General features: G+C 36.4%; 3 protein-coding genes across 5 annotated transcripts in view; all 3 read left to right on the top strand.

Annotated features, from left to right (window-relative positions):
- LOC128015842 (CCA tRNA nucleotidyltransferase 1, mitochondrial) overlaps positions 1-568 on the top strand; it is a 7855-nt gene extending 7287 nt beyond the window's left edge. For all 3 annotated transcript variants that reach the window (XM_052600034.1, XM_052600033.1, XM_052600032.1), the window contains one exon: positions 1-568. This exon is cut by the window's left edge and continues 409 nt beyond it. The gene's annotated coding sequence lies outside the window, so the exon portion shown is untranslated.
- Positions 569-723: 155 nt separating this feature from the next.
- On the top strand, positions 724-3716 carry LOC128015844 (oxytocin receptor). The gene is made up of 2 exons (XM_052600035.1): positions 724-2345; positions 2997-3716. Exons 1-2 carry the CDS (start codon positions 1460-1462, stop codon positions 3203-3205), a joined length of 1095 nt encoding a protein of 364 aa, XP_052455995.1. The 5' UTR covers positions 724-1459; the 3' UTR covers positions 3206-3716.
- A 41264-nt stretch (positions 3717-44980) lies between these two features.
- Positions 44981-55349, top strand: LOC128015841 (leucine-rich repeat neuronal protein 1-like). Its single transcript, XM_052600031.1, has 2 exons — positions 44981-45616; positions 52140-55349. The coding sequence occupies exon 2, from the start codon at positions 52398-52400 to the stop codon at positions 54549-54551; it is 2154 nt and encodes a 717-aa protein (XP_052455991.1). The 5' UTR covers positions 44981-45616; positions 52140-52397; the 3' UTR covers positions 54552-55349.
- Positions 55350-61299: the final 5950 nt, after the last annotated feature.

Below are 61299 nucleotides of genomic sequence, written 5' to 3'. Positions count from 1 at the left end.
ATGCCTTTGCAGATAAAATGCAACCAAATGTTTAGGAATATCTATTGTTGCTATCTTGGGAGTTTGTATTGGCTATTGGCTTTTTGGATGGTTGTCAGTGTGCAGAAAATGTCTTGGAGCATCAAAGTGCACATTTTCACATTTTGAATGCTTTAACATATGGAGTATTTACCCCGCCGGTGAACCATGAGCATCATAAACACTTTCTAAAATGTTTTCGTGATTAATTATTCATGAAGTTTCCTAGTTGACATTATATCATATTAATTCATTAACGTAATTGGTTTGGACAAGGATGCATCTAAATTGAATGACGCAATGATGCAAAGTTAATTTAGTTTTTTGTTTACTTGATGTGGGATTTTGCCCTTTCAGCAGAGTGGTGTAATTATTATAGTGAAGGGAGTAATTTAGCTCTCCTGCTGAGAAGACATCTCATATGAAGCTGTAGCCATGGTTTCATTATGAGGAAAAATGATGTTCCTTTTGTCAACAGTTCATAGTTATTAGAAGGTTATGCAACCAGCTCTCTAGGTGTTTACTTTGAAATAAAGTAGCCCACATCACATCTTCCAGTGTCGTGCTGTCTTGCTTTAAAGTCCATGGATGTCCGGCAATTACTTAGGTATTATTTTTGATATGTTTGTGAATTACTTAATATGATAATGATTTCAAATTGACATTAGTGGTAAGTTGTCAAATCATTTATGCATTGATTCTTCGTTATACAGTCCCACAGCTTCTTAAGAGCCTGTCAATGTAAAGTTGTCAAATTTAAAGGGAAACGATCACCCAAAAATGAAAAATCTGTCATGGTTTACTCACCCTCATGCATTTTAAACCTGTATGACTTAATTATCTTTTTCGTTCCACAGAAACAAAATATTAAAAATAAAATTAAAAATCTGTGTGTGTGGATTTGTTGTTTAATTTGTATTGATTTAAAAAAAAAATTGTTGAACTATCCTGATAATAAAAATCTTGGAAGGCCTGAAGGCGAGTAAATTATAAGCAAATTTGGGTGAACTTTAATATTATTCCCAAATCATAATTGTTGAAATTGATCGGTTATAGCCACTTAAGTAATAAAATGGAGATAACCTATGTTGGCTACATTATAAACACAACTCTATCTAGAAGGTCTAGAGTATATTATTTATTATTTTTTATTATTTATAATATTTATTAAGCAAAACTGCCAGAACGAATGTCTTTGTAAAAGGATATATAGTCCATCATTTCAGCTTGTGGATTTCAGAATGCCATCTTATGCTCCTATTTGAATGAAGGACCCTCCCCCATCCATCAGAGCAAAATATAAAACCTCTAGTCTCCGCTCACACACACACACACACACTATAGATGCGCAGACGCATGCATACTGACGGTCTTGTGCGCACTGGGACAGTTAAACTGCACCCACTGAACTTGAACTTAAGACACTTAAGATATTAAGACAATGTCTCTCCTTACATTAAACTTAAGCAATGCAACTTTGGAGATAGACGCCACCAGAGACGAACCCAGGAACGAGCATTTAGCTCAAATCGAGATCGCGCTGCTGAGCGTCATCTTTCTCTGCGCATCAGCTCTGAACTTTGGTCTGCTGCTGGTTTTGTGGAAGAAGAGACAGCAGATGTCCAGGATGCGCGTGTTTGTGACCCATCTCTGTTTGGCGGACCTGGTGGTAACCTTTTTCCAGGTGTGTCCACAGTTGATGTGGGACATAACAGACCGTTTCATTGGTCCTGACCTCGTATGCCGTTTGGTCAAGTATCTGCAGGTCGTCGGCATGTTCGCCTCCACTTATATGATAGTTGTGATGACTCTTGATCGTTATCAGGCGATCTGCAACCCCATGGTTACTTTCCAAAGACGGCGCGCGCGCTGGAACCTGCCCGTATGCGTCGCGTGGCTCCTGTCGTTCGTCTTCAGCCTCCCGCAACTGTTTATATTCTCCAGGGTTCAGGTCGCCCCGGGTGTCTACGACTGCTGGGCAGAGTTCATTCAGCCGTGGGGACCTAAAGCGTACGTGACGTGGACGACGTTGGTGATATTTCTGTTGCCCATCGTAACTGTGACGGTGTGCCAGGTGCGCATCTGCCGCGCGCTCCAGATCAATCTGTACCTGAAGACCCAGCAGCAGCAGCAGCAGCAGCAAGGAGTTTATGGCGGACACACGCACCCTCTTTCCTCCAGAACCAGCAACGTGGCATCGGTGTCTAAGTCTCGGATTAAGACCGTGAAGATGACGGTGGTGATCGTGCTCTCCTACACCGTGTGCTGGGCTCCGTTCTTCACCGTTCAGCTGTGGTCTGTGTGGGACGCGGACGCTCCGACTGAGAGTAAGAGAAAGTCTCCTAACAAACACTGTTGTGTTGGATCTTTAAGTGTTAATATAACATTGTGCCGTCTTGATCTAACCTACATGTAAAATGCTTAAGATACTTTAGCTTATGCCTTTATAAAAATAACAGGGCTGATGCAAGGTGACACAAGTTGTTCGATGGGGGGTGCTAATTAGGGGTGCTTATTCCTGTTTATCTTCTCCTATTGACAAGCTTAACAAAATATAAAATAAAGTGATGAAAAGGAGGAGAGTGTTTTATTATCATTATTTAAATATTTGTAGACCAACATTATTTTTAATCACTGTGATAGTTATTAATTATATATATATATATATATATATATATATATATATATATATATATATATATATATATATATATATATATATATATATATATATAATATATATATATAATTTTTTTTTTTTTTTTTTTTTTTATTAAACATGGGTACTTGTACTTATGCCACCTGAAACTGATGCCATCCCTGTAACTCATTTCTGATTGAAGATGTTGCAGTTTCCTCACTCTCTTTGTTACACAAAGCTATGCTCATTCAGTATAAAATGTTTAGGGATATTTATTTAAAATGTATTCAAATGTAATGACTGCTATCTAACCGATATATATATTTTTATATTTTAGCTGTAACCTTCACCATCCTCATGCTGCTGGCGAGCCTGAACAGTGTTGCCAATCCGTGTATCTACCTGCTTTTCACCATGAAGTCCCCCAGACTGTTGCGAACTCTCCTGTGCATGAAACGCACAGACACGAAGGAGTCAATGCCTGAGGAGGCTACGATGGTCAGCTCTCTGTATCTGAGCTTTAAAAGCCAATCTGACATACGATGATAATGAAACAACACAATACGTATATCCAAATGCTATGAACATATACCATATTAGTATTCTTCAAACTACTTTATAATGTATAATGTAAATAGAACATGCATATGGTTCAACACTGTATATATCACAGTACCACATCAGCACAGTACTTTTGTGTAAATTAAATCACTAGGCATCTGATTGTGGAGTTGTCTCTATATATTGAAGCATATCAAATTCAGAAAAAGTTTTACATTAAATTAATATTATGCTAATTTACCTCTTGCCTACCCTCCACCACTGAAATTTATTTTTAAAAACTGGTCAGTCACTTAGTGATTTTTATTATTTCTGTTATTTAACTGTACATAACAAGCAGGGAATTGCTCACAGTGTGTACACAGTGGTGTACAAAATACAGTGTCTTTAAATACTGTGAAAAACATCTCGCTGCTGGTGTGGTGGATATTGTAATGAAAATGCCTGTAAATGTTCACTGTTATGTGTATCAATAAAGTGCTTTACTTTTCTGAAACATTTGGCATTGCAATCTAAATGTCTAAAAGGTGTGTTTATAATTAGCTTGAAAAGGTGAGATGTTACAATTTAAAAAAGCTGTTTTGTATTTGAATATAATTTCAAATGTTATTTGGACCAGCTTCGACCAGCTCCAACACTACAAAACTTTGGTTCAGGTTTGTTTAAAGGGGGGGTGAAATGCTATTTCATGCATACTGAGTTTTTTACACTGTTAAAGAGTTGGATTCCCATGCTAAACATGGACAAAGTTTCAAAAATTAAGTTGTATGTTTGAAGGAGTATTTCTGTTCCAAAAATACTCCTTCCGGTTTGTCACAAGTTTCGGAAAGTTTTTTTCGAGTATGGCTCTGTGTGACGTTAGATGGAGCGGAATTTCCTTATAAGGGCACTTCTGCCGGAAGAGCGCGCGCTCCCGTATAGCACAGCACTGAGAGCACAACAGACGTTCACTGATCAGAGCGAGAGCGTCGCGAAATGTCACAAAAGGAGTGTGTTTTTGGTTGCCAGGGCTAGACAACCCAGCACAGATTACCAAAAGAGAAACAGCATTAAGGGACCAGTGGATGGAGTTTATTTTTACAGAGCATCAATGGAGTTGTGCAAGTGTTTGTGTTTGTTCCCCTGCATTTCGAAGATGCTTGTTTTACAAACAAGGCCCAGTTTGACGCCGGATTTGCACATCGTTTATTTCTTAAGAATAATGCAGTCGCAACGAAAAAGGGTCACGATCGTGTGTTGGAACCGCAGGCGGTGAGTAAAACTGCTTCAAATATCTCTGTGTTGTTAACTTAGCTATCAGCGCGTAAGCACATCAAGTAAACAACATGCGATGTTGTCATCAAACTGCACTTTCCACATGTACAGCTTAAAAAAAAAAAAAAAAGGACGACAAAGTGGAACTTAGTCATTTTCAAATATATACAGTTTCAGTACATACCACATAGAGACATTGTTGCTGATGCTGCTCTTGTTAAATTTCAGCCTCTGGATCTGTGTCACAGCTTCCAAACGCTCTCAATGCAAAAGCCTACTGGCGCTTGTGATTCTTTAGCTCCACCCACACGTCACGCCTCTAGGCGCTCGTGTTTTTCCGGGAAAAATTGGTGCAGACTAGCTTTCTAAATATAATAAAACTAAAGACTTTTTGGAGTTATGAAGGATGCAGTACTACTCTATAGGTACTCAAGATTAACCCTTTAATTAGGGTTGGAGCTTATTTCTGCAGGACAGTGGTCCTCCGGGAACAGGTATGGACATCTAGCACCAAATAGAAGAACAATGAATAGGAAAGTGATGGGAAAAAAAATTTAAATCTAAAGAAAAAATTCTAGTGAATTTTGTGTGACCGCTTAACACCTGAATCAAGGAGAATCTTAAGCTCTAGCTGTGGCATGTTACCAGATATCAACAAGCAGAAGCTGACATCTCCATGCATTTTGACGTGATTCCGGATCTTGGATGTTCATCTGTCATGCCAGTCAGTTGAAATGTTCTCTGCAGTCGGGACACAGTTGAGTAGCTTAGAGCACAGTGTGGTGACATGCTGCATGCTAATTTCCCTTTTCCTCACACAGCCACTTTCATGTACTTTAGAACTTAATACTGGACTGATTTGAATCCGCTTTGACTTTGATTATATTTGTTGAGTTCTGAATGATTTTGAGAACATACTGAGTGGTTGAATGTCAACAGTATATGACAAACAGTGCGTGCATGACTCACTGATGGTTAATCTATTGAAGTGGTACAATGGTATGAAGTAAATAATATTTTTGGCATCGGGTATTTAAGTTCTTGACATTGGTGTATGTAAACCACTTCACACTTCAGCAATCATGACTGCTTTTTTGTCCTTGTAATGCTACATTTATGGGGATTAGAAAAATAGAGGTATACAGTTTGGTTGTAACCATTCCTGCCAATGTTACTATTTGATGGCTTAGACGAAAACTCTAATAGATATGGTGGAACACAGTGATTCATCTATTTATTCAGAATATATATGGAAAAAATTATCATTACATCAGTTGCTCAACAATGTGAATGGGTGCTGTCAGAATAAGAGTCTAAACAGCTGATAAAAACGCCACAATAATCCACAAGTAATTTACACTACTCCAGTCCACAAAATCAATGCCATGTGAAGCGAAAAGCTGCATTTTTTATTGCAGAGGATCCACTGATGAGCAAAGGATGTAATACTCAATTTCTCCAAATCTGTTCTGATTAAGAAACAAACTCATCTTGGATAGCCCAAGAGTGAGTATTTTCAGCAAATTTTCATTTTTGTGTGAAATATTTATTTATTTTTATTACAAGTTTTCTGAAATGTTATAAATTAAGACCTATCTATAAATTATGTGAATTGCAAAATCTTTGAAGCTCAATATCTCAGAACTGCTCAGAGTGCAGAGAGAACCTTATAGTTCCAAGGTGGTGATGGAAACTCAGTTCTAGTGAGTCTTTTGGATTTCCATGGAAACGGGTTTGTGATCTTTGAGTGTTGAATGGAAGAAAACACATGGCATGAAATTACTAGCACAGAGGGTAGAGATGGTCACATGTATCACTGCTGTAACACTGTGATATGAGAGATAAAGAGAGACTATCCAAAATTGTGCTTTGATGTGAGTCTATCTTATCCAAAAGATCAGTGCACAAACAACATGGTTTTTGAGCTTCAGTCAGTGTGTGATGATAAACACTTTATCTTTTTCAGGACAGGCTTTTAAAAATAACTAAATAAATCTGCAGTGTTAGTTTCATTGAGATCTTTTTAGCTTTTTTATTATTATTAATAGTTATATAGTTTTATTTTAAGATTTTTTTATTTTTAATTTTAGTAAAAAAATGTGTTGACATTTTATTAATTATTTAAATGTCTATAGTTTTATTCATTTTTTATTTTAGTGAAGTTAAATTACAACAAGAAATATTGCCTTGCCAACTAGCTGAAATAAAATAAGTTTATGGGTTAGTTTTAATTATTTATTTTTATTTCACTTCAGTTAACTTGAGATTTTTTTTTTTGTTATATATATATATAATTAGAATATCATCAAAAAGATGATTTATTTCACTAATTCCATTTAAAAAAGTGAAACTTGTATATTATATTCATTCATTACACACAGACTGATATATTTCAAATGTTTATTTATTTATTTTTAATTTTGATGATTATAACTGACAACTAAGGAAAATTCCGAATTCAGTATCTCAGAAAATTATAATATTAATTGAGACCAATAGGACTGTCCACAATATTTCTAAGGATTTTTAGAAATCTTGGCCAATTAAAAAGTATGAACATGAAAAGTATGAGCATGTACAGCACTCAATACTTAGTTGCGGCTCCTTTTGCCTGAATTACTGCAGCAATGCGACGTGGCATGGATCAGTCGACCTGTCTGTGGCACTGCTCAGGTGTTATGAGAGCTCAGGTTGCTCTGATAGTGGCCTTCAGCTCTTCTGCATTGTTGGATCTGGCATATCGCATCTTCCTCTTCCCAATAACTCATAGATTTTCTATGGGGTTAAGGTCAGGCGAGTTTGCTGGCCAATTAAGAACAGGGATACCATGGTCCTTAAACCAGGTACTGGAAGCTTTGGCACTGTGTGCAGGTGCCAAGTCCTGTTGGAAAATGAAATCTTCATCTCCATAAAGTTGGTCAGCAGCAGGAAGCATGAAATGCTCTAAAACTTCCGGGTATATGACCGTGTTGACCTTGGACCCCAGAAAACACAGTGGACCAAACCAGCAGACGACATTGCACCGCAAACTATCACTGACTGTGGAAACTTTACACTGGACCTCAAGAAACGTGGATTGTGTGCTTCTCCTCTCTTCCTCCAGACTCTGGGACCCTGATATACAAAAGGAATGCAAAATTTACTTTTATCAGAGAACATAACTGTGGACCACTCAGCAGCAGTCCAGTCCTTTTTAAAGCGAAACCCTTCTGACACTGTCTGTTGTTCAAGAATGACTTGACTCAAGGAATGCGACAGCTAAAACCCATGTCTTGCATAAGTCTGTGCGTAGTGGTTCTTGAAGCACTGACTCCAGCTGCAGTCCACTCTTTGTGAATCTCCCCCACATTTTTGAATGGGTTTGTTTCACAATCCTCTCCAGGGTGCGGTTATCCCTATTGCTTGTACAGTTTTTCCTACCACATATTTTCCTTTCCTTCACCTCTCTATTAATGTGCTTGGACACAGAGCTCTGTGAACACCCAGCCTCTTTTGCAATGACCTTTTGTGTCTTGCCCTTCTTGTGCAAGGTGTCAATGGACAACAAGACTCAAGTCAGCAGTCTTGAGTTGAGTCTTGAGCAGTCTATATATATATATATACACAGTACAGACACAAAGTTTGGACACACCTTCTCATTCAAAGAGTTTTCTTTATTTTCATGACTATGAAAATTGTAGATTCACACTGAAGGCATCAAGGGTTATTTGACCAAGAAGGAGAGTGATGGGGTGCTGCGCCAGATGACCTGGCCTCCACAGTCACCGGACCTGAACCCAATCGTGATGGTTTAAGGGGGAGCTGGACCGCAGACAGAAGGCAAAAGGGCCAACAAGTGCTAAGCATCTCTCGGGGAACCCTTCAAGACTGTTGGAAGACCAAGATAAAATAATAAGAAGAATACAGAAGTTCAGTTTCCAGGTCATTTCTCTTTCCCTGCAAAGTACATATGTTCATAATTTGTTTATACTGTTGGTTGAATTACATTATTTTCAGGCACTACATTGCTTTGGAACAAATTCATCTTTATTCATATAAACTATACAAATACATTTCCATTGAATTAAAACAGTGTTTCTTTAATATTTGAATAATTGGTTTTGGCTATTTTATTTGCAGTGTGTTTCTTTATCTGGTTGTGTTGTGAGCATTTACAGTGTGTGTGTTGTCAAATTGATGACGTTGTTTTCTTAATTTGCAGGGGTTTTTTTTTTCTATTTGCAGTGCATTGAGCTCTCTCGCCCACCGTAGTACAGTGACAAACAAACAAATAATATATACATACAATTTTCGGAACAACATGTTGTCTTCACAGGTATTATTTTACATATAATTAATTGGTTTTGTATGGTGCTTTATTAGATTTTTTTTTTACTTCACACTCTAAAAACAGCTTGTGTTGAACAGACCCAAGAGAAAAGCACTTACAGGCTACAAACAGAGAATTGATTTATTATTTGTGTGAAAACAGCATGAGGCTGGATGTGTTTGTGTTGCACAACTGCTCTCGTTTAGCGTCTTCAGATCTCTGTGTGACTCATGTCTGCTGGAACCTGCTGTACGATGAAAATGTGAGACTGTTTCCAGTGGCTTGTTCAATAAACCTCTAGATGTGTTTCTAAAATATTTTCTCCCATATTGATGGTTACTAGTGGCCAATATTTGCATGTTACATTGTGTGTCTGTAGCAAGATCATGAGTTACAAATAAATATACCTGTAAATCAAATTTGCCATGCTTTTTTTTTGTGTGTTAAATCTAGGTGTAAGATTTATGCTTAAATAAAAAATTTGTAAGAAAAATACACTTCTTTAAAAAAAAAAAATATTATCTTATTAGCTATTATTTTTCATTATATCGGTTTATCTAACAGTATTTTCATATTTTTTACAAAACAAAAGATTACTACTGATTAATTGTGGAAGGCTTTATTCAGACAGACTTTGAACTCTTCTTTTATCAATGCCACTTCAACATAACACTCCTACATCAAATTTAATTTAAATCTATTTTAGATAAAATTAGAGAAAAGCCGTATTTTTGATATTAAACTTGAATCTTGTTACTGAATGTGTTTGAAATATGAATTTGCCAGTGAGTTTTGCAGTTCTATGAATGTGTTTAAAATGTATACTGTCTAACACAGACTGTTGCACTGAAATGTTGTTGACAGTGTTTTATTGTTGACAGTGTTCTAGTCAGAATGCAGTTGTTGATGCTTTTAACTCTGCAATAACTACATTTACTGACCAAAGACTCAATTATTGAAGCTGTCTGCTCTGATCCTATATCATGTTACATGTACACATGCTGTTTAAACAGGCGTTTCCAAATCACATTCACTTGTGTATTTTACAAAAACAAAGGGTCTGGCATATGTAGAAGGAAAAAAATCTATGTCAGTTCGTTGTAAGAACATATTCTGATACATATAATCTAACAGTAGCCTACTGTAAAAAGTACGCTTTTTTTTTTTTTACTTTCACTAATTTAGCTAACGTGGTCAGATTGATTCGATGTAAACCATGCATTGTTAGATATTAGAAACAAAAAGCAATAAATAAATAAATAAATAATTAAAAAAACAGAATTTAGAATTAATTTAGATCCAGGTGCCATAATTTATCCAGATGCGTGTTGTATTTAAAGGGATAGCTAACCAAAAAAGAATAGAAACACCCCAGTGCATTTCGGGGCCACAAACAGGTGCTGGTTACTGATAAAAATTTTCATTTTTTATTTAAATAATTTATAAAATAAAATAATACAAAATGTATAATGTAAACACTGATCTATAACGTTTTTTTCCAAAATCCTAAAAAAAAAAACTCCTCTACACTTTGAGTTAAAGTAAGTGTGGTAGGGAAGATGGACCTCAAAATGGCTTTCGTTCAAAGTAAAGTCATTACAATCACTCTCTATTCTGACAGATAGTAGGAGCAGAAGCTGGCTTCTTTTCTGACTTGTCTTACATGGACAGTCAACTGCTGTTCAATCAGTGTGAGATCAATTTGAGAGCATTCGTGCACATGTGTGGCACCATTTTTATGAAGATTTGGTACACATGTCCTCTGAGTATCCACATGCTATATATCAACTACATCTAAGGCTATTATATTAAGTATAAGCATTGGGATTCTCAGAAAAACCCCATGACACCAATGAGCTACACGTGTTCTGTATAAAGGTTCCACTGCTAGACACTGGATCCAATCAATCTAGTCAAGATTTTGAGGATCAATCACTTTATGTCTCTACTAATTGCTATCCTTAACTTGAATGAGATTATATGCACTCAAACATAAGAGATTTGCTCCTGTAATAGAGACAATTCTCTTCAATATACTTCTCTACTTGGTGATAAAATGACAGCTACTAATAATAATTGTGATGATGCACAAGGTGGAGGGAAACAGGAAAAATAAAAACCACACAATTTAATCAATGCACAAATTATCAGATGAAACTACATTTTGTGACTGCATACACTTAAGGATGTGACAGAGTTCACATACAGTGCTTGTTATGTTTCCCCTTGAATGATTTAGTTGTCTGTGACTGGGAGCTTTCGCCTTTAAGGGTTTTATGTTTGGCTAGTTCATTAAAGCAACAGACAGTTCATGGCTTTTCATCCAATTTTGATTTCATCTTTGTTCATTTAATTGCACAAACATGGGCCTGGTACACACACACACACACACACACACACACACACACACACACACGTATATGTGTGTGTGTGTATATGTATGTATATATATATATATATATATATATATATATATATATATACTGTATATAATTATATACAATTATAGCAATAATATCATGCAATAATATCATGTCAAAACAAGATAAGCATTTATTAACCAATTTTTTGTGGGGCACAGTGGAATTCAAAAATAATATAAAAGAGAGGAAGTGAGCTTTGAGGTAAAAAAAAAAAAAAAAAAAAAGATCTGATCTGTTCATAATAAACCTCTGATGCCTTTTGACTGGCATACCAGAGGCTTTCAAAGAATATACTGGGATCAATGAAAGTGTCTCAATAAGGACTTTGACATTTCCATACAAGCTTTGAACGTTAGACAGACAGCATAAGGACGCATGAACTGACTGAAAATGGATATTCATGTGGGCACAAGGAGACAACAAATGTAGCATTCAATATGTCTGTCAATTACACCTCTGTCATATTTTTTTTCTTGTTTTATGGTTACCCTATGATGGTGAAAAATTACAGAAAAATGACAGTTTTGATTTTGAAAATGATTTTTAATTAACATACTTAAACAAACTGCTGCAAACAATTCAGTGCGTGAGTGAACTGTCCGAATTAATCAAACAAAATCTTGAACTATTTCACCTCACCCTAATAATTAGAAATGGCAAAAAAAAAAAAAAAAGTGAAAGAATTGACAAAGTTAGTGACCCCTTTTATTTTATCAAACATCAAACTTCACACTACATAAATATATGTTTCATCTTAAAAAAAAAAAAAAATTAATTTACAAAGAATTCTGCTTATTTGTCAACGACCCATACAGTATATATCATTTCTATTATTTCAGTTCTTCTTCTTCTTTTAAATTTAACTTAGTTGCCACAAAAGCAGATGTCTGTGTCCACATTCCCACTTCACCCCCATGTTTTCCCCCTCTTGTGCCTTATATTGCATGTACCTGTAACATGTACGTGAGAAGAAGCTGATCAAGGCATTTTGATCTTAATTCCTGATGCTCTCGGGAGAATAAGCTCATCATCTGCTCCCTCTTGAACACGTGTCTAGAGCACGAGCACTCAACATAGATACTGATGTCTCCACTCCATATTCTCCACTCAACCCAATGGACATAAAACAAATGCAACCAGAGTAACCTTTTCCATTTAATGCCACACTGTGCACTGCTTGAGCATCTGGCTGAAAGTAGGGCACAAAAGCACCTCTCAGAACACAGTGGGGATGAAGAACATTGCACTCTAAATTCGTAGGCATGTTATATTCCATCCATCTAACCGCCCATGCATATATTCAAATCCAAATCATCAAAGACTGCAGGTTGAACATATCTTTCACAGGACTAAATAGACAACTGAATGCACTGACCATGCATTCACGTGCTGGTCATATTTCTCCCATTAGACAGAACCTCTGAAAGGTTTGAGTCATCTCACACTTTGAGGCTGCCTAGTATCTTCCACGTGAGCCTTTTTTATAATCATACTATTTGTTCCTTGTTGGATCTGAGAGCTAAACACAAAATAAGGGTTTGTTTCTTTTCATTTTCTATTTTTTTATGACAGGGTTTTAAGATCTGATAGATGAAAGGAGTGATGGCTCATATAAACAAATCAAGGAAAAGTACACATTATTAATGGGTTTCTCCAGTGACAACCTGAACAATAGGGGATTCCATGTTTTTACTTCATCATCTGCAAAATGGTATTTTTTACTTTTTTGTTATACAGAAGTTTATCACTGTCCAGATCACAGTCAAGGACAACTCTACCAGAAAAGGTTGAGATTCAGCAGGTGCGTAAAAGTCTGCTTCAAGCACATTATAGTAATAATAGGTAACTGCAGCATCTCACTTGGTTGAAGATTCTCTTGCGATGGCAGATTCTCAGATTAGTCCAGTAGTTTAGCATCATTTACACACTCTTCACCTGTGCAGAATACAGCTCAAATAGACTGTTAACCTGTTAAACCTTTATTCACTTAATTTGACTAATAAAGTCCATGGAGCATTTTCAATTCAATCATTTAAAATAAATTTGACGACATTTGTCTACACTAAATGGGAACAGAACATAAAATAATATGGCTTCAGACCACCAAACAAAACATAATGGTCAATACGTATGAATGTAGTTTGCCAAAATGGAGAAAGAAAAAGTTTTGGCACTGTTGGTTTCCAGCACGCTTTGTGGCTGGAGACAAATCGGAGTGAATTTGATTTGATTACTTAGTAGGACTTAGGACCAAATGGCTTGCCGGCCATGTTGGTCACTGCTGTTCATGCAATGTGATCTCATGTACTGCATAAGCAAGCATCACTCCTCTTTAATTTCAAGTAATTTGTGAATTGGGCAATTGAAAGTAAATCTATGATAATGTCGGTTACTTGACATTCAAGTAGCACTTCGGTGTTATCTGCACCAACATGACCATGATGATTCATTACAATTTTAAATGACACTTGAAAGCTAATAATATGTGAACAGGGATTAAACATGCCACTGATATACTAGGAGGACCTGGAAAGCAATGGCTAATAATTTTGTCAGCAGAGTTTCCATAACAACAAGAAAAAGGACATCAGAGACAGTCAATATTTTCACACTTTCTTAATGGGTTTCTCCAGTAAAAAAACTGGACAATGTGAGATGCCATGTTTTTACTTCATTAGCTGCAAAACGGTGGTCCAGGGCAACACTTCCTGAGGATTTTGTATCTTTTGTAGCTGTACTTTTTTGTTGTATCAGTGTTTATCAGTGTCCAGAACACAGACAACTCTACCAGGCAAGATTTCCATGATTAATTGCAATTTTAAATGACACTTGAAAGCCGATATTATGTGAACAGGGATTAAACATGCCACTGATAGAATAGGAAGACCTGGAAAGCAATGGCTGACACATTACCCTTTTAAAAAGAAAGTCATACGGGGGTAGAACGATGTCATGGTGAGTAAATTGTGATTATTTTGTAAAAAAAAAAAAAAAAATGTATTGCCGTTGATGACCATCTATTACATACAGGTAGCAGGTAGCAGGTAACGAGTATGACATCTTGTGGTTCTTTTTCATATTGCTGTAGCCTGCTCACTCACACACACACACACACACACACACACACACAGACATACGTGTTTGTACTCCATTGTGGGGACCAAATGCCCTCACAAGGATAGTAAAACTGGCATTTTTAATGTTCTGGGGGCGGGCCAGCGGTGCTCACGGGGTACATATGTATTTAAAATAATAGGCAAAATGACGTTTATTGAAAATGTAAAAATGCAAAAAAAGAAAAGAAAAAATGATTATGTCAGTATAAAAATAAATAGCCAATAAGTCTAATCTATAGGCTCGTTGTCCCCACAAATGTAGTTCTGTGTGTATATGTGTGTTGTGTGCAGTACTACAATATTTATGTTATTCACAGAAAACGAAGAAGCAGCATTGAGCTCTAGAGGGCATTAAAGAGCCATTTTAAGGACTCAACCCTGCTTACTGTGAGGATGGATACATTTGTAACGAAGTGCAGGATTGAAGGTGAGTCGCCTTTTATCTGTGACCTAATGCTCCAGAGAAGACTTTCCACCTTTAGCAGACGGAAGAAAGCGCAGTGTGGTCAAGAAATTGACCTTACATCACAACATCTGGTCCAGTCCACTGATCAGCAAAGGGCATTTAGACATAGTCATGTTTGCTGAACTGGTAAAGTGGAGAGATTAATTCAGAAAGATTTGTGCTCAAATTAAGTTCTTGTTCTACAGATCAACCGTGTGATTCACCTGAATTGTTGATAAGTGAAGTTCCTATGACCGCATTGAGATCACAAGAACAGAGGGAAGACATTAGAAGTTAGTGACTTATCCCTGATGGCTTGTTATGTTTGGTGCCTTCATGCCAAAAGTCTGTCCAATGCAGATGCTTTACAAGGACATTGATGAGGTGCAATGACACGGCAGGCATGACTCTGCATTTCTGAAAATGGCTCTCACATTTGTCTTTATAATCTTTAACATCTGAGATAATAAGGAGGCAGGAATAATTACCCTACCAGCAAGATACAGAACAGCATGCCATTATCGTGAATGGGAGACAAGAGTTAGTCAGGAAAATTTGCTGCATACATTAAGAAAATAAGAAAATTGTGTTTTATGTGTTTGATACATTAGCTATGGAGGATATTAAGGATATATATTTTATTATGTGACATTTTGATATTCTAAAGCAGGGGTGACAAGCTCAATTCCCGGAGGGCCGGAGCCCCGAGTTTTGATCCAACCCTGCTCCACAACACAAACCATGTAGTCAGGGGCATATCTACATGGTGGCCAGTGCCACCCCTGTTTCACAAGTATTTTGACCACATTAACATCTGATTTTTCTTCATTCAAATAACTGACACTGGCACAAATGCCACATACACAATCCCAACTGAATTAAGGTGTCAATTCACTTCAAAGATGCATGCATGCATTGGACTTGGCAACACTGCAAGTGTGTGCTTGGCGAAGCAGCTTTACGAAAGAAACGCACGTCCTGATTTTGCGAAGTTAGAAGTGTTCCTAGGTCAACATATTTTGTTGACCCTGGAACAACGTTTTACTCCAAAAAGATATTCTTAACCATATCCCTACACCTAAACCTAACCTTAACCATGAGTAATCCCTAAAATCAGAGGAAATGATAGATGAATGACACTGATGTACAAGCACCAAACACTGATTTTAAGCGTAAACTTCACAAAATCTAAAAGCTGGTTCTTCAAATCTGATTGGTTAATCACAATGTTGTTCCAGGGTCAACAACGATGTTGTCCCAGGAACATGTCTCACTTGGTAAAATCAGGTTCTGCGAAAGAAACACAGCAGAGCAAGATGTGGGCTCAATGGTTAAAACATGTCATCAAGCACATCAAGGTTTACATAGACAAACAATGGAAAAGTAGCACAATGGAATGGCAAAAAAACGTAATAAATATATTGCATAGTTGCATGCTCTCTCACAGGAGGGGTGAGCAGAGGAAAGCATGGGTTTATTTAGTTTTAACCAGGGGTGGAAACTGTGGGGATGGCATTCCAGGTCATAAAAAGAAAAAATAAAGATTACAATCAAGTGACGTGTAACCAAGTGTGGTGTCCCATACTTGAAATATTTGCTCTGCATTTAACCCATCCAAGTGCAAACACACACAGCAGTGAGTAGTGAACACACACCCAAAGCAGTGGGCAGCCATTTTTTGCTGTGGTATCTGGGGAGCAGTTGGGGGTTTGGTGCTTTGCTCAAGCATTCACTTCCCCAACCTTCCCTGCCCGTGCCGAGAGATGAATCCACAAACTTTGGGTTACAAGTAGTGGTCGACTGATATTGTTTTTTTGACAGCCGATGCCGATATCTTGAAAAGCAGGGAGCCGATAGCCGATTTATTTATTTTTTTAATTCATATTTAATTCATTTTTTTAATATATATTTTTTCACAAATAAATAAATATTAATAATAATATATTTAAAAGGAAGTAATAACTGTAACCAACAGTGCACTGAGTATTCTGGAAAAGTCTGTGTGCATCATATTTTTCATTAAAGCCAAGGTAACACACATTTTACATACAGCACATAGAGAAAATGACATGAATATGGCAGTGGGCAAGTGCATAAAGCGAAGCATAATCTGAAAGTTTAAAGTTGAAAGCATTAAATTCACACGGACAGACAGTCATGCAGAGAACACCTGATCATGGCGAAGACTTCACAAGATCTCACAGCTGGATTCGAGTAAGGTTGCAAGGTTTGTGAAAATAAATGTTCATTAGTCATTCAAAGATTTGTTTAAATTGAAATGCATATTTGCTTAATGTTGATGGCAAATGAGAAAGTATTATAATGTGTGCCTTTCTATTAATAATAATATAAAACAGTCATTATAATACTTTTTGTATACATTAATTCCTTTGTTTACCCATTCTATCTGATTATTATACAGGCTTCTATCCAAGCAGAAAAACTTATCGGCGATGCCAATATTTGAAAAATGCCAAATATCAGCTGATATATCATGATATATCGGTCAACCACTAGTTAAAAGTCAGACTCTCTAACCATTAGGCCATGACATTTCATTTTGTCATTTTTTATTGTTTTGAATTTCTATATTTGATCTCAATAGCCTATGAAAGCGATCAGACTTCCGCACATATCCATATATAATAATAAAAATGTAGTGGGATATTTGTGTCTATGGTTAGCTGAGAAATGTCTGCTTTTGTGATTGGCTGTAATACCTCGCGATGATCTGAGCGGAGTGACAGCTTTTTAATGATTATAAAGTCGTTGGACTAAGTTGAATCTAAACTCTGCTCCAGGGCTTCAGCCTTCCAGGAATTTAGTTTGAATCGCCTGTTCTAAAACTTAAAATAATAATTGTTGAAAATATTTTTTTTTTTGTATAGTTTTAGTTTTGGTTTTAGTTAACAATAACAATACTGATTGCCCACCTACCGGATATTTAATGTCATTGCATCCCTAGTAAAATTTTGGTTTAATGCAAAATGTAAATAAACTCAATGAACAGTTTGTGGATTAAAAAAAGTTTCAGGTTAATTTTTTTACTTTTTTTTAATAATCATATTATTTGATTATAGTTAGGGCCACAGATTATTGCTTGTTGAAGGACAGTCTTTATAAATTTCTATACTGCTCACTGCTTGCAGTGCAGCTCAGACTGTCAACCAAATGAAGAGAAACATTCTTTTTGTGAGTGTCCTTTTATAGGGCACTGATTCAGGGGGCAAGTGAACAAACTACTGTTCCACTTCTGTGGAAAAGGAAATGAACTTGGCAGCTAGTCTTGAGCTTAAGACACTGATTCCTCTGTTTGCATTCAGTTAATTATTTAGTTAGAGGACTGATCTTCTCCAATGATCTCTGTAATACAGCTTTTTAAATCAATCAAATATGTTGCCACAGTACAAAAGTTACGTTGTAACAGGAAGCTAGCAGTAGCCACTAATCTTTCGCTAATAAATCTCAGCTGGGGAGACTCTTGTGAAGGTAGCACAGCAGAAAAAGTGCCTTCATTAAAATCAAAAAGGCTGTGCCCCCAAATATGCTCCATACAAATCTTTGATGTCTTCTGGCTTTTATGGTGAGATGTCTACCGCTCTGAGTGTCCTCATCGATATTTTTAGAAGTTTAATTCTACTAGATGTCTTCTCTACCTACCTTTGAAGCTGAGGAGAATTAAAATGAGAACATAGACAAGTGACAAAGTCTTTTCCCACTTTCCCCATATGAAGCTCTTAATACAGCTGCAAAGCCAGAGTTTTTTTCTAAAGCTCTCATATCCTATTAATCGTTTTCATCAGATAATCAAGAATAAAGACTCTGAATGACCACAACAGGGAGAAAGAGAGAGGCAGGCAGTCAGACAGACAGAGCGAGAGATAAACTGAGTGAGTAGAAAAATGCAAACAGTCTCAGATGGGGAGGTTTGTCACAGATAAGCATGAAGCTATATGTAGCCTCTCCCCAAAGCCACATAGCAGTGTGGAAGAGTGGCCAGATAACAGCAGTATCACTGCAGCATGCTGTGGCCATGGAATACTGATGAGGAAACCTGGGAGAGACTGTGCTGACTGTGTTTGCACGTGTGCATTTTCATATACACATTAATATATGCAAATGATTCTAGCAACATAAGCTTGGTGTAGGTGTTTCATTGCATTCTGAAATGTGTGTGTGTGTGTGTGTATATATATATATATATATATATATATATATATATATATATATATATATATATATATAATCTGAAAATGAGCATCTGAACATGTGTTCAGATATATATAATGTTCAGATGCTCATTTTCAGATGCTCATGTTCCAGTGCTGGCATTGTCTAGACATCGTTGTCATGATGTCAGTAGTAACATGATATTTACAATTCTAATGATTGGCCTCAAAGTCTTCTGTGGTTACAATGCCCAAATATCACAGATTTCATTGCATATTTCTAGGGCTGTATATGCCAGCTGAGAAGCTGATATTCAGAATAGAAATGTTAGTAGATGTATTTTTAGGCATTATAGAACTTCTTTGTTGTGGGCCATAAAATTCATAACTGCTTACTTAATATAAAATCTGCATGACTACATGCTGTCTGTATTTAAGTCATGCATGCACTGTTAGAACTATTTAGTTGTTAACCTGACACATAAGTAAAAACTAGGGAATAAATGGGATCTTATAATTCAAGAATGAAAGAATTGATTTGACTTCGGCAGTGTAACTGGAAGTTGTGGTAAGGGGTGTGTGTGGATACCTGCTTCAGTTGTGTGGGTGTGTGTTCACCTGTCTGCGAATGAAAGACAGCGAGAGGCTGACCTTTTTTTAATGTCATGCTTTGTGTTTTCTCCAGATGGTGGAGTGTTGCTGTTTCTTCGCTTGTCTCCTTTTTCGGCACGGGCTGTTATTTACTTGTACTTCACAAGGAATGGATTCAGGCTGGGGTCAAGGCATACAGACGTGTCAAGGAATTTGGCTACAGCTGTCGTATTCCTCTTGTTAAGCCACTCCTGAACCACAGACAACGTCAGCGGCATCTTACCTGGGCTAAGTAGAAGAAGAACTGGACTGTTGCCCATTGATCCAAAGTCCTCTTTTCAGATGAGAGCAAGTTTTGTATTTCATTTGGAAACCAAGGTCCTAGAGTCTGGAGGAAGGGTGGAGAAGCTCATAGCCCAAGTTTCTGAAGTCCAGTGTTAAGTTTCCACAGTCTGTGATGATTTGGGGTGCAGTGTCATCTGCTGATGTTGGTCCATTGTGTTTTTTGAAAACAAAAGTCACTGCACCCATTTACTAAGAAATCTTGGAGCACTTCATGCTTCCTTCTGCTGACCAGCTTTTTGAAGATGACAATTTCATTTTCAAGCAGGATTTGGCACCTGCCCACACTGCCAAAAGCACCAGAAGTTGGTTAAATGACCATGGTGTTGTTGTGCTTGACTGGCCAGCAAACTCACCAGACCTGAACCCCAGAGAGAATCCATGGGCTATTGTCAAGAGGAAAATGAGAAAACGAGAGACCAAAAAATGCAGAAGAGCTGAAGGCCAATGTCAAAGAAACCTAGGCTTCTATACCACCTCAGCAGTGCTACAAACTGATCACCTCCATGCCACGCAGAACTGAGGCAGTAATTAAAGCAAAAGGAGCCCCTACCAAGTATTGAGTACATGTACAGTAAATGAACATACTTTCCAGAAGGCCAACAATTCACTAAAATGTTTTTTTTTTTTTTTTTGGTCTTATGAAATATTCTAATTTGTTGAGATAGTGAATTGGTGGATTTTTGTGAGACAAAATCATCACAATTAAAAGAACCGAAGACTTAAACTACATCAGTCTGTGTGCACTGAATTTATTTAATACACAAATTCCACAATTTGAGTTTAATAACTGAAAGAAATGAACTTTTACACAACATTATAATTTATTGAGATGCACCTGTACAACAACTCTCCCAGATTAACAAGCCTTTGCCTTTTTTGCATTTGTGAACTCAAGGTCATTAAGCCCAGATTAAGTCTAATCACTCAGAGTCAACAAATGAGGCTTCATTATTAAAGGACTGGCAAAGGATAAGTAGACAGTAAAGCTCAAAGGAGAATATAGGTGTTAGTAGTCAGAACTAGGGTCTTAATGAGGAAAGAACTAAAGCAGCGAAGCAGAGGGATGAGCTGATGTGGTATGCACCATTACATGAAGGAAGCCTGGTATTAGCGTTTCAACATTAGAGGAGGTGTTGTATATCAGAGGACAGTGTGTAGGTCAGCATAGTTATTTATATGAAACTGATGGCAACTGTGCCTAGACTGGTGGATGTTACCCTTATGACTCACTTATATTATGTTTTATTCCTTTCTTCTTTGTTTTTTTTTTCCCTAATGTCTTGAAACACAGATAAAATCTGATGTCGCAGAGGTATTTTGTTCTCTCCAGTTACAGTAAGACATCTTTTTGCTGTGATGTGGAACAAACCCTTCCTTGAGTCCTAAAGTCAGGATTAGACTTGCAAATTCCCACTGTTTTCTCCTGACTGGAAGCTTACTGTAAAAGTTATTAATATTAATGAACCAATTTGCATTCTCCTTGAATACATTTTTGGTCTGGGTGTTTGCCTGCTTGTATGTTGCTACATCAATGAATTAAAAATCACAATGATACCTTGTGCTCTGGGACTGTGAGACATTTAAGTGATGACATTGTCATAAAATTTTATTTATGACGGAAATTTCACATGAATATCAGTTTATCTTTGCGCTGTCTAATTATTATTATGACATAATCTAGTGTGCTGAAATCTGTAATATCTGTCAGGGGTGTGGCCTATGTAGTGTATTGGGTAGTTTGTTCAAATGGGGTTTTGCTTTAAGGAGCAAGTTGATAGATGGTGGAATGTGAAATTATTGTAATTAAGACCATCTTTATTGTAACAGACAGTGGATTCGGTCTACTGTTTGTGTGTCATTCTGAATAACTCCGAGCTGACTGGGTATGGTTACATGCCACCTATTTTCCACGGGAAAGCAGTTTGAGGATTATTTATATCTTTTGTTGAAAGAGATTATCATCAGTAATTCAGCAGGCATGTTATGTTTGTGAATGTACCGAATAATATATGCATAATCAGTACCGGCTTCTTTTCTGTCTTGGACTGTTTAAACAAAAATCTATACAACATTATCAACACTTTTTAAGTCCAGTTTGACTCCTGCCCCTGAGTGTCTGATCTCCTCAACATCCTGTGTGAGCACAGTTCATATTTAACATCCTGCCTCTGTTTACCCTGTCATTTTCCCACTCATTCAATTATTTAATGCTATTACATGTCATTGGAGAGCCAACTGAATCTGAAGATCAACATTCAGTTTCATCTGCAGCATTCATGGAAATGTATGGTTGGGATAAATTGAATTTCTTTGCCTATGTTTGTGAATTTTGTTGTTGACCGGACAAGGCCTGTAGCAGAGCCTCAGGTGCAGTACTGAGCTTTATGAGCACAGCGCAGCTGTAGCCCGAGTGAGCCTAGAAGAGAGCGTAAGAGTGAGTGTGTAAGAATCGGAAACACAAACAGTTAGCACACAGTTATCTTTGAAGTTGCCATTCAGCCCATTCAAATAAGATTGGATTTTGATCGAATTTGCACAAAAATCTGATATAAACTGATAGTCTGAATCAGGCTTTTTGTGACTCTGGAACGTCTGTATTGGTGAATATTTGTTTTTAAATGAGCCCATATTTGAATACAATTTTTTTGAAATTATGTATAAAGCTTGGAGATGTCTTGGTGTTGTTTTTCACTGAAATGCTGATGGATTCTGCTGACTGCTGCCTCCACAGTTTTGACATTGTAATGCTAAAGGTCATATGATCAATAAAATGCCCTGTTGAGCTGGTGCACTGCATACATTCTGAATGTTGGTCTTTCAAAGCTCTAGTTTTTGATTGCCTTTTATTATTTGTTAGTTTCAGAAACTCACCCCCCCCCCCCCCCCCCGGCCCCCCACCGCACACCTAAAGATGAATATGGCAACAGAATCAGCTGTGACAGACCATATTTCTTGGTGGGGACCATCATCTGGCAACAAGCCCAATATTAGAAATGAAACGATCTAGAGAGTGGAGCACAGTGTTCTACCATACTTCATGAGCTGGGTTTAAACAAGCTTGAGTTGCCTCAGGAGTACTAGTTGGCTCTTATCGTGTTGGGATCTGGGCTTGTTTTTTTTCTGACTGTTGTCCCTCTTGAGATCTCGTCCCAGCGGCCTTGTTTATTACAACAGCTTGTGAGGGAAACAGTTCTCCCAGAACACGTGTTGCACGATTTCTTATTTAAAGAATTTCTTACTGAAAGAAATCTATAGGTTGTTTTTCTGTCCTTAAATGTAGCTACTGATATGGTGCTACCTATCAGTGCTGTTGATTTTGTTTATGTAATTTATTAGGTTATATCATTTTTAATTATTATTATTTTTTTTATAACTTGTACCCTGTGGGATTTCTGGCATGCTAAATGATTTACTGCTATCACTGATTCAGAGTGAGGCTTTTGTGTGATTATGTAGAAAAGTAAAACCTGAAAACTGCAGTTTGAGAATTAGCCCACAATCTCCATGAATTTAACATCTTAATAAATATGCTAAATAGTGTCTTAATGAAAATGTTAGTGTGAGGTTAGGATACAGAGTGTTTCATTAGCTCAGTATGAAAACAATGAAAACCAAATTCCTAAGTAAGTTAATTTTGCTTGTCTAGGCTTTGGCATTGTTGGATGTTAAGTTATTCCTCACAGTCAGTGTGATATATGGTTGCTGTGATTGTTATATGAGGGGACAGCATCTCTCCAGCCCAGTGTCATGAATGAAGCTCACACACCCATGACTTATAATCAGATGCTGACACCAGAGAAAGAAACTGTGTTCAGCAGCTCAGTGATCTTGGTGAGACTTATGATTTAAATTTCCATGAGAAAATTAACTAAAACCACAGTTTACCAGATGAGAGTTTCATGTGTAGGCACAATGGGTTTGTGTTTCATTGTGAAAGCGTTATTTTATTAACCTCCAAATTTACATTCATGGTTGAGCTCTGCTTGCTTTAAAAAGACCCATTTTCAGTTTTGTCAAACTTGAGTCAAACTTTTGCCAGCACATGGGATACTTATCAGTTTGATCAGTGTGTCTGAGATCTAAGATGGATATCCCTGTTGATTTGCTGTCTCTTTTACTGAGGTGGAGTGGAAAACATTTTTGTATTGAAATTTTCTCAAGGCTTCTGGCAGGCATCCCCTTCATATCACAGACACATCCGACAGTCTCTCAGGTGGCACGCTCCTCTGTTGAAGCCAATGTCTGGCACATTTAAAGATCAAGAATTTCCACTTTCTTTATTTTTGGACCCGTTTTAACCTTTTTGAAACCTTATAGTTAGATTTTTTTAGGCAGACATGTTTTCATTCAAATCCCAAAGATTTTTAAACTGCTGCCTGTGCACCACCAATATATTATTACCACTTTTCCTGTTATTTTGTTCTATTAACAGCAATAGTTTAATATTTGTTTTCACCATTTGGTGGGTAGAAAAAGATAGCAAGTAATGGGAAATAAATACATTTTACAAATAATATTTTACACATATTTGAAATATTTTTATTTTCAAAGCTGTCTTTAAGTTTTAGTAAAAGGAGGTCCCTCGCATGGGAAAAGTCTAATCTGTGGTTCTGTGGCAAAGTTTTTGCACTTTCATTCACAAGGTTATACTTTACATATTCCATGTCCTTTTGTGATCTTTTTTATTATTTTTTATTTTTATTTTCATTAACATTTGCATTTGGAATGCAAAATCACCACAGAACATGCAGAAAGATTGTGTCTCTGTATGACTTTTCATCACAGTGATACAATATTTGGATCTCTACAAATCTGGCATATTTCACTTCATGGCACAGTCCAGTGTTTTTGGCAGCTACCCTTTGAGCAAATACATAATATCACTTAGTGGTCACCCCACACAATCATGTTAACCATGTCCCCAAACCCCTATGCAGTTTTATGTTGGGTTGCAGAAATAATAATTAAGTTATAAGAAAGTTCAGGCTTCATGAATGCTCAATAATACATAGAATCTGGGCTAAATAATTGATCACCCACTTTATGTAATTGTTTTTCTCACTGTTGAATTATTCATAGTAGGGGGGTTGCACTATCTAGAGTCCCAGGATGAAGGCTCAGTGTTGCGGCAGTATTTGAAGACAGGAGTGGGACAGGATGGGGCTGACTGACATGCAAGTATACCAATGTTCAGTAGTAGGATGCACAGCTGGATGAGTGCTGTATTCTTTGAATGAGTTCAATGACAGTGTAAGGGAAGTCTGCATTATTACCAAAAACCATTACATACTACAGTTTATGTATACAGGGCCATCACTGAGCTGAGGGGGGAAGGTTTTTTTGTTTCCGCCGATCTCAGCCGACTGGCTGAGGCCAGCCTAAAAATACGCTTAAGACTGCTGACATGCACGCAACAAACTATGCCTGCAGCATTTAGACACCAGTATTATAGCTTACAGGGAATCCAAAGTGCACCCAAACACCAGACCTGTTGGTTATTTTAGGATCTTATATTTCTGGTCTGTTAAATGCATTAGACATTTTGCAATGAGCCTTCAGCGCGTGCTGAGTGAGCGAGCGCCTTAGGGTCCGTTCACATATCGCTCCTAAAAACGCATGGAAAACGCTAAGCGCGTCTTTCTCCTCCTTTCCAAAGCGCTCGGGCAGAAGCGCTCATGAGGCGTCTGTCTTTGCTAAGCAACAATGACGTGCTCTCTCCATGAGACGCGGAAATTTCAGCGAAGGATAAATGGATTTGCAGCTCTAAAAATCGCTTGCAGTAGCTCTGCTACTAAATTTATTTCAAAATTGCAATCCATATACAACTACGATCAGCTGTTCCTTCATCTTGGCTGAGTTTTCAACGTTGTTACGGGAAAGGATGAAGCTGATTGGTTAGTTCTTGTCACATGACCCGCGGTGCGCTTGCGGCATTCTGAAAAGTTGAGATGTTTTTGCATTTTGCTGTATCTAAAACGTACCGAACCGAACCGAACCGAACCGTGACATCAGTGTATCGTATCGAACCGAACCGTGAATTTTGTGAACCGTTACACCCCTAATATATATATATATATAAATTCAGACACCAGATATCATTTTTGATATATTTTTTTACTAGTGGGTGCAGGACACTATTCATGTAAGTCAGTAGAGCAAAATTATATGCAAAGATTTCGATGCAAAGTAGCGTCAGAGCTTAGTATTATAGTGCTTTTAGATTTTTTTTTTTTTTTTTCTGGTAGAGTACAGTTGATATAAGAACTGATCTCTTGAATGATTAATATATTTCTTTGCCTAACTCTAGCTTGATGATATATCTTTGAGAGTTTGTTTAGTCAAATTACTTGGGACATATCCCACCATTATTCAGTGACTAAGATCTGCTGCTGCTGCTGACAGGGCAAAGAATCACTGCTACTTTAAACTTACTTTAAAGCCCTATTGAAGAGCCAAATTTACATTTAACTTTAGAAAACTCCAGGGTTGCATTTCAGTGTAAACAGACCAAAATGGAGACTATTGAAAACGATGGCGTTTTGTCCACATTCGCTCTGTGTATCCTTGACTACCGTATAAACAACAACATCATGCTCATTGTTGTACCTGCATGAATGGTCATGTGACAAGCATTTTTTTTTTTTTTTTTTTTTTTGGTGTGAACAGAGATTGAAAACGCCAATGCAGATTAAATTGCTTTCATTTTAAAACGTCTCTACTAATGAAGTGTAACGTTGAATTGGGAGTGTTTGATAAAGGAGACATTGCTGGGCTGCTCCAGAACAGTTTTGAAAACTCCTTTATGTTATGTTTTATTTATGTTCTTAATGTGACTCATATATAACAAATACTTACATGCATGCACAATTTTAAGGCAGCTTTAATTGCCTTTTTGGTAACTTCCTTACTTAATGAAGTACTTTGTATATAAACACACACACACACACACACACACACTCACACGAGTTATAGGCTGTATAATTATCTGGTAATAGCCCTTTTATGTTCAGCTATTTACAGACAGATTTTCATCTGCTGAGCTTGGCAGCTTGTGATGCTGATAACAGCGGCCAGCCATTAGAATGGCATAATGACAGCTTTTTTTTCTTCTTACCAGCTGAAAACAGAGCAGCACTGTAACGATTCATTGAGCACTGATGCAGTTCAGTGTGTCTGTTGTCAGGTCTTTAGCACTTTAGCCTGCAGCTCTATTTACTACACACACACAATGCCACCACCTGTGTTTCATCTGCCCAGAATTCAACTCAGGCTCCATGGTTGCCTGTCCGCATGTCATATCCTGTCTGTGCCTCTGTCCATCACTGCGGGGACTTTAGAAGCAAACAGAAGGAGTTTATTTTTTTGAAAGAAAGATTGAAGTTAGGTTAGGAAAGTAAATAAATACTTTTTTTTGAATATCCTCCTTCCCTCAAGAGATTTTGTATCTATGAATCTATAGTGTTTCCAAGGATTCTTCTGTGCTCCATAGTAACACATTCTGGAGTTTTAACCCTCTAAGCTTCTTATGCGTGCACAGGAACTGGTGCTCCTTACAATTTCTTATTCTTGCCTCAACCTGAAATCCACACACAGATATCCTCTGCTGTCAAAAGCCGTATATGTTTATGCATTTGTGGTTTGTTGCCTCTGCTTGTGTGTAGATGTGCATTTGTATGAGTCTAAGACTGGAAGCAATTATGTTGAAAAAAATTCTTCTATTTGTGCAGGAACAGTTCTTGAATAAAAATAGATTTTCTGTCGTGCCAAACCTTTTTGACTGATTTTTTTTTTTTTTACTACTGGGTGCAGGACACTATGGTTCATTTATGTAAGTGAGGATAGCAAAATAAAGTAAACTGTGACATTTTAAACCCAAAACTTCTTCATTCTGTGGACTACCAGTAAAAATGATAAACATTTGGGACCAAAAATGATTCAGACAGTTTGACTCTGAGTTCTTGTCATATTTTATTACCATTTTTTTTAAAACTATAGTGAACTGATGTGTGTAATGTTGAAGGTGTTTGAATAAATTTTATATATAACTTATATATAAGTTAAAACAAATGAGTGTGTGTCACATCGGTGGTGTGTTTCTGCTGTCTGTGTGATAAAACTGAATCTAGCACCCTGCATGTACACAGCCAGCCTATGATGGCCCTGTGGCTGAGTGCATTTCTTTCATCCCAAAATCCTCTTCATCTCAGCTCTGTCAAAAATGGATTATAAATTGAGTTTCACACAGCATTCAGAAGGTCACTGCCACGCAGATACTGTAATCAGGCAATGATGGCTAATCGGTCTTATTTTATTCAGGCTTTTCTTGTCATTAAACAATTGGTATCATAAGATTATAAATGAACGATAAAGGGGTGAATGACTGCTTTTTTCTTGGCTTGATTTGTGTTTATGAATAACCAGCGCTCTCTTCCACCCTCAGTACAATTACTGAAGTGAGACCCTAGAGCAAGGTACCAAACCCCCAGCTGCTCCCAGGACCTCGCAGCAATATGACTGCCCACTGCTCCGGGTGTGTGTGTGTGTTCACTACTGTGTGTTTGCACTTGGATTGGTCAAATGCAGAGCACAAATTCCGAGTATGGGATGGGTCACCATACTTGTCCACATTACACTTTAAGGCAAACACATAATAAGCCCTTTAATGATAAATCTATGTCTTTTTCAAACTACATTATACAAAGAAGTGTCTTAGTCATGTTGCAGAATTTCAGAGAACTTTAGACGTTTGCAGACATTTGTATTTTGAGACATTTGTAGAGACAGCAATAGAATGTTTCATGCAGCATATTGCTTGCCTAACATTTATTACATTCCATGTTTCTTAGGTAAATGTTATATTATGTAATGTAAATGCAATATTAATGTAAATTAATGTAATGTTTTATCAAATTAAAATATATGAACATAAATGCACTGATATTATTCAGTTTAATGCACGACTGAGAGGTAGGCTAGTTCTATAATTCTTAGAAATGTCTGAATTGTACTACACTGAACAAAATTTATTGTGTAGAAACAAATTTCACTCGGAAATTAAGAAACTGCAAGTAAAATATATATATATTTTTTAAAGATAAATTTTGAATTCGAAATTCTAAAGTAGTATTTTCTATAAAAATTTTTACAGTATTTTTTATTTTATTTTTTTAAATAATTTTTAAGGTGTATTGCTATACACAGAGTTTGCTTAATGTCAGGAGAAGATGTTTGCCTTAGTTCTTTAGTTTCTTAGTTTTGTTGATCTTAAACTAGATGATCACGCATAGAAAAATAGTTTCTGTCTTGTCTGAAAAAGCCTTTTTCTGTTTTATTCTTCAAGTCTTGTTTATAAATTTGTTTCGTGCTGCATAAGTTCTAGCAGTTGCTGTTGTTAAGAGTTGTAAAGATCTAATTGTATTCTCTCACAGTAGGTGGTCCTATCATTGAGCTATATCTATAGTCATTAATGCACAAAAACATATTTATCACTACCATACTTCTGATGAATGGCAACATTTTTTTTTTCGTTCTCTTTCCTCCCTGTAATATCAGTCAGATTGAAGTTGTTTTCCTGTTTTAAGCACGGAAACATCTTTGGTGACATATGAAATGGGAAACTGCATTTTAATTTCAAAGCATTGACACCAGATTTTGTCAATTGTGGCTGAGCCCTCCTCTCTGACAAAAACCTTCTGAAGCTGTCATCCCAGACTGGCATGCTTTAGATGTGCCTTACCTGTCTTTGCAGAAGGTCGTGCTTATCATGGAACATTGGCGACTGGGGTAAAACCACTTCTGCGGTTTTTAGGTCATCTTTATAAATTTTGACACTAGCCCCAGGCATATTCTTCACAACAAGGCCTATTTTGTGACACATGTGCTCATTACCTATGCACGCTTTACATATACATGTTATGTTTTATTCATGCCACAGAATCCATTCTAATCACAGGGAATCCAAAGATATGATGAAATGAGAAAAATGGCGATTGAACATGGTGATCTATGACCCTTCAGAACACACCGCTTGGTTTCCTACTTCGTTAAAAGATAATTAGCCATTATTAATGTAGATCACCGTGGCAAGATGTAGTAGCCTCTCAGTCATTTCCATAATAAGGAATTTAATAAGGTTTTTATAGAGAGATGCCAGACCTCATTCAGTCAGCGGTGCTATACAAATGGCTTTATGATTGCTCATCAGCCCTTCAATCTTTCTCACTTTTAGGTCCTCATATGTGTGCGATATACATAATTTATAAATAATTCCCATTAATCTACTATTAATGCTGGCAGATAATGTAAACACTTGCTGATGGTTATTATTGTTAAAGTGTTGTCTTTGGTAGTAAGTCAGATTAGATATTTCTTTTATCTTTTTTTTTTTCCCCGCAAAAAAATACATGTCATGGTACACCGTCTAGAGTGCTTTATTAATATTATTGATTAATATATAAATGTTGATCACTTGGGGCCTGATTCAGTCCTATGTGGGTCTAGACCTCAGAATCCCACCCAGTAAAGTCTCACTGTAGCAGTGATTCATGATTAAGACCTCCATTTCACTCAGTGACACAAACAATGGACTCTATCAAGACTTCAATTACATTGCAATGATTTTTGCACGATTGCTCTGGCACACATGTGAAAATCACAACACACTCAAGTTCATACACAGGATGCTCACATGGCAAACACATGCAAGCTATGTATTCATCAAACAAAAAGAGTTTGTTCACAAACAGAACATGCTGTGGTTGTGACATTTAGTAGGCGAATGATGAGGGATCATGCACAGAACAGAGGAGGAGGAACCATTTGACTGCAGATGAGTATGTCATCACAAACAATCCTAACAATCCTGCCAGCTCTTGTCTGGAGTTCTCTCCTCCTCATGCTTTGTCATCATCATCACCACAATCCCTCCGATAGCTTCTTACCAAAATACCTCCCACCTCCTCTGCCTCTACCTCTCAATATTCCCTTTAACTCCTTAAAGTGATGCAGGTTAAGATCTATTGACAGTATATGTGGCATGCTCTCAGTTACCATGAAATTTCAACTTGTCCCTTAGTTTATAAAAACAAACAAAAATCTGTTTATTGTAATGGATTTAAAGTCAAGTCTAAAGGGCCAAACAAAAATGTACACCTAGTATTTTACTTTGTTTGTAATCATTTTAATTTGTTTTCACTGAGCTGTAAAGTTGTGTAAAGCATCCTTTAATGGTGAAAATATACATAAAACCATGCTACCATACTATTTATACATAACCAAAGAATGCAGATCGCCGGTATGCTAATCACTGAGTTGGAGTACTACATCCCACAATGCAATGCACAAAACTTGACCTTATGTTTTCAGTGTGATCTATTTATGCTGTAATGGACAGCATGTCACAGGAGCTGTCAATACATCTTAACTTGTATTGAACCTATGCAATTTTGTAGTGCACTGCAGTCTTCCTATTTTTGTATCTGTATATCTTTCCCCAATTAGGTTAGACATTTAATGAGGAAACCGTTATCCTAGTGTTTAAAATTGCTCATGAAAATCTATTTTTTATCTTATGCTGTCAGCTGGGAATTAAACCATGTGTTCCTTAATGGCCTGATACTACTGCTAATTTAAATGACCTTTCTGTTCAGTCAGACATACTTACATTATTCATCTCACAAGCATGGGTGTCAAAGCCTACATCAATCGAAGAAAAGCACATTTAAATATTAGTGTTTATTAAATGTTTCCAGGCTTTCAGTCTGTCTGTTGCTTGGCGACAGGCTTGATGCTCTGGCTTCTTGTGGAATTATTTTCATGGCTGAGAAAATATATTAAACTGTCTGGTTTTACCTGAAGCTCAAGTTACTCAGTATTAACATTCTGTTTATAGAGCTGTTGTATAAATTAAATATCACATGCATAATTGCATTGAATATAATCATGTAGACATGAGGCTGATCAGGAATACAGTATAATGTTAAAAATAGCTTTATGGGAAGGTTTGGCCTGGTCATGGAAAAAACACCAGTCTTCTTGAATGGAAAGAGCTGCAAGTGGAAACCTCTCCATCTTGCAGAACAAAAAATGTCATCGATAAAATTTTTACTTCCTATTCCTGTCTATATGTTTATGTGTGTGTGTGTTTGTATTAAATGTCCACTACCACAAACATATTAAACAAGAACAACATACCTGTCACAATTTCACTCAGTTTGGACAATGTTTCTATTTGCACTTTTCCCATGTTGCGTTTGTTGTCATGGTTGTTGATTTGATTTCGTCATTCAGTTCAGGCGCGTCATTAACTATCCCTGTTTGCTCATACTTAAGTTGCTTTGTTTCTGTTCATTGTTGTTGGCTCTTGTCTGAATTGGATGTGTTGTAGCTGTTCTCTTTATGTATATTATGTACCTGTGCCTTTTGTCTTCATCTTTGTGAGCGTTTATGTTCTACAACACCGTTCTGTGACAATATCTTGTTTGGTCAGATGAAATTATTTATTATTTTGAAACTGCATCTGTAGTAAGGATGCACAATATAGCTGTACTGTATATTAAATATATATTGGTTTTTGCCACTTATCAGTATTGTATGACATTACATTTTTAATTGTGCAAGCTTATTTCCCCGGTTTTTACATTTAGGGTCTTCGTCTAATAATTTTCTGTTCATCTTTAAAAACGATAAACGTTTAATAACTGTTAAATATGATGTTTAGCATTACTCAAAACTTGTATCCATTTTTATAATGTGATGCCCAAAATCACTTATTTTGTGTGTGTGTGTGTGTGTGTATGTGTTTTATTTAAATTATTTAGACTAAATAGAATTAACTTTAATATCTGCTGGTTCATTGGCCATAACATGAAAATCATTAAGAAATAAAATATAAAATTAAAAATCAGCTTATTATATAAGACATAATTTTGCATCTCTAATCTGTAGTGTACAATAAATACTTGTATGTTTGACAGTATATAGAGAAAAAAAAAAATTGCTTGGCTAAGTTTGTAATGGGAATGACACTTCCGTGACAGTTCAAAATAAACCAGTCAATATTTTTATGGAACTAGCTTAAAAACATTATGGAACATTCTAAAATATTAATTAGTCTAAATGACCAGTCTAAGCAGTTTATGCATCTAGCTTTTGACTTGACCTTTACGTACTGAAAGCAGTATGAGAGTATGCTGGTGTGTTTGACTCTCATTAGATCAGCATTTTTCCCAGTACACTGCTAAGGTGAAAGCCCTTGATCAGGCAAAGTAGCAGGATTCTTCCCAGGAATCACTGCGGGATGCTTGTGTCTCATGGGACACACTCTAGGCCTAGTGCAGCAGAAGAATGGCCTATATTAAGTTCTGCATAAGCTCATCAACCCTGATACATCAACACCCTTTGATATGATTACGTTTCTTTTATGTAAATTGTATTTTTGTGTTTTTTACTTTTTTTTTGTAAGTTAAATGTCTGACCTTTTAGAATGAAGAGAGCTTAAAGATATGTGAGATGAGGTGTATGGACATTCATATTGCTTTACAGGTTAAAGTTAACATCAACAACTGCATCATGTGTCTGGGACATCAATATGTCTGGGACATTCTCTGTTATTGCAGAAAGCAGCAGTTAACTTGGAGGTGACCTCTAGAAAGCCTGTCACTATCACAATTTAAGAACTTTTTGATGAAAAGGGGCTTTGATGGGAAAGAACAGACTGTCATCTTAACTGGTGATGTTTTTACCGTTTTATTGAAGATGAGTCTTTCAACGCTGACTGTTTTAGCTTATACCCTTTTGTACTTTGCTGCTGTTTTGTCTCTATGGATAAGAGAAAGTATTTTTAACATGACCTTTAAGGTGAGGTAAAGACTCAAAATCCTTTTGTTAAGTAAGTTAAAACACAGTATATATACAGTATTATATAGTATTTTACATATTATACAGAACATGTTTGTATGTGCCCTCCACGAGTGTGTTTCTTCAACTGAATATTTACTGTATACCCTGCTTCTGATCATATTTCTTCTCATCAAAACTCTCATAGATTTCAAATTCTTGGTGACAGGATGGACAGACAAATTGCAGTGAGGGAGATAGTTAGGACCCTCTGTCACAACACATCACTAACGTTCTGTCAGTCGTCTGTTAGAACTCACTATAAAACGTCATGGTGGAACTGACTTCAGAGCTGGATGATTCATTCTGAATATGTTGTCTCCTGAATGAGAATCTTATTTGACATGACAAGCCAAATCAACTCATTTCCCATCCAAGACAACTTGAAAGTGCCACTTCATGCAATTAAAGAGCAAACAGATGTAATTCAGCTATAGTTAAATGTGTGTATAAATATATAATATTTGAAATTTTATTTTATTATCATTATAAGATGAGAACATTTATATTTTTGCATTATAATGATGAATATAGAATGTTGAATGTTGTATTTTTTTGTATTTTTAATGCAATAAAAGTGATTATATAAAATCTGCTTTGAATACTCAACAAATGCTTTTTTGGGGGAGGGGTGGGGCCTAAATTAGTTCTGATGACACTTAAAAAGCACTGAAATTAGTAGGACAATTTAGATGCTTCTCGAAGCATGAATAAAAATGTACCTCCTGTGGTGCAACAACTTTCATGTATTAGCACGATAAACTACCTGGGTACAGAATGAAAATTTAATTATTTTTTTTACCTCACAGCTTTAGCATTTACCTGTTGTGAAACATTGCAACATCCAGGATGCCCAAATAGACAGCATCCTATAAAGTGATTTTAGCTTTCATTCCAACAAATAAATGTTAGCACATCTAATTGAATATGTCGTTTTACATTTTTCATTTAGTTGCACCATCTTAACCTAAGATTGAGATGCTTCCTGTGGATGATGCATACTGAGGAGAATTCATTTGTAATATTTCCAAATAGCTTGATCAGTTAATTAGTCAGTCAGCTCCCAGTAGAGGTAGGCCCGGTTCACACACACAGGCAGCAGAATGGAGGCAAAAAAAGGCAAGGTTTTGTTATGTTTTTTTTTTGTGTCATGCATGAAACACATCAAAAGACAATAGACTCAATCGCAACATACTTTAATACTTAATAATATATTAAATAGCATATTTAATATGTTGTCAGTAATAGATTAAAAAAACCCCTGATATTATTGTATGCTGTAAATAATACATTTAGACTTGCATTTTATTTTCAGTTGCTATTCAGCACTGATTAAAAAGAGGATCTAAGCACACACAGCACTAGAACTCAGAAAAGGCTTTTGGTCTTTTTGGATAGAGAACAGAAACAGAGATGTTTTTCATACTGATAATTTATTCATAAAGAATCTGAAACAGTTTGTGTATTTATTTATTTAAATGTGCTGATGATAAAGACACGTGCAGAGGCACTAGTTGCCCTTATTTCACATTGCAAAATTTTTAAACTACTTATTTCAGCAAACAATATCCTGTCAGAATATGTCTTTACAGATGTCACCACAGTTTCATGAATGAGATGCTGTAGTGTTTCAGAAAGAAGTCACCTTTGGAGGAACAATTTCATTCTTTAGTGTTATGATTTTCAAAGTTTGTATATTTCAATATAGATAAAAATAGAAGAGAGCACTATGTTTTTGCGGAGAAAAGAGCACTGTTGCATATTCTATGTCTGTCTGGAGTCTTTATGTTCTGTTTATGTTTCTTGTTCACACAAAAACATATAATCTTGTTTTCTTTACTGGAATGCTTTTTAAATCACTGTAATCTTTTTATAGTTCTAATATGTATGCGCATAAAGTTGCCATTTCTCTTTCATAAATATGTTTTAGATGAGCAAAATCTGCAGCTCAATGCTTTATCCAGACCATTCCTCTGCGGGGAAACGACTGAAACTTTTATGGCTTCTGTTTAAACTCTCATTTCTCCACTTAACATGCCAGTTTTCAAGCTTGTGTCCTCTGCGGCATTCAGGCGGGTTCATTTTATGTTGCATGGAACAGTGACACCGTGCTCCCCGTGCCCTATTCACGAGTACCCACAGGCGAGCACCCCATTGCACAGAAACAGTGAAAGACTTATTTATGGCGCAAGAGGGAGAGACATCCTTTCACATGACAGTTCATTAAGATGACGCCTCCCAGAAGGGGACCTCATAGTCACTGTGACTAATGTGTTTCCTGTAGCATGCATAGGATTTACAAACCTGGGGTTCATGACCCTGCATAGTCTGAAACCTACAAGTTTACTAACAAATGCTTTAGCCCTCTTCCTTGAAGCTAAGCAGTGTGTGATCTCCAGGGTTTAGTCCTGGACATAATTAGGCAGGTCTGGCCTGGTTAGAAGCAACTGGATGGGACATTACAGAAGGAAATGGTACTTTACCTGCTGTCATATCCAGTGAATAATTTTTGGTTCACGCAACCTTCCTCACCGGTGTCATTTCTGTTCTTATGGGTGTGTTTTATGTGATCAGTGATGTATGGCTTTCATTATGTTCACCTGATGCAAATTAGCATGGACTTGTCTTAGTTTATAGCTTCGCATTCATTTATTTTGGCAGGGACGTCATGGGTCATCTTCCCCTTACTTCTGTGATCAGAGAGGTTAATTGTCTCATTGTAAAGGATATTTTACTGCAGATTCAGGGAGTAAATTTCTCTGTCGTCCATACAGTGCAAAATAAAAGGGCATATTTGAATTGAACTGTTGTAATTCAGTACAACAAGAGCATTTTTTCTCTATCAAACTCCAGCATTCATATGCATAAAGGGGTCTGATGTTCTCAGAAACACTTTAGGATTACCAGTGCATGTTTTGGCAAAGCTTCAGTGAGGACCATTGACATCCAAATAAATGTTCCTCGGTCCAAATCGCAAGCAGTGGGACCACTGTTGCCTCTCTGCTCTCACAAACCCTTCATACCAGTTCTTCCCATTGATTAAGCTAATCAAGATCTTGAAATGAACCACCTAACTCTCCATTGAGCTCTCCCTTGTGTCAAGCTATTGTCTGCTTTTGCCTTCCTTCATCCATCAAATTAGGAAAGCCCCATTACTGGGCATATGTTCCATTCTCAACATCGTTCCTTGAGAACGGGAGTTTCGGAATGCAGATTTGAGGCATGGGGGAAGCAGGAAGAGGCTTCTTCTTCATCTTTCCCAGCCTCCACTATAATGGGCCTACTCTGGGGTTGTGCAGCAGTGGCTCTATTGAACCTTCACAGAGAGCAGGACAAGAGCCTGGCGTCAGGGTCAAGGTTACAGCGCTTAGGTCGATGAATATGGATGACGTTGCTCCATCTGCTCCCACTGCAGTGTGTAAACAAACACAGGCGTGTGAATGAGAGGGGAGCGACATGCTCCCACAAAATGACTTTTGTCAAGGAAATGGCAAATATTTTAACAAAACTTAAGAACATAACATTTTTCCTTAACATAACAGAAAAAACTACTTATTGTAAAATAAACAATGCACACAATTATGGAAGATGTTGATTTTAAATTCAGCAGCTTTTTTATTAGGAACATTGTTACAAACTTCATGAATCTGGCCCGATTTTTTTTAATGAATCAGTCAAAAAGATGTATGAAATGGCCCCAAACTCACTTGTGAGTGGTTGGCTTGAATCATACTCAGTAAATGAATCGTTCAGAGCTGTTCAGTTCACATCTGACTTCCTCACTGAACCGAAAGTCATTTTTCATTTATGATGCAAAGTGAACTAGGAACTAGTGCTGTTATGTTCGCTTTAAGAGGCTAACTTTTAGTCTATTTACTGACTTTTTGTCCATATGAATATGTGTATTCACAACATACTTGTATTTATAGTGAGGTCATAATATTGAAAAGATTGTAAGAGAAAATTTGTTTAGGAATAAGACTGTTATTTTTTTTTATTTTTCTTGAACAGGCACAAAATTGATATTCAATATATATCTGGCACAATCAGAATGTCTAGAGTGAGATTCCCAAATTGGAGTCTTTTACCTACCCACAAATAGACCTAACAAAGTGCCTGAGATTTATGCTTGTACTCTTTTAGAGCTCTCAGGGTGAGCTCGCGCCTGTCTGCAAATTTAATTTACTCATCTGATATGTTTACAGTTTTGTCCTGTCTCATGTATTACTCTGATATGCACTGAATGAAGACTAAGCTTGCATGATATTTTAAAAACCACAATGGCAGTGGGTTTGATGATCATGTAATATATAAATCAGTGAAGATTCATTGAATGACTAAGAGCCAAACAAGAAGCATTCAAGTCATGTCCAGACAGAGATTGCAGATGGCACTTAATCAAGATTTCACTGAAGGCAAAATGGATTATAAACTTAAAAGTTGAAAAGAGGCCAATAACAGCACTGTTTGTACAGGGGACCATTATAAGTATCATAAGCTCTTTCCAGTGGGGGGTTTTAACAGTGACTGGTAGTTTGGTGCAGTGTTTGTAATCCCCATGTGGTCCAACTTTAAGCTCCTTCTGTCTGAAATGCCAATCAGCTGTGCGGAGTGAATGCATGTTGAATTCACGCATACTGAATGCCAGTCTAGAGAGTTTAAAGAGGACTATTGTTCCCTGATTCTTTCTGCCTCAAACTAGCAGGTGTAATCCACAGTATACATGTAGTTGAGTGAATCATCTTAAACTAGGGAGCGTGTACAAAAATTAAAAAAGCAGTGCCCATATGTCTGTATATTTTTGGCATTTAAATCAGCATAGCAGCCAAATTCAACACTGTTTTATATAATATTGTACATAATGTTGTTCACTACCTTGTTTATGTATTAAAATCATAAGGAAATGTTGCTTAAAATTATAGCAGACCTTTAGTGTAATGAAAGCAGAGACTAGAGAATACCATCTGTTACATGGCATACAGTAGTAATTCCCAAAATCCCTATTTGATTTTATGCTTATCTGCTATGTCCCTGTCAAGAGGAGTGACTTCGCTTTGTGAATTACCAGAAATTTACAAGTAGTAATTAAACATAGTTTCACCAACCTTTCTCTCTTCATTGGTGGCCTAGTTGACAGCACTTTTCTGAATAAAATAAATAAATTATTGGAATCTCTAATCTGCTATGGCTTTGCGACGAGGCGTCCTATATCTGCTGAAAGACACTGTGTTCCCAATTTTACCCCTCTATTGTATTAACAGACACTAGGCACAGTGAGAGGAAGCAGTAATGTCAGGGATTCAAGATAAAAGATTGTCTGGATCGCAATCTTTGCGATAATTTAATTCTGTATTGTGTAAAGTGTAGGAAAAAGTAAATATTAAGCCCTTAACTGCCTAAACATTTCCTCATTACCATCAAATTATAGAGCTGCTTTCATACTTTAATTGTTTAAAAGTTAAACCCAAGCATGACCCAATATATAAAAGCAGCACAATAATGGTGGTTGGATTGCATCAGTTCAATGTCTTATGCAACTACCATGGGTATTTATTTGTTCAATATATTTTGAAATTACAAAACAAAACTTAAGGGTTGAATTGATTTTGTAATATGCTTTGAAATGTCTTGGTTGCTGACTAAACAAGGGCAGAAAGTAAATCAATAGAAAAGTTTAAAATGTAGCTATTTTTGTAGCAAAGGTACGTTGTCCTTGCGGCCTAAAGTGAGCAATAAGTGAACTACAAACATGCCTTGTCTACCATTTGTGTGGCTTAAGGTGTGTTGTAAAACATATATTCACAGTTTTGTCATTTTAAAATAGGGAATATTATAAACTGGAAGCTGACTCTCTTCTGCCATGTGAAATATTCAAGGCAATAAAGAGAATATGATGGTTTCCAGGAGACTTGATCCTGGGTTATCCTTTTCCTAAACCATGGACAGATTATTTATTTAATTAATAAATCAAAATGAAATAAAAATGTGCTTTTTGTGCAGATGTCTTTATAATCCTTATATTCCTGTTAAGTGTTAGTTGCAGTATTTGCCCTTAATTTGATTTTTATTCAGTGGTTCTTATTCCTTTTCTCCTTTTCTTTCAAAAATATTCTTTATTGTATTTTGAGCAGGTATGTGAAGAGTGTCAATAGTATTATTATTGTTTATCCTTCACAACAATTCCTGATATTATTTTTCTTATGTATTTTTGTGTTTAATGGCAGAGTCTTGTTTTTGATGTTGAGATGAACAAAGGCCCCCCGGTTAAAAGATGAAACAAAAGAATTTAAATATAATCTCTCAGTGCATTGGATTATACATATTAACCTCATGTTTACACATCAGTTTCCCAGGCAGTGGGGAATCAAAGTGGCACACAATCTGATTTGTAGGAATGGTTGACTTCTCTTGTTTTTTTTAATTTATTTTCTTCTTGTTCTCTTTCAGACTAAGACAGTAGTTTAGAGGTTTACGCAAAATGACTCTATTACCACTATCCATGGTGCTGAAATCCTGAGGGCTATACTGTCTCAGATTTTTATAGAGAAAAGGACGATTAAACGAATGCAAATACTGCAAGTGTACATATCTGGTAGGATTTCTATATATACAGTACATACATTCATACACACACACACACACACACACACACACACACACACACACACACACACACACACACACACATATATATATATATATATATATATATATATATATATATATATATATAATAGATTATAGCTGACCTACTCACAACATCATACTTCCTAGAACATTCTATGAAATGTTCCCTTATACCTGAATGGTGAGGATTCTCCTTTAGTGTACTTAGAGATAGAAGTTTCCTTATACTGAATAAACAGCTTTAAGATATATTTAAACAGAATCAAGAAGCATTAAAAGCAAAAAGCATTACATATACTGTAATGTACATCTGTATTAATTGTTTGCATTCGAATATTTATATATTTTATAAATCACTCAATAAGATGTTACATTTATGTTTATGTGTTTGGTTACCAGGCAGAGCTGCTTAATATTTAAACTTCATGTTGGCCAAGTGAATCAGCTCTTTGACATGATGTGGCAAAGAAACTACTTCCTTTGAGAGAGGAGGAGATTTCAGTTGATGGTTTTTGGACAATTAAATATTGCATAGTGAAGCTTTAAATGTTAAAATGGTGGGTATATGAGAGTGTCTCTCCGAAATTGATTCCATCCATTAAAGCATGTGAAAACAAAATGTGATTGTTACAAAAAATAAGAAAGAAAAAAAACGAAAAAAAAAACCTTGATTAAAAGTATTTTAGGTTAATACATTAAACATTTTGCTTTTGAAAAACGACTATTGACACTGTGATCTGCCAATTCAACCAAATCCTTGTTTATTCTACTAAATCTACAAATGCAAAATTTTTCTGCTAGTGTTCTTCAGGCCTTAAGTGTTTTGTTATTGAATTTTTCAGGGTAGATGAACAATAGCAATAAGTGTGTGCATGCAATTTGTGGCTCTGATAGACCAGTTGTACTAATTAATTTTGTACTTTCATGATTATGAACCTCCATCTTGAAGGAAGTAGAAAGAATAATTCTGTTTCTAATGGGAAATTACAGTCTGGCTGCATAGTTTATATAAAGGGGAGACTGAGGGAGAGCAAGAGTGATTTGACATGTGAACATGCTTTGCTATAGGTGATTAGATTTTGCCATCGAGAGAAGAAATATCAAGGCATCCAATCTGCCTGGCAACCGTTGCTGTGCAGGCATGAGCTCTCTCTGCTGTATGTGAGAGAATTTCTAGCCCTGAAAGAAGTTTTGCCATCAAGTCTCTCTCTCTTTTTTTGGAGGAGGAGAATGTACAAAGGCACTGTCATCTATCTCTGAGAAATTCATCAGACACAATACCATAGTTTACCGCTGTATATAACATGTAGTGAATGATTACTATATTCTTCTCTTACCTTGTACCATCGTATTTACAAAGCCCTTTGTAAAAAGGGCTAAGTTTCTTTGAAGAAACTTAATCAAGTTTCTTCAAAGAATACCATGGTATATTCTGTCACTTTTGTCTTAGTTCCAAGTATAATGATGGGACTTTTTCTTTCAGATTTTTACAACTCAACTGTTTATCATATTTCTAAATGTAAGTATTAACATAGATACATTTTAGGTTTATTAAACAATAAATCAATCATATTTTTTATTTTTATTTTTTTCTGGAGTGAAAAGAATCTACTACAATCAATCACCATAACCTTGTAGAGGAGAGACCACTGTGATGTTTTCACCTCCCACCCATGAGAAATACAGCTGGTGCTCTCATGATTTGGGGTTTAATCTGTTCTTTCACTGGTTCATGAGCAAACACATTCCCTATGACCATTATCCCTCGGTTAAAGTTACTGATCAAATCAAATGAATTTATTCTTTTTATTTTTAAACCTATGTTTTATTCAAATTAGTCATAATTCCCTGCTCTCTAATAGCACGTTTTCTGACAAATGTTCATCTGAATGTGCTCTTAATTCAGGTTAAAACATGGTAGGCATGGAGTATAGGTTTGTAGACTAGAGAGTGTGATGATTCTCTTTATGTAGAGACTGAGAGGATTTGTGTGGAGAAGTGATGCAGTATGTGAGTTGGAGAGATGAAAATGCCATGGAGAAAATTGAGAAGGGTTCAGAAGAGTGCATATATGTACTAGTGTGTATAAATTTGTGTGCTTGTGTAATGACATAACAGATAAGATGTTCATACTGTAAAATAGTGAATCACAGGACAGCGGGAGCCTTTCTTTAGACCATGTACTGTATCTTGTGCATATGTGTGTTCAGGTGAGTGTGTGAATGATCTTACATATTTAAACAGATTCACACTCAACCCATTTTTTTCCTTTACTCACTCCCATTAAGAGGCATGTAAACCCTTCAGCAATGAACTTTAAACAAACCTGCACTGCAGCAGATTCTCAATTGCAACTGTGTTCTGTGGAAATATTAAAGGGGTATTATGCTTTTTCACCTTTTTAAATTTTAATCCATGTGTAGTGTGTATGTTTGGGCATAAAAAAAAGATCTACACAGTTACAAATCTCAAAGTCCACTCCAAACAGAGATATTTTGTTTTTTAAAAAATCCCTTTGCAAGAATTACAAGAAAACAACTCGTTTGGACTACAGCATTGTTTTCCGGGGTACTGTTATGTCACAAAGCAGCCAATTAGAAATTAAAATGATTCGTGCCTACAGAAATTCAAGTGGTTGAGGGGTGGGGAGGGGTTTGAGGTTGTGGTTAGAACGCTTGGTTGAGTGACGACGAAGAAGTGCTGCTGCAGAGTAAGTGCATCATAGAAAATGAAGAAGAAGCATAAAGTTTTCACGAAAAAATGCTGTTTTTTTTTCATAAACAGCTGACAGTATAATAATCGACAATGATGCAATCTGCAGAATTTACACTTAAATTATGAGACTAGTATAAATTCAAGTGTATAACAGTTTCACTGCAATTCATGTTATAATGTTAGAATTAAAGATCAATAAACATTGCACTTATCTGTACACATTAAATCCACTTATTTTTCAGCAGTTGTTGACATCGTATCTAAAACGTAATTAAGACAACAACAATAACGTTACCACTCTAATATGTCTTACAATATCCATGCATGCAAAGGTTCTGCGCGATTCTCTTCAGTATTCTCAGGTTCTGAATCCGGCTCAAATTGATTTGGTAATATTGACACAATCCTTAACTACTGGAGCAGATGGAACCTCTCGTCTGTTAACCTCTGTCAGTGATTATTTTGACTTATGTCTGTTCTAGAGACATGTTCAAACTTTTTGATAAAGCTCTAATTGGTTTTCTTTTGGAAATATGTTTCATTTATGACTGTAAATGCACAAAATCGAAATCGCAAAATTGATCATGTGTCCATATCACACAGCCCTGTTTGCATATGCACTTTTTATATTAGAACGCAAATATGTGTGATGAGAATCATTTAGCAGAAGGAAAAACTGTGTAAATCTTAGCGTTCTACTGAGTCTTGTTTTATCAATTTATAAAAATGCAGACTTATGTTTTAAGAGGCAGATATTCATGCATGAAAAAAAAACTGTTCCTATAATGTTCTAAGATTAAGGTTTAGTTATGGGTGCATGTGTTTGATCTTCACCATCTTATCACAATGCAAATCTAGCCAATGCTCATCTAGCTTTTACCTGCCAGCTAAGGCCTCAAAGGCAACAGTGACCTCAAAAAGTTTCCCTGTGTTTTCTGCACCCAACCACCCACACACAAACACTGACAGCACTCCATCTGTCTGTATCTCTCAATGGGGATAAAGCATACCATGGGGGAGGCAATGCAGAAGCTGTATTCTCTGCTTGCCTCCAGTTTTCCACTTATATGTGAAGGTGACTCAGAAAAGGCACCTACGCATTCATCTAGCGGTATAAACTCATTGACCCTCCGGGTAAATGTTGTATCTAAATACAGTGGAGATCAGAAAATGTTCAGTCAAGCGTGCCTTCTAATCAAGTTGTAACATTTTTTTAGCAACACTATAAAATAAGGTCACATTAATTAATGCATTAACTAACAATAACTAACAATGAGCAATGCATTTGTTATTTTTTAAGTATTTTTTCTTTGTTTACTTTTGATTGTATTAATGTATTAGTAAATGAACTAAAATACACAGGTGCTTAAGAAGTATTTTTTATTGTTAATTCTTGTTATTGTGTTAAAAATTAATTTTACTGTAAAGTGTTACCTTTTGTGTGTGTGTGTGTGTGTGTGTACTTTTGCACGTGTTCGTCCAGAGATCACCCATTTTCCAAATGTATATATATTTACAGCCTTTCAAAAGTTGGAAATTAATAATTATATTTTTCCTCTTATCAAGTGTGTGCTTTATGCCAGCAGAATAATTAACAGGCAAATAAATTAGCTCTAAAATGCATTTTCATTTACCACGTATCTCCCGAGATTTTTTTATGTATTTTAGCACAATATGTAGATCAAAAAGTTTTATAACACCTATTCTCCATAAACACACAAACACACACACACATTTAACTGCCATTTTTTTACATGTTTTCGATTTTTAAGCAATTAGCCAAGACATTGCACAATGATGGATGGATTAGGAAGAACTTTCCTCTTAGCGAGGCACCGAACAAAGGAACATTGTCTCGTTGTAAGTCTTTGGTGAGCGGGACACCATGCAGGATCCTCCATCAGTAGTACGTCAAACAGGAGGAGGGAGTCAGTGGAAGACGTTCTCATAAGAATATCACCTCCTTGGCATTTCAGCTTCCACGCCCCGCGTTATCCCCACCGTGCTCCCCCAGTGCCCGCCTTTGTTCGCATCACAACAATCCCACAACAGATGGTGCTCTGCTTGGGAATCGAGTGTCAGCCACCGGCTAGCAACCAATCGCCTGCTCGCGAATCAGCTGACTCGCCTGGACAGCGCCAGGTGCTGTCATCTAATTTTCCTTGGCGACGCTGCACGGGCTCCACAGTAACAAGGAGACACGGCGGATGGGAGCCAGTCAGCGGATTCCCGTTGCAAGGATCCATGCAAAACCTGACCATGCGTTTGACGAAGGTTGCACATGAATATTCGCGGAGTGGATGTAAAGAAACAATGCCACTATAAAGCAGTTCAATATATGGAACTTATGAGCGACCTGATGGTATTTATTATCTATGGATTTTCTTTCCTTGCTCATTCGCAAGAATATAGATACCGTTTCTAGAAACTGAAAGTACATGAAGCAGTCGGAGCGGAGGGAGGACTTCAATGCCATTTGGAGCGTACAGGCTGGCAAACCAAAGAGGTATGTTCAGATAGATTTTGAAGCATCCATATACATAGCCATTCTCTTTATGCACAAGCATCTATGCATGTTAAACCAGAACCATGAGCAAATAAACAGGTTCCATCATGCAGTGCAATATTTAAAAAAAAAAAAAAACAGTAGCCACATGCAAAACCTTTGTCTGTAAGAATGAGCTGTGGTTTTAAAGTAACTCATCCAAAAATGTGTTTCCTTCAGCTAAAATGAAAAGAGATGATATCTATACTGCTTAGGTTTTGAGACTTCTCTTCTGGATTAGGTGTATGGCAAGCCGTTTTAACATGTATTCCTTTTAACAACTAAAATATTAATAAATATTATATAATAAAATGTAACTAACATAATAATAATTCTAATATGTTTATAAGTACTACTTTTTTATAAACGGTTCTTTTATAAATATTACTATAATAAACAGTGTTTTAGTTGTAAAAATAATTAAGCAGCAATCTAGTAGTAAGGTTATCTTTTTCAGTTTTAATAGATACTAGTAGGATACTTATTTAGGTGCTAGAAACTTTCACAAATAGTCAATATTTTTTTCCTAATAGGAAATCGTCCATAAATAGAATTCAGTTACCAAAATTTTGCAGACTGGTACCACCAATGGATTAATTAGCCTACTTGTTACTGTTTGGATAGCTGACTAGTAGCATATTAATAAGTACTGTTGTGTAGAGAAAAACATTAGTATTAGTATTAGTATTATTAAAAAAAAGGAATAATGTTCAACTGGCCTGCCATACGGCGTGATTTACTGCACTTAATTGCAGGGACGCATCAGCTTTTGCGCTTGAAATGTTCAAGGGCAAAACGTGTGTGATTTTTTTTATTTATGATTTGTTTATGAGTTCACATATAATGTTGTATTTATCAGAACAATTGCCTGGTAAAAGGTAATGCTACAACATATGTTTGTCTATAAGGAGTAAGCAGAATTTGATAGCAGCGGGCGACCTTTTAAACCTTTATATCAGACTGGAATGCATGCAATGATAAAACATTAACTAAACGCTTGAAGCATTTGTTTGAAATATCAGTTTTGCTTCTAATTCTATTTGATCATGCCATTTGAATGAATTAAATTCTTCACAGTCACAGTCATGTTTGTTATATTTAGACTCATGTGAGTGATTTTACACTGTAATTGTGGCAGAATCGAGTCCAAACGTTGATCAGATCCCGTTACTTCTGGCTTACCGCAGGCACGCGCATTAGGTCTGGTTGGCAATACAGAAATGTGATTTGCATCTCAATGTCCAGGCACTCCAGCAGATGTTCCGTTGCTTACTCATTCGAAAAAAAGAAGCCACAACTTCCCTAGGAAAGACAATAAACACGGGAAGACGTCTTTTAGTCAGGGAAGGATGTATAATGAGGTTTGAGGAGGGGGTTTGTATTGTCCCTTGTTGCAGCTGTTGCGTCTGTTGCGGAAGTTGTTTTCTGGCATTTGAAGAGAAGCGTCCTCATGAGCAACAACAAGGTAAAGAAAATGCCGGGCATATGTTAATGAATTTGTCTCTTTCTTTCTCTCTCACTTTTTTTTTTTTTTTTTTTTTGTCAGTCCAAAACACTAGAATTACTGTGGTTTACCATGATATTAGACATTAAACAAACACTTAAGGTGTCTGGAGCTGTAAGAGGCCTGTTGTGTTTTTCCGGTAAATGTACATTTCATGAATTTATCAGTCTGTTGGGATTGGAAGTAACAGTGGCCAGTGTTATGGTGAAAAGAACCAAGCAGCTGTTTGACTAATTCTGTAACCACAATCTGGTTAAGAATCACTCTGACAAAGTATCTGTTTGGACAGGTGAAGGAGAAAAATTTTTTTTTTCTTACTGCTCTTATATATGCATGAATTTTAAAAAATCTATTTTGTAAATTTGTGAAATTACTAATTAAATTTTATGAACAATGCATTTTTTTTAAAAAGTTACGTATTTAGATTATTCATTTTAAACAACATTTGTAATATATTTGCAGTTCCAAGGATACAACATTTTAGCCTATTTATTTATTCATTGCACATATTGCGGTAAATCTCACAGCATCTGTACAGGAAGATTCAACAATGATTCTAGATGCTATTTTATATATTGAAGATTTTATTTATAGAGATTTCAGTATATAGAGAATTTTTTGATATTGAGAGTTTTAGATATTCCAAATTCTGGAATCCATTGGGTTATGTTTATAAGTGCAAATGATTTGAAACACACAGTGCTGAATAGAATTGAAACGGGACTTTGGGGTTTCTCTTGCAGTTACTTCTCAGCACTCATCCTTGTGCAGAGACACAAAGGACTCCATTTGATCAGCAATCAATGTTTTCATACCATTTGCAATAGTCCCCATCTCTACAGCACTCTGCCGCTCATGTCATTACCCCACAGTTCAACCCTGGGCAATGCTATGATTCACCATGCAATTAATAATACTCCTCAGATTAAGAGTTGGCAAGTGTAGACAGTCTTGAATGTTGGACGTGAAAAGATCTGCTCTCTTGGCCTTTTGCAAAGCCTTTTTGATCCAAGAATAAAATTAATTACCATTAATTTCTCACTCCCTTTCTGTGAAGGTTTTTAGGAAGTGAGCCCCTTGAGAAGATTAGCAGAGAAAAGACTGGATTTAGAGAAAAGATGGTCATTTTTGGAGATGTCGTTGTAAGCCATTTTAGCAGGCCTTTTGGGTTTCTCCACTTGTTTATTTGGACTTACGTATTGTATGCTGGAAATGTATTTCCAGTGTTTCCTCTGCCTTCACAGAAAGTTGTGTGCATAAGGTTAGAAAAGCAAATACAATTTCCTGGAAATGTATTTTCAGGATATTTTAAGACCCATAGTCTGTGAGAAAAACAATCAGCCCTGTTCATATCTGTAGCATCAACTTTTTTTATTTTTATTTTTCTGTTGCTGATCATATATGGCTTGATGAATGACAGAATCAAATCATGACCAACAAATGACGTGTTCTAATGTTTGTGTTGTTTGTGTCGGGCTTAAATATACTAAATACTCTTATTTCTTATACAAGCATAACCCCATTAGTGTTATTAGTTAAATATAGATTTTCTGGGAGATTTAAAAACTGCACTTTACTGTGCTGAAATTAAGATTTTGAAAGTGTAATGAGGTTGCTTATTTAGGAGATAGTTTTAATGCATCTTCATTGGGTTTTTTTAACAGTCATTTTGGACATTTCATTGACTGTCTAGCATGTTTATAATATAGTTTAAAATGTGTGGCATCTAAACAAAGAGCTACTCAGGATCACTCTCAAAACTTGGTTAAGTTCTAAGTGTACTATTCAAATAAACTTGCAGGCTTCAAGTGCATATTTTCCTTAAACTTGAAATAATAACCTGTCAGACACTGGCAGTATTTTGACCCATAGATCAGATGTGTCTTCAAAACAGAGGTCTTCACTCTCTGCAGAGAACAGATCTGCATCTGTCGGTGATCTGAAATGGCAGGTGTTTCAAATAGGCTCTCATTGAATTTCACAGCTGTCATTTGTTATCTAAGACTAGGGGAAGTTCAGAATGACGGGCTGCGGGAAGCAAGCTGGTTGCAGAAGTTTATCTAATGAGGTTGGAATGGCATAAATAGCCATTAATTTGCCCGGAGATTTGGATATTAATCTTGTCCACTTATACAGTAAAGATGGAATATTTATGAGTATCATCAGGGTGTCCTAATTGTGTGGTCTTTAGGCAAATGGTATTGTGACAAATATGTTTGTTACATCATATTTCTTCCATTCATAATTGCAGCCTGTGCACAGTTTTTCCTATACCAATATTGAAATGTAAAAATAGTAATTCTCAGTTTGTATTAACCTTCTAATGAGGTTTTCATTTTTTAACATCATTAAAATAATAACCAATACCTTCATTCATGAGTCCATAGTTTAAAGAAAAAAGGTAAATCCCCTGACCAATCTTAGGCTTTTTTGAACTCTAAAACTCTGTGCGTCAACTAATTTTGTTTGGTAACTTTGCTGCTAAAAGATCAATAGAATGCTCACAACAGACTTAATGAAACTGAAGTGATGTCTCTGAACTACAGACAAACAACTAGGCCTTAATCTAAAAACAGAGAGCTGAAATTGTGGCTTAATTTTAAGCCACAGTATACAGTCTTAAATGAAATTGTGATCTCTGGATTACTTTATCCTACTAACTGGAAAGGTTTTGGCCTCCACTTGGGTAAATACTGCTATTAAGAGCTGAATCTGAGATTGACCTCAATATTAGTAAAAATGAAACATAATTCATTTGAAAATGGCAGAATATAATTATTTACTCATTTTAAACAATGGAAAATTCTGTAAGAGTAGCAGCTTAACAGTTCACATGAAAGTGAAAATTCTGTCATCACTACCCACTCTAAATACAATACAAATCACTGGAATCCAAACTTGTTTTGGACCCCATTGAATTATATGTTATATGGGAAAAACATTATTAAATATATCTTCTGTTGTAATGCAGAAAATTGTCAAACAGGCATGGTTGGTTAAAATGATGACATTATTTTTATTTTGGGTGAGCTATCCCTTTCAGACATAATGCAAATTGAATGCCATGGATCCAGCAAAGATCATGTTCTGGTAAAAATTCTTAGTTAATTAGTTGCTATTCCTGGAAAATGATGGAACACTTTAGTCAATTTTCTTTTTCATCTGCCCCTCTTTAAATTTTACAGATAAGTTTAATCTTCATCTTAATGACCTTATTAAGATATTTCACATCATGTGATATATTACAGCCTAGATAATTCGATAATGTAATATTTTAATCATTGTATCATTTTCCTTGTTCAAACCTGTGAGATAAATGGACTGAAACCTCCCACTGACTGATGTTTTCAATGTTAAAATAGTTATTTACCAAAGTCACCCCTTAAAATATTTTATTGATTTGACTCCCATCTTTACTAGTTTAGTGGCATTTTCAATGTCATTCTGTATTTCTTTACGAAACACTTTAAGAATGGTGCTGATAACCTGGTCCCATCTGTGTACTGCACACTTTTGTGAAAATTGCAGAGACTCACAGTTACAGTCAGCTCTCATTCTAAATTGCCCTGATACTCCTTTGGGCACAGAGGAGAGATCAGGCCTCTTATTGATTTCCACTTTCACATTAAAGGACTTATTTACACCAGCTGTACCGTGTTTCCGCCATTCATTTTCTTGGGAGTATGAGGCGTAAAATTGTTCAAGCTGGCCAAGCTTGTATTTGTTTGTTGATTCACCTTCACAAGAGACTCCAAAGCCCAGAAGTGAATATATTGCTGAAGTTAAATTGCAATAAGTAATCTGCATATCATGTTGGTAGACTTTTTTCAAATCTTATGTTTTCAGGATGAGTGCAGTTGAGTTGTTTTGAATCTTGCTGTTAAGAAACATTAACAAGGATGAGCAACTTTTGTGGAGGAGTATCTGTTCTTAATGTAGGTGGTATTTGGCATGGACTAAATCCCTCTCGCTTGCTGTTTGTATGATTGAGTCAGCATTAGCACCATATGGGATACCAGATGCCCCGTTCACTGCTCTGTCAAAGATACAATAACATGCCACCTTTGTGTGCCTTCAGCTTCCGATAGAAGCTGAATTTCCTTGGTTATTTCATTTCAAACTTCAAAACCCTTTCTGGTGTTAAATAGTCCTCAGTAATGTAGGACAACACTGAGTATGCAGAATAAAGTCAAGCTTACCTGATTTGATATGATTGATTTGATATGGTTTGCATTTGTGTAATATCTTATCTTTATGTTTTTTGTTTTACATAATTGCTGCAAAGAGAGGTAATAGTGTATTTAATTAATGCTGTAGTTAGATGGAAAACCATTTTGAATCAGAGTATGGTTATATCTTGAAAGAAAAGATTATAAATAAATGTACAAAGACATTTCTTCACCTCACAAATGTTCAGTCTTTGTTTACAATAGCTATTGTTTGATCACCTGAGGAATAATATTTCCTTCCTTTCCTTCCTTTGGTCACCATTTCTTTCCTCTTTGATCCACCTCTTCAAGCATGTCAGACTGCAGTAAACAAAAGCCTGTGAATCTGGTCGTCACATTATCATTATATTCGTATACTGGTTTAATGTATTGGGAACAAGGATATCTAACAATTATGAAACTTAATATAGGTGTTTGTAATGTGACAAATCTATAGCCAACTCCTTTCATATTTCTTATGCATAATGCAAATCTCATTTTGAATGTAGTAAACATTTATTTAAGTTTTATCGTAATGAACTGGAAGATTTTTAGGGGGGGAAATCTGCCAGTGTAATTAAATTAATCTTGTTTCAATAATTTTTGGATATTTTACCTGGAAAATACTTGAATATTTAAGTTTTTTTATTATTATCATTGTAATTATTTTGCTTTCATTTTATATCTCTTACATCTTTATTAGAATATGCTTGCATGTCATGGGATTTTAATTATTGCAATAAGCTTTTCTCTGTTTGTTTGTTTTTTCTAGGCCAACTCCCCAGTCCAAGGTTCATGCTGTAAGAAAGTGTCAAACCTGTGAAGAAGTTTCAAACCTATATGAGCCCATGGGAACTACGCCCTTTTAAATCTTTTGGAAGCTCTTTTGACTCTGCTTTTTTACAAGCTGTCAGAGGGATAAAAGGGTTATTCTGCAACACTTCTATTGAATGAGAATCTCACCTAACAATCTTTTTGGCGCTATTGGAATTCCAGCTCAGATCTGAGAAGATAAACACTTACAGTCAGAATGGCAAGAGGGACTTTCTTTTTTGTTTTGCAGGGCCAGATTTGTTTCTTCCTGCTTCTGGCTTCACTTGGCCTCTCTTCAGTTCAGAGTACAGAATGTCCGCCGCTTTGTGTGTGCGAGATCCGGCCTTGGTTCACACCCCAGTCCACTTACAGAGAAGCAACTACTGTTGATTGCAATGACCTTCACCTTACACACATCCCTGGGAACCTTTCAGCTGACACGCAGGTGTTACTTCTGCAAAGTAACTACATTGCCAGAACTAGTGAGGAACTGGAGCAGTTATTGAATCTCACAGAACTTGACCTGTCCCAGAACAACTTCAGCAACATCCAGGATATTGGCTTGACCAACATGTCACAACTCACAACGCTTCACCTGGAAGAGAACCAAATAGTCGAGATGCCTGACTTCAGTTTGCAAGATCTCACCAATCTACAGGAGCTGTACATTAATCACAATCAGATCAGCTCCATTGCACCCAATGCCTTCGCCGGATTGCGTAACCTTCTGAGACTCCACCTGAACTCCAACAGACTCAAGGCCATTGACAGTCACTGGTTTGAATCAACCCCCAACCTGGAGATCCTGATGATTGGGGAAAATCCTGTGGTCGGCATCCTGGATTTGAACTTCAAACCTCTCACCAACTTGAGAAGTCTGGTCCTGGCAGGAATGGAGCTCACTGATATCCCAGGCAATGCATTCATTGGACTAGACAACCTAGAGAGTCTCTCCTTCTATGATAATAAACTAGTTTGGGTGCCACAGACTGCTCTGCAGAAGCTTCCAAACCTGAAATTTCTGGATTTGAACAAGAATCCAATACATAAAATTCAAGAGGGTGACTTTAAGAACATGCTGAGGCTGAAAGAACTTGGCATTAACAACATGGGAGAACTTGTGTCCATTGATCGCTTTGCCCTGGATAACCTCCCAGAGCTGACTAAACTCGAAGCCACAAACAACCCCAAGCTTTCCTACGTTAGCCGTTTAGCATTCCGTGACTTGCCATCACTTGAAAGTCTAATGCTCAATAACAACGCTCTAAACTCCCTCTACCAAGCAACGACAAATTCCCTGCCAAACCTGAGGGAGATCAGTATCCATAGCAACCCGCTGCGCTGCGACTGTGTAATTCAGTGGATGAGCTCAAGCAAGACAAACATTCGATTTATGGAGCCTCTTTCCATGTTCTGCGCAATGCCACTTGAGGTTAGAGGTCAGCGTGTGAGAGACGTACTTACTGGTGAATCTAAAGGCCAGTGTCTGCCAATGATTTCTCATGACACATTCCCCAATCATCTCAACCTTGATATTGGGATGACAGTAGATCTGGACTGTCGTGCTATGGCTGAGCCTGAACCAGAAATATACTGGGTGACCCCATCTGGTAACAAAGTCATGATGGATACAGTATCCGATAAATATCAACTTAACAGTGCAGGAACTCTGCGCATATACCACATTCAGGTGGACGACTCTGGCCACTACACCTGTGTGGCTCAGAATACAGAAGGAGCGGACACTCGGGTGACCACCATTCGAGTCAACGGGACTCTTCTGGATAGCACCCAGCTTATGAAGATCTACGTGAAACACACAGAGTCCCACTCAATTTTAGTGTCCTGGAAAGTGAACTCCAATGTCATGATGTCCAATCTGAAGTGGTCATCTGCCACCATGAAAATTGACAACCCTCACATCACCTATACGGCTAAAGTTCCTGTAGATGTTCATGAGTACAACCTCACACACCTTCAGCCAGCCACTGAGTATGAGGTCTGTCTCTCAGTCTCCAATATCCACCAGCAGACCCAGAAGTCATGCGTTAATGTCACAACCAAGCATGCTATGTTTGCGGTGGAGATCTCTGAGCAAGGCACCAATACAGCTCTGGCGGCAGTCATGGGCACAATACTGGCCATCATCTGTCTGGGCTCAATTACTGTATACATTGCAAAGAGATGGAAGAGGAAGAACTACCACCACTCCTTAAAGAAGTACATGCAGAAAACCTCCTCCATCCCCCTAAATGAACTCTATCCTCCCCTCATTAACTTATGGGAGGCAGACAGTGAAAAGGACAAGGACGGTTCTTCAGACACTAAGCCAACGCAGGTGGACACAACAAGAAGTTATTACATGTGGTGAAGCTTGCCAGACATTTTTTCTTCTTTAGAGCACAAAGACACATCTTTGCTTATTTGTGCTTAACAAAGACATGGATTTCCTTTTTTATGCTTTGCTTACTGCAAGCATCTATTCAGACTGATATCTCTGACTTTTTATTAGAGTGTATTGCCTTTTCCTCTTCTCTGACTTTCAATATGGCAGCTTTGTTTAGCTTCCGAGATATGTTAGTAGCTGTGCTTTTTCTTTTTGTTCATTATATTTTGATAGCACAGCATAGATAATGTAAAGGATTGACTTTGGGTCGATTGATGCTGTAGCACTGTATCTGATCCGATATTGGTATGTATTTGGCAGTATTCATAGAGATTGCATTGTTTCTTTCTCTCTTTCATAAGACAGTTTAACTGTTGTGCACTGAAAAATATTAACAAATTTGTCTTTGGACTCCAATGTAAGCTGACAAGGTGAGTTTAGACTTGATAGACTGTCTATTGAAAAACGTTAGCAATTGTTCTGTAATGTTGTATCAACTATAATTTGAACATTTTGGATTTTCGCAAAAGTAATTTTTGATTTAGAAGTTAACTTTGCAGATTGAAGAATTGTAAACCAGCAATAGAAATGTGAGTGTTAAACAATTAGTTAGTAGAAAAATGCTTTTTCTTTTTTAATTACTCAGATTCCTCTTTTTTAATTGGGTAGAATCTGTTAATCACTTAATTTTGTTGTAATTTAGTACACATGCAAAATATGTTGCATATTACAGTGCAAACAAAAATAAATTACAGTTTTGTTGAGATATTTTTTATACAATGATTTTCAAGTCGAGTGTCATTATTCTAGTTACATATTCTGTCTCCCCCAATCTCTCCCCCTTCTTTCTACGTAAATGAGTGACTTATTTTAGTCATGGTTTAATAGTTTTAGCAATACAAATACAAAATACCTCCATTACCAATACCCAATAATGATAGGATCAAGAAATACAGTTACAAATTATGATTTGCCTGTCGTCTCTCTTCCTTCAGTTACTGACACCAAGCCCAAAGTACCCATTAAATGACCTGTAATTTTGGGATGCTAATTTAATCCAATGCTAATTGTGTGTGTGTTACTTTATTGGTATTTTATGTGCAAGGTTTCTGGACACATGTTGGAGTATAGAGCCAGAAAATCTTTGAAGAAAATAGTAAGTGAAGCAAAACCAAAAAAAGGTTGTGATTAGGGGTAATGTGGATAATTAACCAGTCTCCATTGGCACACGCAGCGCAGCATGTTCAGATTGGTTTAAATCAGCCAAATGCTAGGTCTCTTGCTAACATCAAACATTCAGAGGCATAACTATATGAATTAACCTAAGGAGAGTCAAAAATCCCCAAAATTCCTGAAAACAACATTAAAGGGGTATATTGAGCCTCTGAAACATTGCAGGTCCACTGCTTGATTGCCTCTTTGCCATTCAGAAGACCACCGATGGGAAAATTATGACTGCACCCATTCATTTTAATACTTGTCTTTGTCTGAGAGAATACTTATATTGGTTTGTCTTATGCTACTTATATCTCATGTCAAGATGACTAGTAAAATGTTGCATGTTTGCATCATATTTGCTCAGATAAGCACATAGCTAAAATGTCTACATTTCATATACAGCATTTTAGGAATACATAATATTATTGACATCTCTGATCTGAAAAATTTGAAAAATGCTAGAATTAAAAAGAACATTTGTAAGATTGAGTATGTCTTAGGAAGTGAATATTTCTTAAGTCAGGACAAAAACAAAAAACAAAAAAAACAATCACAATCGGGCCTTTAGATTAGAAACTGATACATTTAATTTGATGTACTAAAAAATTTAATATTTGGGATGGGAAATCCCATCTTTTATCTGTATCTCTGACTGAGAAGGCAATTGCCAGTAAAATCTTAAATCAGACACTTACTTTTAGTGTCAAGGATCCTTAGTGCATACAGTATATTGTATCACATTTAAGCACAAATTAACTCTCTATACAAAACCTTAGTATGATAGAATAGCTTATAACACTGGTCCCTGGAAAAAAATGCTTGATTCTGATTGGCCACTCGTGGTATCCAGCGATAATTGCCTTTAGCATACCCTCTTCCGGGCAACTGAAATTGGCTCTACTTCTATGTCTCTTGTTTCACACCATTGACTCACACTCTCTTTTACAGTCTCAATTAACGACTGTAGTGAAATTTACCTCATTTGACTTCTGTATTAATATAAGCCTATTATTGTAGTGGTTTTCTTTTTGAAAGCACAGTTGGTTTGTACACACTGTACTAGACTTTTCTTTTTTAGTGAAATTATAGAATAATTTCAACTCATATATATTAAATATCCACAGTTATGCAATAAGCTAAATAATGTACAGTCAGCTTGTCATTATTTCAGATGGTTGGTTGCATTTAACAGAAATTAAGGAAAATACTATATCAATCATTCAAATAGAAGAGTCAATGCATGTCTTACAGTTTCTCATAAATGTGACCAAAGAAACTTTTATCAACAATTACCTCTTCATTTCATCTCAGAGAGAAAATTACATCTTTCTAATTAAGCTCTTTTGCCTCTTAAGGGACCTATACAGACTTTCATCGTCCAAGACTGAAAGATTGCTAGAGACTCAATAAGGTGAGCCAGGTAAAAAGGACTCCGAGGAATAATTAAGAATCACCAACACACAGAGCTAAGGATTTGCCAAAGAATTAAACTGGAGGAGGTTCCTTCTAGGGCTGTTCAGGTATTTAATTGCTTTCTGTCAGCTACCCCTGACATCATGCCAAGTGCTCTCATACTGACAGGATCTAATGCAATTCAATAGACTTTGAAAAAAGAAAAAAGAAATCAATCAATGCCAGCAAAACTGGCCAAAGTATGACACAAAGTCATATCAAATTTATATGTATTGTACTGTAGACTTACATTAATCATAAGTAATTAAATGGCAATAAAATGGCAGGTCTTTTTCATTTTGCATTCTGAAAACTGCTTAGTTTGTAAAACATTCAGGAGAATCACAGTAGTGAGAGGTCTTGAAGAACACAGTAAAACAGTTTTAGAAGATGTAAATAAAACCAAGATTGTTGAAGTATGTAATCCAAGTACATACTACTTAAGGCACGGCAGGTTGATTTATATAGCACATTTCATACACAGTAGTAATTCAAAGTGCTTTACATAAAAGAAAGTAAAATAATCATTAAAAATAATCACAAAAAAATAAAATAAGGAATTTTAAAAACTTTGAAAATGATTTAAACATTTATTTAAAATAAATGTAATACAGTTAAAAAATAGAAAATTATTATACATAAAATACAGCGTAATCATTTCCGATTGCATAAATTACAGTTTAGTACATAAAATACAGTGCAATTAGTTCGGACATCGCACAGTGCTCATTCACGAAATGCACAACTAAACAGATTAGTTTTGAGTCTGTATTTAAATGTGGCTAATGTTTTAGCACACCTGATCTCTTCTGGAAGCTTTTTCTGCGGGCGGCAAAATAGCTAAAAGCGGATTCCTAAGTCTTAAGTATTTTAACTTGTTGCTTGTCATTGCTTGCTTTGAAAATTGTTTTAAAGTTAAACCTAAAGTAAAACTCTTTAAGTGTAAGTGTTAACCCATAGGCTTTGCCATCATGATGACTATCATCAGGTCTAGACAGAAAAACCTCAAATTGACAGGCTGTTGCTCCTCAGTGTTGACAAAAGGGAAGATGTTTCTGATACAGCTGAGGCTGTGAAATCTCCCCAGGGAATTCCTTATTGATCTGACACAACTGCATCAATTTTGTTTTTAAAAGGCCAGTTTGAAGAGACACAAATTCTTTAATTTACTAATCTTCTCTGTTATACAGTATGATGGTGTTCAGAATAATCAATGTATACTTATATAAAATTATATAATATTGAATTATGACGATAATATCACATGCATGGCATTATAAATGCGGTGTGTGAATAAAATGCATAGTATTTGCATTTGCATCATGCTAATAGCAACAGAGATGGGTCACTGCAGTCCCAGTCGTTGGTTAAGGACAATAAGAGTTGGTTCAATGGAGCTGGAATGAATTAAATTACCTTTCTTGCTCCTCCAACAAGGTTTTTCCATTAGGACAACTCCATTTATTGTACCCAGCTTGCTGTCTGTAGGGATCTCTTAAAGCTGCGGTAGGTAACTTTTGATGCTCTAGCGGTTAATAAACAGAACTGCTTGCGTCTTGCGGAAGAACATCGTAGCCGGAACTACTTCTCTCTGTTTATGTCTATGAAGAATCACAAAGGTACTGGGTTACTCCGCCGTGGTACCCTCGAAGCAATCTAAAATAGTCAGAATATAAACACTTATTATAGGTGCACCCTAGTGATTCAGTACAAGCTAAAAACACGGTTTGGAAAATGGATTCATGGTGTACTCGCTTATTATATACATTTTTCTACATTTTGAACACAAACAAAGTTACAGACCGCAGCTCTGATTGGTTGTTTCTTACCGGGAGCGGAGGAATTTCTGCAAATGGCAATAGGACCACTGGGAGGAGCCTGAGGAGCTTGATTTTTTCCCACAGATTATCTGTCTCATATTATACAGATAATCTGTCAGGACATAATGACAGGTTTAACAAATATGTAAAAAAATATATTTTTACAAAAGTTACCTACTGCAGCTTTAAGTAAATTGGTTCATAAATGAAGATATCTATTTGCTTAAGGTGGAGCTACCAGCAAGTGTCATTGACCTGTTCACTGGTTTAAGATTTTAAGATTAGAATTACATTACATTATTCATTTAGCTGATGCTTTTATCCGAAGCGACTTACAATTGCAATATATGTCAGTGGAGAAAGGGGTTAAGTGTCTTGCTCAGGGACACATTGGTGTCTCACAGTGGATTCAAACCTGAGTCTCTCACACCAAAGGCATGTGTCGTATCCACCGCGCAACCCCCCAGAATGTAGCCCAGTTTTGAGGTGGAAGGATGTAATCTTATTTTGTAAATATTCAATTGTGTCGATATTTGAAAGAGTAGTCGAATTTCCACACAATTTAAGATATTTTGGATGAAAACCTGGAGGCTTGAGACTGTCCCATAGACTGCCAAGGAAATAACAGTTTCAAGGTCCTTAAAAGGTATGAAAAGTCGTTGTCAGAATACTCCATCTGCCATCAGACATGCAATCTGGGTTATATGAAGCGACGGGAACACTTTTTGAAAGCAAAATATATGTTTTATATTTATTGTATTTTTCACATTTAAAGGAATACAAAAGAAAATTTACTGAAATTGTACTCTCAACGGAGAAAGCAAGGGTTTATATATAGCCGAAAGCTGGTTTGAACTAAATTTCTCCAGATTTTTTCTAATTAACAAACAAACTCATATACTGTAGATCTTGGATGGCCTGAAGGTAAATTTTCAGAAAATATTCATTTTTGGGTGAGTGATTCTTTTAATTAATCAACATTAAAAGACTAGTATTCTACAGTGATGGCTGCATTTGCTCTTTTACAGTCAATCCTTATTCTCCAGACGTGCTGAAATTCAGTCTGCAGGAATCTGCTGTATGTCCCCTCCCAAGTCCCGACGGTCCTGTTTCTGCAGCAACCCGCCATTTCTCTACTTGCCAAAACTGGCAGTGGCGTCTGTGAAATGCCTCCAGGCCCTCAGACAGAAATATCACTGACAAGGTCAACTCCCTGCAGGCGAAGAGCTGCAGAAACACCTTGTAACCTCTCCGAGATGTAAAAAAAAAAAGTCTCTTGTGTGAAGCTACTGAATATTGATGGCAAATTAACCATGATAGCATCTCCCGTAATCCTTTCTGCATGTATCTGAAGAAGAATCTGACATTTTTATAGTGAAATTTAAATGCAACTTGAAAAGTGAAAGAAAAATGCATCATGTGTTTTTTTTAGACTACATGTGGAAAAATGCTGGACTTTCTGAAGGTGTTGCAGACTATTCTTGTCCCACAATGTCACCACACTAGATCAGTCTGTTTATCAGCTAAGAACATAGATAGAATAAAAATGATACATTTCTCAATTAGGCAACAGTTGAAATCAAATTAATGAAAATGTTTCCTCTTATAATGCAGCCATTGAAGTCAGTTATTAGATACTGCTCAAGAAATGCAAGAACCATGGACTGACTCAGGTCAGACTAAAGCTGAGTGAAGCTTTAGTGACCTCTCTTGTGCCATGGATCAGAGTAAGACACATTGCTCATCAAGCTATAGCCCATAGACGTCACCTCTAGCTGTGAGAAATTAATCAAAATTGAATCTCCCCTCACAGTGTGTGGGAAGCCAAGCCTCTGTACGTTGCCTGACATCTTTAATTTGGCTTACGAAAATAAAAATACTCTTGAAAGCAGCCCTGAATCTACTTGAAGGAAACTGGTTATTTGGGTAAAAATGTTGTGGCATTGAAAGAATGTTTTGCCTGATAATATATTTAAAGTGCCATATAGCTTATTTGTTTAAATGATCTCAATATCCTCAAAATTATTAGCTTTTTAAATAGAATCTGTCTTTTTTCCCAAATGATGAAACTGTCCTACTTTGCGAAAAGGCTTGTTTATCAAGCCAATCACCCACACGGTCGCAGCAGCCATTTTTAGACCTCAGTTAATTTATTTTTTTATTTTTGGGGGGGCTTCTGAGTGAGGAAAATTAATGCACTTTCAATTCACTTTTAAGTTTACTGCAGCTCCTGCATTGTAAAC

This window comes from Carassius gibelio, chromosome A6 (assembly GCF_023724105.1).
Source record: "Carassius gibelio isolate Cgi1373 ecotype wild population from Czech Republic chromosome A6, carGib1.2-hapl.c, whole genome shotgun sequence".
Taxonomy (NCBI): domain Eukaryota; kingdom Metazoa; phylum Chordata; class Actinopteri; order Cypriniformes; family Cyprinidae; genus Carassius; species Carassius gibelio.
The sequence above is the reverse complement of the archived record's forward strand: the minus strand, read 5'-3'. Positions and strand labels throughout refer to the sequence as shown.

Excerpts from the sequence above, each read along its gene's own strand:
- LOC128015844 (XM_052600035.1), top strand. The coding sequence starts at position 1,460 with ATGTCTCTCCTTACATTAAACTTAAGCAATGCAACTTTGGAGATAGAC. Across the intron at positions 2,346-2,996 it reads CGCGGACGCTCCGACTGAGA|CTGTAACCTTCACCATCCTC; the intron begins GTAAGAGAAAGT and ends TTTATATTTTAG.
- LOC128015841 (XM_052600031.1), top strand. The coding sequence starts at position 52,398 with ATGGCAAGAGGGACTTTCTTTTTTGTTTTGCAGGGCCAGATTTGTTTC.